General features: G+C 35.0%; 2 protein-coding genes and 1 pseudogene across 4 annotated transcripts in view; 1 reads left to right on the top strand and 2 right to left on the bottom strand.

Moving 5' to 3' along the window:
- Positions 1-6,125: 6,125 nt before the first annotated feature.
- Positions 6,126-45,224, bottom strand: LOC143895671 (putative zinc protease C28F5.4). 2 transcript variants are annotated; one of them, XR_013256394.1, is made up of 3 exons: positions 42,970-45,224; positions 42,655-42,892; positions 6,126-7,303 (listed from the first exon to the last, which is right to left on the bottom strand). XR_013256394.1 is itself a non-coding variant. In XM_077402962.1 (3 exons), exons 2-3 carry the CDS (start codon positions 8,268-8,270, stop codon positions 7,002-7,004), a joined length of 489 nt encoding a protein of 162 aa, XP_077259088.1. In that variant the 5' UTR covers positions 8,271-8,307; positions 10,005-10,040; the 3' UTR covers positions 6,126-7,001. The 2 variants fall into 2 exon arrangements, 1 of the variants encoding a protein (XP_077259088.1); XM_077402962.1 differs by lacking the exons at positions 42,655-42,892; positions 42,970-45,224 and adding exons at positions 8,084-8,307; positions 10,005-10,040.
- LOC143895672 (uncharacterized) lies at positions 13,647-17,505 on the bottom strand. The gene is made up of 2 exons (XM_077402964.1): positions 16,862-17,505; positions 13,647-16,771 (listed from the first exon to the last, which is right to left on the bottom strand). Exons 1-2 carry the CDS (start codon positions 17,408-17,410, stop codon positions 14,849-14,851), a joined length of 2,472 nt encoding a protein of 823 aa, XP_077259090.1. The 5' UTR covers positions 17,411-17,505; the 3' UTR covers positions 13,647-14,848.
- Positions 45,225-49,901: 4,677 nt separating the features above from the next.
- Positions 49,902-72,089, top strand: part of LOC143895674 (putative fatty acyl-CoA reductase CG5065) — a 24,314-nt pseudogene continuing 2,126 nt past the window's right edge. The window contains exons 1-5 of the transcript XR_013256395.1: positions 49,902-50,104; positions 70,098-70,380; positions 70,454-70,699; positions 71,388-71,737; positions 71,916-72,089. The exon at positions 71,916-72,089 is cut by the window's right edge and continues 430 nt beyond it. The product of XR_013256395.1 is annotated as a putative fatty acyl-CoA reductase CG5065 (transcript). The remainder of the gene's footprint in view (positions 50,105-70,097; positions 70,381-70,453; positions 70,700-71,387; positions 71,738-71,915) is intronic.

A 72,089-nucleotide genomic window follows, 5' to 3' on the forward strand; every position in this document is an offset into this window, starting at 1 on the left:
TTTCCCCACCCACCACCCCGAAAGTTCCCTATCTCTGTGGACTTGTTTTTCCGTTACAAACTCCTCACTCCCCCCCTCTTTCCTCATTCACTCTTCCCCCCCTTACCTCCCATCCCCTCCATCCCCCCCCCCTCCCTTCTCTCTAATTTCCTCACCATTTCTCCCCCCCCCTTCTTCCCCCAATACCTCCCCCACCCCCCCCGCTTCCTGCCATGATCTCCCCCCCCCCAAACTGCACATCTTCCCACACGTTTCCCACTTCCCCCCCTCCCCCCCTCCACACACCCTCTACCCTTCTCTCCCTGCCTCCATGTTCCCCCACCCCCCCCCTCAACACCCCCCCAGCCTGTACTAGCCACTCCTGCCCCCTATTTTCTCCCCATTTTTTTTTAAGTACCCGATTACGTCTGCCACTTGTTTTTTGGGTTTTTTTCGGGGTATAATATTACTACGCTTTTCTTCGATTAAATAAAAAATTGAATCAGAAAAATTTAACAAAAGGTAACAGTAAAAAAATAAAATATTTTTTAAATTTTTTAACCCAAAAAGGGGAATACAAGTTTTTAAAAAAGTTTTTATATTATTTTAAAAGTTTAAACGCATCGCAAAGAAATTTCAGAGGTAAAATAAAAAAAAAATAAAAAAATTTTAATTAAAAAAACATAAATTTTTTTTTTGTCAAAAACTTTGGCGCTGCTAGAAAAGGGGAGAGAAGAAGAAGAGAGAGAGGAGAGAGAGAGAGGAAAAAAAGGAAAAGAGGGGACAGGCTCCTCTTTTCCCCCTAAAACCCCCAAAAGAAAAAATAAGGGGAAAAAAAAGAAAGGGTTTTTAAAAAAAGCCCTATTAAAATTAATTTTAAAATTTTCTTTATACTTTTATTCTACCTTTTTAAAAACAACTTATCCTAAAACCCCCAAACAAAAAATCGATTACACCTTCCAAACCCCCCCACACCCCACACACACACACCCCCACACACACACAAAAAAAAAAAAACCCCCAACACACACACACACACTCAACACACACACACACACACACACCACACACACACACACACACACACCACCACACAACACACACACACACACACACACACACACACACACACACCACACACCACACACACAACACCACACACACACAACACACACACACCACACACACACACCACCAACACCCACACACACACACACACCCACAACACACCACACACCACACACACACACAACACACACACACACACACACCACACCACACACACAGCATCACCACACACACACACACCACACACACCATCACACCACACAACACACACACCACACACACACACACACACACACACACACACACACCACACACACAACACACACACACACACACACAACACACACCACACACACAACACACACACACCACACACACAGACACACAGACACACAGACACACAGACACACAGACACACAGACACACAGACACACAGACACACAGACACACAGAAACACCACACAAAACCACACTACACACCACACACACACATCCACACACAAACACACACATCACACACACACACACACACACACACACACACACACACACACCACACACACACACACACACCATGCACACACACACACACACACACACCCACAACACACACACACACACAGCAACCACACACACACACCACACACACCACACACACACACACACACACACACACACCACACACACACACAACACAACACACACACACCACACACACACACACACACACACACACACACACACACACACACACACACACACACTCACAAAACAACACACACACACACACAACACACACACCACACACACACACACACACAAACACCACACACACACACACACACACACACACACACACACACACATCACACAGCACCCCACACACCATCACACACAACACACACACACACACACACACACACACACACACCACACACCACACTACACACACACACACACACACACACAACACACACACGAACACACCACACACACCACACACACACCACACACACACACCCACACACCATCTCCCACACCCACTCGCTCGCACTCACACACCAGCTTACCTAATTTTAAGGTCTAGGCAGCGCCAATTTTTTGACAATAAAAATTTATGTATTTTAATAAAATTTTTTATTTTTTGTACTGTTACCACCCTCTGTAATTCTTTGCGATGCGATTAAATCTTTTAAAATACATATATAAACTTTGTATTTAAATACCTTGTATTCCCTTGTTGGGTTTAAATATTTTAATAAAATATTTGTATTTTGTACTGTTACCTCTGTGTAATTCTTCATGATTCAATTTTTATTCTAATCGAAGAAAAGAGCAGTAGTAATATTATACCTCGAAAAAACCTAAGTAACAAGTGGCAGACGTAATCTTTGTATCTCGAAAAATATACTGAGAAAAAAAATTGTTAATTCCAAGAAATATTTAGTTCGATACGTTCAACTAAACATTTTAGTTAGTTAACTAAATATTAGTTGTTTCAACAATTTATTTCGTTTTTTTAATCAAAAATTAATTAATTCAACTAATGTTTAGTTAACTAACTAAAATGTTTAGTTGAACGTATCGGACTAAATATTTCTTGGGATTGACAAATTTTTTTTCTCAGTGTATGTTCTCTGTAATTGGCGCTGTAATTTAAAAAGAGATATCATTTCTTTTTTGTAATTGTAATAATAGATCACTTGAAGCGCGACTCATTTTTTGATAAGGTAACGTAATTTTGTGATGAGATTTTTGGAGATACAAAGCTTACGTCCACCACTTGTTACTTAGGTTTTTTCGAGGTATAATACTACTACTTTGTTTTTTTTTTAGGTGAAGATACCACTGTTTAGGTTTTTTCGAGATTTTTCAAGATACAAAGATTTCGTCTACCACTTGTTACTTAGATTTTTTTAAGGTATAATACTACCACTGTTTTTTTTTTCGAGGTAACAACATATACACTACTATGCGTGTACTTGGCGCCTTTCATTACCTTTTTTTTAAAAAAGGTAATTTTGTACAGATATCATTAATATATACAAGATGTCCCAATTTTTTGCAGACAAACTTTAGTAGCATGTTCTTTGGGCAGAAATAAGAAAAAAATGTTATATAAACATTAGGTTATAAAAACATTAGATCTTGAAATGCTTTATTACAAAGTTATAGCAAAAATATGAAATATATATATGTAAAAAACAATTTAACTTAAAGTTTGCATCATAAAGTGCCGCCCGCCCATACCAATACAAGATATACATCCATTTAACTGTACCCACATGTGTTGGCGAAATAGTAAAGGTATATCTTTGAAACCAATCGTTAAATCGTTGCTGAGAAAGTTAAAAAAAGGTATGTGCATTTAAACGTTTCGACAAGAAATGGAGATCAATTAGCATATCGTTGTATATGCCCATCCATACATTACAGTTGATTTTTAACGACAGAGTCATTAAAGAGCTGTTTCTCGAACAGCATATGGATTTTCGTGACCATGGTTGTTACGAAAATTGAAAACATCGCCTCTTGTGAATGTAGTTCTCTATTATATATGTCAAGGTCAAGATCGCAGGAGATTCTCGTTTAAGCTAAATAATTACCACCTCATCCAACGGCGTAACATTTATGTACGGCGTGTCACTTCTTCCATACAAAATTTTAATTTTTGCTATAACTCTGTAATAAAGCATATTGTAGGACCTACGTTTATATAACATTTTTTCTTATATTTCTACTTATAGAACATTCTATTAAAGTTTGCTTAAAAAAAACTTGGGACTTGTATGTTAATTGCAATTATGCAAAGATAAGGACCACTTTTTGATTTTAATAATTTTGAGATATATTATTAAGGTCAGCATTAGCTTCATCAATCTTTAAAAGGCTTTAACTAGCAATGTTTATTAAAAATTTATTAACAATACAAATTTATGAGTAGAACGTAATTTTCTTGTTAATAACTTTTTGATGAACAATGACCATTGACTAAAACTTTTTAGATATACATTATACTTGTTGGTCACTCGTTACTTCGTTAATAAGCTGATGACTTTGATACTATATTTTAAAATTATTGAAATCGAAAAGAATCCCTATCTTTCTGTATATAATTACCATAATTATATTTAAAAGAATTAAGATAAAATATTCGTATAAACTGTATAAAGTATTAAAGGGAAAGTGTATTATATTACCATCCGGTGTTCACGCTTTGTTTTAAATAAAGAAAACGAAATACATAACCAGCTGATATTACGTTTCAGAACGTAGTACCATTTAGTGTTAAAGTCTTCAGCCTTGTTTGGATGTTCAGAATACATAGAAAGTTCAACGTTCTTGTTTTCTACATTATGAAAGCATTCTATTACCATATTTCTAGAACATCTAAATTATCTAAAGAAAAAATTTATTTGTAGATGTAACATACATACGCTACATAAATATGTAACAAAAATTTATTATATTTGTTTATGGCAAAAAATATTTTTTTTTTTAAATAAAAATGTTATTGGAAATATATTTTACTTTGTGTTACAAGTTACAATTAGTTTTTTTCACATTTTGATCGAACTTTTTTTAAATTTTTGAGGCTACACGGGATCGGGGGGTGCGCGTGCATGGACCGTGAAAACATGGGCCCGCAACAAGAACCTCCGCCCCCCCCTGCAAAGAACAGCGGATTGGAGTCGTGGATCCTCCAATCCGCCGTACATGAGAAAGTCTGGACAATGGGCTGAAAGAACAATCTCCCCGGAAGACGCCAGACTGGCGCGTCCCGGGGGAGCATCGGAAGAATCATAGCGTTTCCCGGGGCTCCCCCAGTCAAGGCACCGTGAAGACCATCGTGGAGTTTTAGCCGGTAAAAATCCGGAACTCCCTTCGCCTTTCACGGAGGCGATGGGGTCTTCCCCCTCTCACAAGAGGGGGCTATTGGTCGAATAACCGGTAGTCAAAGATTTCTCCACGTAAAAAAAAAAAGGCCACATGGGGTGGCGGCCACCCCGACCAAACTTCATGGCCCATTATGTTTAATTCTTGATTCTTTATCTTAGTTACCCTTTCTTATATATTTATGTAATATTTGTTAATAAAAATACATTAGTTTACTTTTAATTAAAAGTACATAAATTAAAATGTGAAAATACGCGTTTGCTTTATTTACCCAAAATCTCAACTTCGATCCTCCAAGTAATTGTTATTTGGAACGCCCATATAAAACATATTTTTTTCCTTAAAATAACACATTTTACATAATTTCTTAATGAGCGCTACTTAATATCAAATATTAAAAAAAATACGAATGTTTAAATTAAAAACGTCATTTAGCCAAATTTTTTTTCAATTTTTTAATAAAAATTGGGAGCACATTTCGGGTTTTGCATCATACATATTTTTTGAACAATACCCTTAAAATTTTTTTTGAATTTTTTCACATTTTTTGCACATTAATTGGAATTATGAGACTTTGAATCCATCTGAGTGGCGACCACCCCAGGATGGGCGTATTAAAAAGAGAGGTGTGGCCTCGAAGGGTTAAAAATATTGATTATAATAATAATAATATACTGGTTAAAACAAATTTAGAAAACAATTAAAATTTTATGTAGCAATTTTATGAAGACCAATATTTTAACATATTTTCCTTATTTATGTATGTACTGATAAGATTCTGTTTTGAAGATTCTTTCTTAAAGATAAGATAATATAATGTTTAATACAATAACTGATCATAAAATGTGCATTAACTCATTAATTATAAAAATTTCATTTATTATCATTTAGTAGGAGAAAGTTTCCGAATGCTTACCGGTCGCCTAACTCGTACTTCATCAATATTTTTTTATATTATTACTTAATATAAGCAACATTTAGTAACAAAAATGTGAAATAAATGAGAAATAAGTAATATAGACAAAAATTTAACATGACACTCAGAGTACAGATTACATCTTGTTTTGTGCGTGCTAACAACATTTAAAAATTTCACATACAACTGACGTAAATTTTTTATCAATTTATATAGATAATTATGCAATTTTATTATCAATTGTTACATTTTTATAAAAAAAAAGTTTAGTCGAATATTTAACATCTTTTGCATATGTATACCTATTTGCAGTTATTATAATGATTAAATCGATATTTTTATAAAATCTACCAAGTTTCCTAAATTGTACCATAAAATTTCGTATATCGTGCCGATACAATCTAGGAATTCGTGTTGTATACTCATGCGCATGCATCTCTATGTTACGTGACATAATTTAAATTATGTTAACACGAGAGTGACGTCCTTATCTTTTCATTATTGTGATTTATTAATTATTAAGTAATCCTTTTTTGATGAAATATTAGTAAAATAGGTATAAGTTAATTATTTATTTTATTAGTCTTCTATTTTTAATTATTTTTATTTATAAATTCGATACTTTTAAGGAGCATATGATTTAAAAGACCCACAGATACGATTTAAGCGACCGTTTGCCTAAATCGTACCTTTTGCAGCATGTTACGAAAAAATTTATAACAAATTAATTTGTTATTGGTGAAAAGCCAAACATATGATAATAGGTGTTTGAAACATCAAGCTATAATTTCTGACGTTTGTTTGCGTACAAATCACTATCAAATAGGAAATATAATAAAAAATAACTTAAATAGTACGCATTCGGCAACTCTCCATTACTTATCCCAAAATTAAAATATTTTTGTATATAACAGTGTAAAAAGCATTTATGTTCTAAATTAATGCTTTACTAAGAATACACAGCGACATAATATTTGCAGAATAATATTTCTTATAAAACTTCTTTAGTTTAGTTTTAACGTTAATTTTCATCTTCTTCGGTAATTCGTCTAATGTCTCTTTATCGCCTATGTCGAATTTTGAATACGGATGATCCATTTTTATAGATACTTTCTCCAATCCGATTAATTGATGTCTTTCGTTATAACTTTTCGTTGTATTCTGTATTTATATTATTTATCTCTTTCTCAATCAAATCCTTGTTAAAGAGAGGCGCTATGAAAAACTGCGCAAATCGATCTACAACTTCTTTGAACTTCTCCGGAGATGCAGTGAACCAATAATTAGTGGAGCTTAAGCTTGTCGTTGCATTTCGCTGACCGTTAGACTGCGTCACGTACATATGGTAATCATCTTGTTCACGATATTTCTTCGTTCCCATATGTAACATATGCTCGCAAAAGTGCGCTAATCCATGTAGGGGCCAGGTATCGCAATTGTAGCCTGTAACATATTTTATCTTTAGTCAAATAATTTCTGAAATTAATAATATGAAACATTAATTAACCCATTTGGTACGGAGAATGACTATAATCACTGTCCATTATACCGCTCGTTGCGGCCGAGCAGTGACTATATAGTCACTGTCTACATGCTGCTCACTGCGGCCGAGAGTTAATTTGAAATGCTTCTGTTAATACATTTTTAAAATTGTTCTTGTTATTGAGTTTTATTACATATAATAGATGAATGCATTGAACGTCGAGTGCCTAGCTCTGTCGGGCAAATCGCGTATATCGGCGGATCGACGCTTTGACCACTGGAGGGCCGTTCGCGTCCAGGTCGCTCCGTACCGAAAGGGTTAATAGAAACATATTAATGTTTGATTTATATATACATGTATATATATGCAAAATTACAAAATATAAATAAATCTATCCGCAAGCAAATGTAAACAATATTAATAATGTAGAATGACTCAGAAGGAGAATACATAAACTGCAAACATCAAAACATTCAATTTATAGGTATACAGCAAATACATAATGTTATTAAGCAAATTACAGATTAAATTACAAAGACCTAAATGTTAATATATTAAAGTATATTAAATACTCGTATATTAAACTAATAAAAATGTTATTTATCCTTTGACGATATATTCTTTTGTGACAATTTATAATTTATACACAGTATGATTTCATAAGAAAGTTCATATAGGTAGGTATTGCTAGAAACACCAAGTTAATGCATAAAATACAGGAATAACATAAATATAATTACCGATATTAACGTCCATTGCAGCAATACTCATGTCAGCTTTTGAATCGCTTATTAAAAGAATTTTCATTTTATTTCTAAGTACTAAGCCTCTGTACAATTTATGGTCATTATCTGCATGTTTTATGTTATCAAATCGCTTCTTTACATATTTCACATAAGGATTCTTCATAGTCACACAGGGTGACATGTTGGTCACCAGTGCCGCAGACTCGAAAATATTATTTCTAAACGTGAAAAAAATACACATAAAGACTTGAAGAATGTATGAAATTGTCAATTTATTATATCTATACATCAACGATGCTGAAAAATATTGTAACAAAAAAAATTATAATTTCTTAAGAATTATTCGCATCATAGTCTGTGCCCGAGCAAAGGAAAGGAAAAAACATCTTCGAGATTCACTGTGAATGCGGAAATTATAGATTATAATCGTCTAAAAGTTGTATTTACATAGTCTTAAAATAAATATTTATTTACAGAATATGTACAAGTTAATCAACCCGAGAACGCGCGCGTCCGGGCGCTGGAGCTACTTAAACAACCAACCAAGTGTCAAAAAATGAAGCTCACGTCATAGTAATTTATATGTGCTGCTTTTGTTTTTCAAATATTTATTTGTTTTTTTTACTTTTCACGGAAAATATTGAATAAATCTATATATACGTATTGTCCTCGAATACCGCTAAATTATTATAGAGCAATGCAAAATATGCAATATATAATTAATAACAATGAGATTAATTGGGGTGTATAAAAGTAGCCCCAGGCACCAGGTAACTTTTTTTTTTATTTTTTAATAAAGTGCTCGTTTTCGGGTTAACAAGCGAGCGGTGGAAAGCAATCGCGCTTCCGCGAACGATGGAATAATGTTCGATTCCGCGAGTCACATACTTTAAACCTATGAAAATATCTATATACTTGTTGCTAGCCGCGAAAGTCTCTTTTGAAAATCGCTGAGTGAAACGAAAAGACACGTAATCTTTTTCGGAACGCAAGTGAATCACACACTGTCGCAAAAGACTGGAGGTCGAGTGCGACCCCGCGCGCGAAGATCCGGGATTTTATATTCGCGATTTTTGGAAGCTTCTGAAACATCGAATCCCTATCAACGAGCCAAAAAATTTACCGGGCCAATTGATTGTCGACAGCCCGAGATATCAGTTAATTTTCCAAGTGTTAACGACTCGGCTGATCCCGGAATCGACAACCGATCAGCTGTTGTTGTATACCGACCCTTTGTTTTGCTTCTAGGTGTTCACTTCGCACTGAGTCCCCGAGACCAACTATAGTGAGTCTGCATGACACAGGCAAAAACGAGGCATTGTTTTTTTTGAGGGGAGGAAATATGCCGTCCATTCCCGAAGCGAAATTAAGCTGTTAGATTTTAGAATATTATTTACGCCGTTTAACGTCGCGGAAACCATGCAAATTTGGAGGAAATATTTATCAATATTTTAATGCGAGATTTTCATTAAACGGCATAAAGAAAAAGGGTTTGATTTTGAAGTTTTTTTTCGAAAATTTTTGACAATGAGTCATAAAATAAAATATCAATAATATCAAATGTTGCATAAAACAATAAATAAAAACATTAAAATGTTGCACAGGGTAATGCTAGCAAGTTTCACATTCGCCGATCTTTCTGAACATGAAGAAGGTTTTATTTGGAACGTTTCAAGCGAGTAATACTTTTTGTTTTTATAAAAATAAACACTAACGGTAAGCACCTTTATTAATAGTTCCTGAACTTTAATATTTAATTTTTATTATTGCATCTGTGATTAAGGTTGCGCGCGATTTTGCGGTGATAATATTCGCGGTAAACTATACTGGATCCCGCGCTGCGGATGCAATGTAGCTCGGCGGAATTATTACAGCAAAAATAGTTTAATCGAAAGATGTATCAGATCGAACGTACGAATTACACGAACTCTGTATATAGGCTCATTCAGCGAAAGTGGACAAAGATCTTTGCTGCGAACTGCTACACACTACTGTCGTTACTCTACGTGACTGTAAATTGCGGGTCGCGATCCTACCCGCGCGCTTTTGTTTACTCGACCTTCCCGAGGATTCTCGATAATGAGTTGCCGATTTTAAGCTCAAGGCAAGGAATTTCCCTTTGCGGCTGATGGATATTGTGTCTCGTGATTCGCGAGCATGGCGATCCGCGCCAGTCACGGCCGCTGCTGATTGGTGCACGCACTGTTCAGCGATCCTTCTGCGGTGACGCGCTAATTCTGAATTAGACGAGGGAAACTTATTAGGAATAAGGTTAACAAATATTAAATTTTAATAGAATATTGTTTAGACACATTTGTTACCCGGCTTCCCATACAATGCATGAAAATAATTTTGGATAACTCAGGAAAAAGATTAATGATAGCACATATAATTATGCAATAAGTTTAATTTAAATGGAAAGAATTAATATTTTGCACTAATTACATGCTGTATTGAAATACAGTTCTGTTTGAAAATACAGAAAAAGATAAAATATATATGTAACATGTAATATAGAAACAAGAAGGTTGACAGCTTAAACTCTTGTTTAGTAAGTCCGGTTCTGACAGTAGTTTCAAAACGCATGTATTTTTAATAAAATTACCTACGCCAGACACTTCGAGCTCTTTATTTTTTTGTCTCCCTCTTCCTCCCTCTTTTTCCCCTTTTTTCTTTTTCTCCTCCTTCTCTATTTCGATTAATGTAGAACACTGACAGCCCTAACTGGGGGATGATAATTCCCTTTTTTTTACAAGAGAATCAATTGCGTAGCTTTATTATGGCTAACGATTTTTATCGCGTGCACATATTTTATTTTGTGTAAGAATATATAGAATACTTTCACATATACAACGACAATTTAAATCTGATAATAGATAGATAGATATATTTATTGACTCCCCTCAGGGTTGCAAGGCGTTTTGTAGAGACGTTCCCAACCCTTTACATTCACTTAACCTACCTTAGCCTATCTTACATTTAACCTTACATACTAATTGCCCCACCTATCTTTACACGCACACACATGCTCGCAAGTTCCCTATCTCTGTGGACTTCCGTTTCCGTTTACAAACTCCTCACTCCTCCTCTTTCTCTCATTCACTCCTCCCCTCCCCTACCTCCCACTTCCCTCCATCACCCTCTCCCTCCCTTACTCTCTCTAATTTTCTCAGCCATCTCTCCCTCTCCCCTTCTACCCCCAATACTTCCCCCACCACTTCCTGCCATGATCTCCCTCCCCCCCAATCTGCACAATCTTCCCACACATGTTCCCACGTTTCTTCCCCCCCTCCACACACCCTGTACACTCTTTTCTCCTCTGCCATCCAATGTTTCACCCCCCTCATACCACCTCCCAGCCTGTATCTAGCCACCTTCTGCCACTTATTTTCTCCCCAGTTCTTTTTTAAGTACTCCGGTATCCCCTCCCCTTTTATCATGCCATACCACTTGTTAAATTTTGCCTCCTCTATCTCCTTCCACCTCTCTTCTCTTTGCATTCTCTTTTCTCTCTCAAGCACGTCCTCCCCCCTCCACATCCCCTCCTCCCTCAGCTCCTCCACCTCCTCTATCTTCCAGCCCCTGCTCTCCGCCGCTTCTTTTCTCTCCTCCTCCCGACCCCGTCTGCTCACCCCTCTTTTCGCCCTCCTCTTTACCTCCTCCCAGCATTCCCTTGCCAGCTCCCCTCCCTTTCCCTCCTCCAATTTTTTCTCATACCCCCATGCTCTCATAACCGCCCTTCCTCTTAGTTTCTGCTTTTGTAACTCCTCCCTAATCATATATCCCGGTATACATCTTTCCACTTTCAATCTGATAATAGTGTAATGTATAACTAATAAAGAGAGGTATTATATATTTGTGTACATTCGTTAATAATTTATGTATTTGTTCAAATATGAGAGACGTAACACAATTTTATTACATTTTTGAAGATTGTATTTTTTCTGGCTATCGCAAATGTAAATAAAATTATTAATAAGGTTATTTGATATCGCAAAATATCGTTATTTCGCAATTTAAAAGTTATATGACATCAAATGGTTAAATTATAACATTTCATATAGAAACATAATAGATTTAAAAATATTAATACAACAAAGATAAAATAAACATAATAATATAACGATGACATAGTTTACAAAAAGGACTTTCTGCATGTTTCACGTGGTATTTAATAATGTGCTTAAATTATACATTATTACTTACTTATTTAATATACAATGATTTCAGTTTCATAGAAAGTATATAAATAATTATTTTACTGTTTTATGCGTGAACAAGATTTGATACAAAAAAATATCGTAATACTAAAAGAGAGAGAAAGAAGACAAAAGAATTAAAAGTTATAGCTTCTCTTTAATGAAATAACGAAATACATGATAACGAACCAAAACCATTATTATATCATTTTTTCTTACATCTTATAAGAGCAACTCATAGGGTTTTCTGTTAAAATTTTTGTCGATCGCGATCGGTTCTAGTAAAGGATATAAACTTTGACTTAGCTTAAATGACAATAAATTCTTTAAATAATCTATTTCAATAGCTTCTCGATTGAAATTATATTCCTGGCTTTCAATTATTTCTTCCCAATATAAAGTGCATTGACTAGATCTCGTTTTGGATGCCGTCAAATGTGACTTTAGACCTTTCTTGTGGTTTTTAAATTCCTATTTTGACATAGTACATATGTGTTTCTGAAATGTTGTTACAGAGATATTAATAAATATTTTAATAAAGACATACTCCAATTACTACGTCACATAATAATTAGAGTGATAAATTAATTCATATAATCATAATATCAGAATATCGCGTGAGAAATTGAAAAAAGACATGTTGTTATATAAGATCTTATTATACTTAAATACATATCCTCCATAAATAAAGTGTCGATTACGTGTTCGACATATGGCGGCGGGTGACGGTCACCTTGTACAACGACTGTCAAATTTTTCGCTGCGTCCATCTTTGTAACCCGACTAAATATTGTATAGTATAAATTATACTTGATTTTTAAGGTATGGAAGGTACGCTGATTAATAATTTGATTTGAAAGCGATAAAAGCATATTCGATTCCGTTGATCGTAAACCAGTTGAGTAGTCCCGCGAAAAACGATCTAATATAAATCTAACTAAAATCATATTAAATCATATTAAATTTGGGTAAAATTCAAATTAATTCCAGATTTTATATTAAAATTATATTTGTTTAAATACAGTTTTAATTTGCACTTATTAAAATTAGTTATGTAGATTAAATATGATCCACAATAAAATAGGGCTTTAATTTACATTTAATTAGATCATTTATGTGGATCATATAACACTTCGAATCAAATATGGTTTTAATTTTTATTTAATAAGATAACTTATATGGATTATATATGATCCAGAACCATACATGATGCAGAATATTTATACATAAGATTTTAATAAAAAGTTAATATGTTCTGTATGCGACTTTTATTCGATTTAATTGCAGCTTTAACTCAAATTTGGTTCTAATTTGATTCTTATTAAAACGTATTTTTGTTTAAATAATATTTGCGGTAAAATTTGTTTCCTTATTTGTCGAACTTAACATGTAAATATTTGATTTAAATTAAAAAGTTAGACTAATGTTGAATATTAATTTGATTTTGGAAAAATTATGAAAAGTTAATAATTGGAAAATTAAGCTGTATAGATTAAATTTCATATTTTATAGATTTTTATTACAATACAGTAGTATATGTTGTCATTAATTTTTTGTTGATTTTTACAAAAAGATAATTATATACGGTATACAAAATAATTTGAGTCTTTAAGTGGGATTCTGTCATGCATGGCACAATCTACGCGTCTGTGTTAACAAAATATAAATTTGAAATAATTGGAGCATATTGAGCAATTCAAAGTTGGACAGAATAATACAAAAGATCTGGGAATAAACCAGCAGTGTATTTATTCAGTCCGCTATATATGTACATTTTAAGATCAAAGTTATACAAAGCCGCAGCTAGTAGATAATTACTACCACATATTATAAAAAGAAATGAAAATAAGAAATAACAGAGTGCAACAAAATAAATGGTATAATTAAATTGTTTTCTAAGCATAGCACACTCAAAGTTCCCTACTATACAACATTGAATAAAGATATTTATTTCAATGTTACAAAAACTAAAGATACAATAAAAGAATATATGCGCTAAATCTACAAGTTTGTTTCAAATTTATTTGGAAGAAGGCATACAAAATTACCTACTCTCACAACCTTTAACAGGTTGATGATCTTTATGTCAACAATAATTAATTTAGCTAAACTTATTACAGGTATAATGTGAGTCAGTTTTATACGGCTTTCTTCATGGTAAAATATTTTAGAGTGCTCTACCTGAAACAATTGAATGACAGCATACGAATACTTCACATCTGTTTCTTTTTCGCAGGAGACAAAAAATCTAATTTCTCCATAACCACAGACATTATTTGCACTTTCAAATCGTATTGTGTAGTTGTTGCGCTTCTTTTCTCTAGAATATATCAGTGAAGTGTAACAATCTCTTTTCTTTTTGGCACGAGCGAAGACGGCAACACTTTTAACAATGCCATTACTCATCAACAGAGAACGCTCTTCACGTGAAAAAATAAAAGCAGCATGCTCATTTAGAAGTTCAAAGTCATCATGGTGCAATGTGTCACTGTTAAGTTCCCTCACTTTGTTTTTCAAAATTTGAATTCCACACGCAACTCTTAATTTCTTGATTAATTCTTTACTTCTGTTTTTTTGTGCCATGGATAAGTTTCTTCAAAATACCATTGTAGTTTTCAAAGATAAAGGCTGATGTGGCCCACAACGGGCCCCATCTTCTAACACATAAAGGCAGATGTAACAACTGATGAACGCTTATTGTATAGTCTTTTAAACGATATAAAATGCCAATGTCTCTGACAAACATCTTGATCATAATTTCAGCCATATCAATTTCGCTCTCAGAAATTTCCTCCTTTAGAAGTAAATATATTGCTTGCACAAAGAGACACCAGTGTTGCACATATATATTCGGCAGAAATTCAGAGACAATTGGGAGAGAGTAGCACAAAAGCCACATGCGAAAAATACTTGCTTTCCAGTGAGAAATGTCAGATACTCCCATTGGCAATCTCCCAACAGTGTCAGGTGGTTTTATGTCTTCTAGTAACTTATCAATTGCATACTCATTTGCACTAATGTTCCATGGCCCTGGCTCATACAACCACAAGTTTAAAAATCTTTTTACTACACAGAGACCGACAGTGTGCATATACTCAGCCACTAGAAAAGTAGACATGTCCAAACGAGGAATTCTTGCAACTGTAGATGGCCCTTTTACCCCTTTGACCGATAATCCTTCACATGCTTTTCTTGCTTGAGATTTCATTCTATTATTCTCACGGAGTTTAGCACTGTCCTCACGAAATACAACGGCACGCCTTCTCCTAATTTTCTTGTCACCTGCTAGTCTGGCTTGTTGCTCTTGCAAAGTTAGAGAAACCGTTACAGATCTTTGTTCGCAATAGTTGCACGCATACTTAGAAGTCGGAGCAGTGATATTTTGAATATCTGCTCGTGCGGGACCATCTGCACATGCTACGGGCGCAATAATTTTGCATTTTACATGTTGTCTGTTGACTTTGTCATACCACTCCACACAATCAAGTTCTAAACGTTTTAATGTATCAACAAAAGGTCTTAACAGAGTACTCATTGGGGGCTTCTGAACATCACACCATACTGCGCAAACTACCATATAAGTAGTCCTTAAATGTGGAGGAACCTCACAGATAATACATTGAACTGGCCATAAACTAGCTTTAGAGTTACCTATTTGAACACCGTCAGTGTTAAACATTAGTGTCACAGTACACTGATCATTAATATGAACCCGTTTATACTCACTACTATTACAAATGTCTCTAATATTTCTTGAAGGACAAGTTTGTATCATACTTTTATATTCATTTATTACACGTCCCAAATTACGGTGTTCAAAGAGAAATTTAATTTGTTTCTCCACATTAAACCCATAAAAATATTTACGCTCAGCACACTCACAAACTTCACAATTTCCTTCCATTCTTAAGAACAAATGACACTTTGAACAATAAGGATACGCTGTTTCAGTAAGGGATGGAGCTAGACTTGTAACAAATTTAAGAAGTAAATGCACTGATTTCGGCATATGGTTTGGCTTTGGTATGTGTTTAAGAAATGTTTGTAAATGGTCTTTTAAGCTTTTCTTGGTTTCATTATTATTAAAATTATCCTGAATAATGTCAAGTACAGCCTCATGTACAGTACTATGGCTGCCGTCATATAAAAATGGAGACTCATCAGGTTGCAATATATCATCATCAGAATTATTTTCACTCAAAGTATCACTGCTTGAATCATTCCACGTATCAACATCACTGGAAGTACTTAAATTACTGCCATTCTCACTACTTACTACTAATGAAACAATAGAGGACAGGTGACTATTGTCATCATTGCTATTGTCAAAATCATGCACTGCTTCTTCCAATAATTCATTTGGTACAACACAACTCTCTACTTCTTGGAGGTTCGTTACAAACTCTTGCCTTTCTTCTTCTTCCTTTTCAAAGTTAGACTCCAGCTGAGATGGTATTTTATTGGGGATAGAGTTGACACAAATCTACAATGGTATAATAATAATAATAATGATAATAATGATGATGATACGAAAACACACACATACACAATACTAATATAAAAAAATAAATACCTGCAGTTCATTTAAGAAACTTGGATGCTGCAATTTGCTTGGCATAACTTTCCATGTCCGCTGCTTTTTGAAGGGCGGGCCAGCATTATCTGGAGAACGCGATGATGAAGAATAAGCTGATTCTGATGCTGATGAGTATTGCTGCTTTTTGAAGGGCAGGCTAGCATCTGGAGAACGTGATGATGAAGAAGCTGATTCTGATGCTGGTGATGATGAAGAAGCTGATTCTGATGCTGATGAGTATTGCTGCTTTTTGAAGGGCAGGCTAGCATCTGGAGAACGTGATGATGAAGAAGCTGATTCTGATGCTGGTGATGATGAAGAAGCTGATTCTGATGCTGATGAGTATTGCTGCTTTTTGAAGGGCAGGCTAGCATCTGGAGAACGTGATGATGAAGAAGCTGATTCTGATGCTGATGAGTATTGCTGTTTTTTGAAGGACAGGCTAGCATCTGGAGAACGCGATGATGAAGAAGCTGATTCTGATGCTGAAGAGTATTGCTGCTTTTTGAAGGACGGGCTAGCATCTGGAGAACGTGGTGATGCCATTTGTGTGACCGCTGCAAAAAAAATTACTTAAATACAGGAAGTTGGGGGTACAAGTAACTAGTTAAAAAAAGTTAAAAATTAAATAATACGGTTAAAAAGTTATTTAAAAACTTTATACTTAACTTAATTAATTTTAAATGAGTTAATTTTTAACTTTAACTTACAGCTATTTTTAAAACACATAAACTTTATTAACTGTTCTTTAAGGTAAAAATTTATCTATATAAAAAAAAAGAATTATTAAAAAATGAGAATTATATATATATATATATATATATATATAGAAATATATATACTTTTTATATGTCCCTCGGGTATCTTGCCTTTGAAATATTTAATGTTATACCATTCCTTTCTTTCATCTGTCTCACTTTCGCACGTTTTTGTGGCAATATAAATTCTAATATTTTGCGGCGTAAAATATTCTTTTATTAGGTCTTTGATCAAATATGATTGCCATGCACGTTGCTTCGAAAAGATTTCTTCCATGGGACACTCCTACATGCAACAGATTATTTTAGATATGTCATCAACAGACAAACAGTGTATTTTCTCATAATACCTATTATTTATATCCGATATTTGCTGAATTTCCTATAAATGTAAAATTTCCATATAACTTCATATGTGATATACAATATTAAAGTACAAAGTGTTCAGCAAATTGCAATCCTACAATCTGCCGAGCATTCTACAAAAGATTATATTATTTTTTACTTATTACATCGTAGATCAATTTTTTCGGTTCATTCTTTTTCAGCATGTTGATATATTGGAACATTATTTCAACAATATCTTTTGAATCCTCAAGACCTTTCTTAGTCAGGTGAAATTTAACTTAAAAAAAATGTATGTTTGTGTCCACAAGATAATCTCCAGCTTCTATGTTTTTACACAAACTTTTGGCTTTTAAAGCCGATAATAATGAACTTTCACTTTTGTGTCTAAGTAAATGCTTAATGTATTTGAGAGACTATGTAAACAAATGAACAATAAACAATAAACATAAGCTTTAATTAAAATGTGACATAATGATGATTCATCAAGAGACACGGTAGTGTCTCGCGCCAAGTACACGCGGAGCGAGACCGACCGTGACTCTTTTACGCGACGCGACGGGTTGCGAGTACCCGAGATGTTGAGATCTCGATAACGAGTGAACGGATCAAGTTCTAAGTAGGCTTGATCGATAGCTTGGGGTCCAATTAGGGGGGGGGGTTTCTCTCATAATATTCCGCTACGTGCCCTACGAGCGGAGATATTGCGACGCAAAGTCCAAATGTGAAAATTTTTTATTAAGATACTTCTTCTTCTACTTCTAACGCCGACGTCTGATATGATGACGTCATAATCAGAAACGTCACTTTCACTTTTTCGACGCTGGCGGCGCAGGTATCGCCAGTTTCAATATCGCGCACGTATTTCGAAATTAAGTCGATAGACTTATCGGTCAGAAGGAAGATTTCTATTTAGGTAAATTAGGTATATATATATAAATAATATATATTGAGTTAACGGAAAAGAAGATTCTCTACGCTTGGCAGAAAATGCCGCTAGGGAATTTTTAAGTCGATTCTTATGAATTAAGCTTGAATTCGATGTCTAGGTATCCCAGGTTGCCGATGACGAGGTCCAGATAGTGCGCTTCATAGTTTTCGGTGTCTACGTGTATTAATACCTTGAATTCGATGTCTAGTGTCACAGGTTGCCGATGACGAAGTCCACATAGTGCGCTTCATAGTTTTCGGTGTCCAGGTGTAATAATACGTTGAATTCGATGTCTACGCGTCCCAGGTTGCCGATGACGAGGTCCTCATAGTGCGCTCCGTAGTTTTCGGTGTCTACGAGTATTAATATCTTGAATTCGATGTCTACGTGTTCCAGGTTGCCGATGACGAGATCCAAATAGTGCGCTTCATAGTTTTCGGTGTCCAGATGTAATTGTACGTTGAATTCGATGTCTAGGTGTCCCAGGTTGCCGATGACGAGGTCCAGATAGTGCGCTTCGTAGTTTTCGGTGTCCAGGTGTAAGAATACGTTGAATTCAATGTCTACGTGTCTCAGGTTGCCGATGACGAGGTCCACATAGTGCGCTTCGTAGTTTTCGGTGTCCAGGTGTAATAATACGTTGAATTCGATGTCTACGCGTCCCAGGTTGCCGATGACGAGGTCCTCATAGTGCGCTCCGTAGTTTTCGGTGTCCAGGTGTAAGAATACGTTGAATTCAATGTCTACGTGTCTCAGGTTGCCGATGACGAGGTCCACATAGTGTGCTTCGTAGTTTTCGGTGTCCAGGTGTAAGAATACGTTGAATTCAAGGTCTACGTGTCTCAGGTTGCCGATGACGAGGTCCACATAGTGCGCTTCGTAGTTTTCGGTGTCCAGGTGTAATAATACGTTGAATGCGATATCTAAGTGTTCCAGGTTGCCGATGACGATGTCTAGATAGTGAGCTCCGTAGTTTTCGGTGTCTACGTGTATTAATACTTCGAATTCGATGTTTAGGTGTCCCAGGTTGCTGATGACGAGGTCCAGATAGCGCGCTCGGTAGTTTTTGGTGTCTAGGTGTAATAATACCTCGAATTCGATGTTTACGTGTTCCAGGATGCCGATGACGAGGTCCACATAATGCGCTTCATAGTTTTTGGTGTCTAGGTGTATTAATAATTTTAAATCTGAATGGGTGCGTTCAGCCGATACTCCGCTAGCCTAGCAATTGTGAGCAGTCGCTCGTTTTCGCTCGTTTCTTCTCCTTTTAATCCATTAGGTCAAAAGAGAAAAAACGAGCGAAAACGAGCGTCTGCTCACGATTGCTAGGCTAGCGGAGTATCGGCTGAACGCACCCAATGTAGGACACGTAGATATCGAATTCAAGGTATTAATACATGTAGACACTGAAAACTACGAAGCGCACTATGTGGACCTCGTCATCGGCAACTTGGAACACGTGGCCATCGAATTCAAGGTATTAATACACCTGTACACCGAAAACTATAGAGCGCACTATGTGGACCTCGTCATTGGCAACCTGGGACACCTAGACATTGAATTCAAGCTTGATTCATAAGAATCGACTTAAAATTTCCCTAGCGGCAGAATTAGAATTGTCATGACATAATAAACAAGTAGAAACTTGCACATTGTTTCCTCGTAGTTTTTAATTGTGCAAGTAGAAACTTGCACATTGCTTCCTCATAGTTCCTAAGTGTGCAAGTTTTTATTTTATTCGAGGTATAATTATCGGTATTTATTTGTTTTGGCTTCCTCATAGAGGAAGCTTTGTTAGCAAAGGTTCTGATTTCACACTTAACTCTTTTGGGGACTGCGTAAATAATTATATACATTCACTAAAAAATACTAAAAATACTTGTCCATTTAAAAACTAAAACAATACTTTATCGATAAAAAAAATCAGCCCGATATTATAAATATTTGAGATAGCGATTTATTTTTAATTCTATTATATTTTCCAGTCTTTTCTACCCCTATTTCATATATAATTGGTTAAAATTTGGTTGATCAGATCAAGTTTTATAAAGCTTCTATGTATGTACGAATTCTTCGAAATTTCAAATGTGTGTAATACGAGATCTGATCAATCAAATTTTAATGAATTATATATGAAATAGGGGTAGAAAAAACTGGAAAATATAATAAAATTAAAAATTAATCGCTATCTCAAATATTGAGAAAACAGCAGCGTAAAACACATTTTTCAAAAAAAGGAAAATCTGCATAAAATCTATACCGGTAGACCGATTTCAATAAAATTTGAGGAGGACATACTTTCTAGGATACTCTATTTGTGTGCAAAAATTCAAACTGGTATCTAAAAAATTGTAGAAGTAGATGCGTGTACAAAAATCCGTACACACACACACACACACACACATACATACATACTTCCGGACATTTTTTACTAATATGATTTTTCGACATTTTAGAACATTCTAAACCTATTTCAAAATTGCTAAATTAAAATTATGTCTAGACATAATAAAAATTGGACAAAAATTATGTCTAGACATAATAAAAATTGAATGAATTAAAATTATGTCTGACGTAAAAATAATTATCAAAAATATCGATACCTGAAGATATCGGTACATATACAGTTGCGAACAACATTCAGTAAGACACGCAAATAAAAATAAATAAAGAATTTTACAGTTAACGACTTATTAACATTAATCATGCTTTATTGCGATTATGTTTTATGTTGAAATGAAAAATATATACAAGGTGTACAACTAAAAGGGTTACAGATTATTATTTTAAAAAAACTAAGCAAAATATTAAATTGTTGTTTTCTTTAGAAATAATAGTCCGTAACAATTTTAGCTTCATACCTTGTATTATATACTGTTTATAAGATTATAAGATATATTGTTTATAAGATTAAGATGCGTAACACTACAAAATGGCGTGATATCCGTACAAAATTACCTTTTTAAAAAAAAGGTAAAAAAGAGCGCCAAGTACACGCATAGTAGTGTATATGTATTATGTTGTTACCCTGTTATGTTGTTACCTCGAAAAAAACAAAGTGGTAGTATTATACCTCCAAATAGCTTTATCCTGTACATACTGTTTATAAAATGCGTAATATACTACAAAAAGGCGTGATATCCGCACAAAATTACCTTTTTTAAAAAAAGGTAAAAAAAGGCGCCAAGTACACGTATAGTAGTGTATATGTTGTTACCTAAAAAAAAATGAAAGTGGTAGTATTATACCTCGAAAAAACTTAAGTAACAAGTGGTAGACTTTTATATCTCGAAAAATCTCGAAAAAATCTAAGCAGTAGTATCTTTATTTCCGAAAAATTATAACTCAAGTGATACACGTCACAAAATTATGTTTCCTTATCAGAAAGAAGAGTCGCGCTTCAAGTGATCTATTACAATTACAAAAAAGAAATGATATCTCTTTAAATTAGAGCGCCAATTACAGAGAGAACATGTATATTGCCTCAAAAAATAATTGTTGCACTACTTTGAAAAATCTTTACATTGTGTCAATTAGAAAAGAATGTATGATAACAATTTTATAAGATTAAAAAATTTTATTTAAATTTAACAAGGGAATACAAGATATTTAAATACAAAGTTTACATGTGTATTTTTTAATGGTCACAAAGAATTACAGAGGTAACAGTACAAAATACAAATATTTTATTAAAATATTTAATCCAACGAGGGAATACAATTTGTATTTAAATATAAAATTTATATATGTATTTTTCAATAGAATAAAATATTTAATCACAAAGAATTACAAAGGTAACAGTACAAAATAAAAATATTTTATTAAAATACATAAATTTTTCTTGTAAAAAAACTTGGCGCTGTTAGACCTCGAAATTTTAATACCCTGTATATATTGTATATATATATATATATATATATATATATATATATATATATATGCGCTATATAAAAGCCGACGCAAGATTTAACATATATATATATATATATATATATATATATATATATATGCGGGAAATTATATTTAATAAATTCTTAGTCAATATATATATACATTAAAAACATATTAAAAATATCAAACGTTTTGGCCCTAAACCCCTCTTCAGTAAATGAGTCTAAAACGCATATATATAATGTACAAAGAAATTATTTGTTAAATATAATTTTCAGCATATTAGATTTTGCGTCGGCTTTTATAGACCATTATTTAGTTAATTTGGCTATTAAAGTTTGTCTAAAAAAAACTTGGGACACTTTGTAAGATAATGGCAATTATGCAGAGATAGGGGCCACTTTTCGATTTCAATAATTTTGAGATATATTATTAAGGTCATTAGCTTCATCAATCTTTAAAAGGCTTTAACTAGCAATGTTTATTAAAAATTTATTAACAACACAAATTTATGAGTAGAACGTAATTTTTTTGTTAATAACTTTTTGATGAACAATGACACCCCCCCCCCCACACACACACACACACACACACACACACATCGACTAAAACTTTTTAAATATATATTATATTTGTTGGTCGCTCGTTATTTCGTTAATAAGCTAATGACTTTGATAATATATTTCAAAATTATTGAAATCGGAAAGAGTCCCTAACTTTCTGTATAATTACCATAATTATATTTAAAAGAATTAACATAAAATATTTGTATAAACTGTATAAAGTATTAAAGTCGAAAAGAAAGTGTATTATATTACCATCTGATCTTCACGCTTTTCAGAAAAAGCAAACGTAACGTCTAATTTTCTTATATAACCTATCGGAACGTACAATAACCATACAGTGTTAAAGTCATCATCTTTGAATGGACATCCAGAATACACAGGAAGTTCAGCTTCCCTGTTTTTTACATTACGAAAGCGTTCTACTACCATATTTTTGAGATCATTTAAACCAACTAAACAAAAAATTTATTCGTTGATGTAACATACATACGCTATAAATATGTAACAAAAATTATTATATCTGTTCATGGCAAAAGATATAATTTTTTTCAAAATGATGAATATTATTGGAAATATATTTTACTTTGTGTTACAATTAGTTTTTTCACATTTTGATCGAACCTTTTTTAACCTTTTAAGGCCACACGGAGTGGCGGCCACCCCGACCAAACTTCAGGGCCCGATATTTTTAATTCTTAATTTTTTATATTAATTATTTTTTTGATATATTTCTGTAATATTTGTTAATAAAATACATTTTAATTTACTTTTAATTAAGAGTACATAAATTAAAATGTGAAAATACGCGTTTGCTTTACGTATTAAAAATCTCAACTTTGATTCTCAAAGTAATTATTTTTTGGAACGCCCAAATAAAACATTTTTTTCTTCAAATAACACATTTTACATAATTTTATAAATGGGCGCTACTTAATATTGAATCTTAAAAAAAATACAAATTTTTAAATTAAGTCATTTTGCCACATTTTTTTTTATTTTTAAATAAAAAATTGGAAGCAAATTTCGGGTTCTGCATCATACATATTTTTGAACAACCCTTAAAATATGTTTCATGAATTTTTACGTGCACATTAATTGGAATTATGATGAGACTTTGAATCCGTCTTTTATCTTTTTCAACATTTTGCAGTGGTGATAAGTTATGAAAAATTACCTTTGAAAACTTAATTGTTTATAACAATTAACCAAAATTTTTATTGTTAATATTTAATTACACGAAATTGAAGCAACGTTCGAGAGGTTCAAAATGAGCCCATGCCGAAGTCTGTAAGTAGCATAAAACCGGAGATATTGATATTTTAATGACAGTGCTTGTCCAATTTTTAGCGATTTGGTGCAATTTTCGATCTTTAATAACTTTAAAAATACTAATTTTAAAAATCTAAAAAAAATTGACATTCGTTTTTTGGTTGCATAAAACGTGTAAAAAATTCAGTGACAAAATCGAAGTCATAACCCAAAAATTTTATTTATTTTATCTCGCTTGACGTGTTTTTGCTCACTTGTCTTTTTTATCTAAAAGGAACCTATTTACAAAGTTTCACCTAAATCGGAGCACGGACGTTTTCAGAAGAATAGCTAAATATTCATTATAATAATAATAATATACTGGTTAAAACAAATTTAGAAAAAAGTTAAAATTTTATGTAGCATTTTTATGAAGACCAATATTTCCACATATTTTTTTTACTTATATATGTATGTGCTGATAAAATTCTGTCTTGAAGATTCTTTCTTAAAGATAAGATAATATAATGTTTAATACAATAACTGATCATAAAATGTGCATTAACTCATTAATTATAAAAATTTCATTTATTATCATTTAGTAGGGGAAAGTTTCCGAATGCTTACCGGTCGCCTAACTCGTACTTCATCAATATTTTATTATATTATTACTTAATATAAGCAACATTTTTAGTAACAAAAATGTGAAATAAATGAGAAATAAGTAACAGAGACAAAAATTTAACATGACATTCAGAGTACAGATTACATCTTGTTTTGTGCGCGCTAACAACATTTGAAAATTTCACATACAATTGACGTAAATTTTTGATCACATTATATATAGCTAATTATAATGTAATTATATAATTTTATTATCAATTGTTACATTTTTATAAAAGAAGGTTTAGTCGAATATTTTACGTCCTTTGCATATGTATATTTGCAATTATTATAATGATTAAATCGATATTTTAATAAAATTTACCAAGTTTCCTAAATTGTACCATAAAATTTCCTATATCGTTCCGATATAATCTAGGAATTCATGCTGTATACTCATGCGCACGCATCTCTAGGTTACGTGACATAATTTAAATTATGTTTACACGACAGTGACATTCTTATCTTTTCATCATTGTGATTTATTAATTAAGTGCGTAATCTTTTTTGATAAATTATTAGTAAAATAGGTAAAAGTTAGTTATTCCTTTCATTAGTTTTATATTTTTAATTATTTATATTTATAAATTTGATACTTTCAAGGAGGATAATGCCTCGTCATCTAATTAGTGACGCGCATGAATGGATTAACGAGATTCCCACTGTCCCTATCTACTATCTAGCGAAACCACTGCCAAGGGAACGGGCTTGGAAAAATTAGCGGGGAAAGAAGACCCTGTTGAGCTTGACTCTAGTCTGGCACTGTAAGGAGACATGAGAGGTGTAGCATAAGTGGGAGATGGCAACATCGCCGGTGAAATACCACTACTTTCATCGTTTCCTTACTTACTCGGTTAGGCGGAGCGCGTGCCCCGAGGGCTTTGTGCCCCGGCGGTCACGGTGTTCTAGAGCCAAGCGTGTCAGAGTGGCGTGAGGCCTCGCGGCCGATCGCCGTTAATACTCCCGCGTGATCCGATTCGAGGACACTGCCAGGCGGGGAGTTTGACTGGGGCGGTACGTCTGTCAAAGAATAACGCTGGCTGAGGGCTGAGTCTCAACAGATCGCAGCGTGGTAACTGCTCTACCGAGTACAACACCCCGCCAGGTACCTAAGTCGTCTACAGACAATTCCGAGTCTCGACATCGAACTCGCGAAACTCATGTTCGACCGTTAGACGCCGTGCCGTCGTAAGCGGTGAGATCCCGCGCGACGACGGGCAGAGGCGCCGTACGGCAAACCGGGCTCGTGCGACGACCGGGTCTCCCGTTTAAGGGGGACCGGCCGCCTAGTAGTGTGTCACATTGTTTTGAGCCTTTCGACTCACGAGACTCCTAGAGATATCATTGCCACCTTTGACTAGAGAGGATACGGCCTTAGAGGCGTTCAGGCATAATCCCACGGATGGTAGCTTCGCACCACCGGCCGCTCGACCGAGTGCGTGAACCAAATGTCCGAACCTGCGGTTCCTCTCGTACTGAGCAGGATTACTATCGCAATGACTGGTCATCAGTAGGGTAAAACTAACCTGTCTCGACGGTCTGAATCCTCAAGGAGGATACGGTTTAATAAACCCACAGATACGATTTAGGCGACTGGTTGCTTAAATCGTATATTTACAGCAATATGTTACAAAAAGATTTATAACAAATTAATTTGTTATTGGTAAAAGACCAAATATATGATAATAGGTGTCTGAAACATCAAGTTATAATTTCTGACGTTTGTTTACGTACAAATCTCTATCAAATGGGAAATATGATAAAAAATAACTTATAAGTAGTACGCATTCGGCACCTCTCTTTTGCTTATTCCAAAATTAAAATATTTTTATATACAACGGTGTAAAAAGTATTTATGTTCTAAATTATTGCCTTACCTTTACTAAGAATACACAACGACATAATATTTGCAGAATAATATTTCTCATAAAACTTCTTTAGTCTATCTTTAACGTCAATGTTATCCTTTTTCGGTGTTTTGTTTAATGTCTTTTTATTGCCTATGTTGAGTTTTAAATACGGATGATCCGGTTTTATAGATAATTTCACTAATGCCTCAAATCGCCATTCGTCGTCCGTTAACCGTACGTTGTATTCTGAATGTATATTATTTATCTCCTTCTCTATCAAATCCTTGCGAAAGAGAGGCGCTATGAAAAACTGCGCAAATCGATCTAAAGCTCCTTTCAACTTCTTTGGAATTATATTGAAATAATAACTAGTGAATTTTTGAAGTGTGTCTCTGCATTTATCCGGCCGCCAGACTGCGACACGTATACTCAGCGAAATTATTTTGTTGAGGATATTCTTCCGTTCCCATATGCAACATATGCTCGCAAAGGTGCGCTAATCCAGGTAGATCATCTGGATCGTGTTTGAGCCTGTAACATATTTTATCTCTAGTTAAACAATTTTTGAAATTGATAATATGGAACATTAATTAACTCTTTTGGTACGGAAAGTGACTATAGTCACTGTTTATTATACTGCTTACTGCGGCCGAGCAGTGACTATAGTCTGAGCAACTTGAAATGTTAACTTGAAATGCTTCTGTTAATACATTTTTTAAATTATTTTTGTTATTGAGTTTTATTACATATAATAATTGAAGGCGTTGAACGTCAAGTGCCTAGCTCTGTCGACCGATTCGCGTATATCGCCGGATCGACGCTTCGACCACTGTAGGGCCGTTCGCGTCCCTGTCGCTCCGTACCGAAATGGATAATAGAAAGATATTAATCTTATACATATACATATACATATATGTATATATACATGCAAAATTACAAAATATAACTAAATCTATCCACAAAAAAATGTAAACAATATTAATAATGTAGAATGACTCAGAAGAAGAAGAATACATAAACTGCACATCAAAACATTGAATTTATAGGTATACAGCAAATATTATATATAATGTTATTAAACAAATTACAGATCAAATTACAAAGACGTAAATGTTAATACATTAAAGTATATTAAATACTTGTATATTAAACTAATGAAATTGTTATTTATCTTTTGACGATATATTCTTTTGTGACAATTTATAATTTATGCACAGTATGATTTCATAAGACAGTTCATATAGGTAGGTATTTGCTAGAAACACCAAGTTAATGCATAAAATACAGAAATAACATACATATAATTACCAATATTAACGTTTATTGCAACAATATTGATGTCAGTTTTTGAATCGCTTATTAAAAGAATTTTCATTTGATTTTTAAGTACTAAGCCTCTGTACAATTTTTAGTCATTATCTGCATGTTTTATGTTATCAAATCGCTCCTCCACATCAGTCGAGATATTGGTCACCAGTGCCGCAGACTCGAAAATATTATTTCTAAACGTGAAGAAAATACAAATAAAGACTTGAAGGATATATGTAATTGTCAATTTATTATATCTATACATCAACGATGCTGAAAAATTGTGTAAGAAAAAAAATTATAACTTCTTAAGAATAATTCGCACAATACTCTGTGCCCGGGCGAAGGAAGGAAAAGACACCTTCGAGATTCACTGTGAATGCGGAAATTATAGATTATAATCGTCTAGAAGTTGTATTTACATAGTCTTAAAATAAATATTTATTTATTGAATATGTACAAGTTAATCTCTCTCTCTCTCTCTCTCTCTCTCTCTCTCTCTCTCTCTCTCTCTCTCTCTCTCTCTCTCTTTCTCTCTCTCTCTCTCTCTCTCTCTCTCTCTCTTATTCTTATTTTCATCCGAATTCGAGTGACCACTTCGCTTACGGGTAACCCATGCCATGTTCCCTCTATATTTTTGTCTTCGTTACATTTAGTCTTAAATTAGTTTTTAAGTTGCGCTAGTTATAAGTTCTTGTTGAATGTTTGCGTTGCATGTAGGCTGAGAGTGAGCCTGTGTATCCTTGGCATTATTATTATTATTGTTATTATTATTGTTCTGTATTTCGATTTTTGTATTTTACTTTTTGCCCTTTAGCAGTTGCTCGGGCATATTAAACTATATCTATCTATCTATCTATCTCTCTCAACCCGAGAACGCGCGCGCGCCCGGGCGCTGGAGCTACTTCAACAACCAACCAAGTGTCAAAAAATGAAGCTCACGTCACAGTAATTTATATGTGCTGCTTTCGTTTTTCAAATATTTATTTGCTTTTTCTTTACTCTCTTTTCTCGGAAAATATCGAATAAATACGTATACGTATTGTCCTCAAATACTGCTAAATTATAGAGCAATCCAAAATATGCAATATATAATTAATAACATTGAGATTAATTGGGGTGTATAAAAGTAGTCCCAGGCACCAGGTAACTTTTTTTTTTTATTTTTTAATAAAGTGCTTGTTTTCGGGTTAACAAGCGAGCGGCGGAAAGCAATCGCGCTTCCGCGAACGATGGAATAATGTTCGATTCCGCAAGTCACCTACTTTAAACCTATGAGAATATATATCTAGACTTGGTATGGCACGCCGTTTTGCTATTTAATACTATCATAAAAATTCTACCAAATTAAATTGATACTCAAAGAAAAGAATTTATTTTACGTCTAGACATATTTATAATTCATTGAATTATTATTAAGCTATTACATAATTGAAAATGCAGAATTAAAATTATGTCTAAACAAAATATTAATTCTGAATTTATTTTATGTTATGACATAAAATGTTTTCGGAAATTAAAATTATGCACATAATTGTAATTGCCGATTTTGTATTATGTACATAATTTTAATTCTTCAATTTTTATCTACATAATTTTAATTCTTGAATTTCCATTATGTACATAATTTTAATTCTTCAATTTCTATTATGTACATAATTTTAATTCTTCAATTTCTATTATGTACATAATTTTAATTCTAGAATTTTTATGTACACAATTTTAATTCTTAACTTTCCATTATGTACATAATTTTAATTCTTGAATTTCCATTATGTACATAATTTTAATTTTTGAATTTCCATTATGTACATAATTTTAATTCTTGAATTTCCATTATGTACATAATTTTAATTCTTGAATTTTTATGTACATAATTTTAATTCTTAAATTTCCATTATGTACATAATTTTAATTCTTGAATTTCTATTATGTACATAATTTTAATTCTTGAATTTCTATTATGTACATAATTTTAATTCCCGAATTTTTATTATGTACATAATTTTAATTCATGAATATTTATGCACGTAATTTTAATTCCTGAATTTTTATTATGTACCTAATTTTAATTCTTGAATTTTTATTATGTACATAATAGAAATTCAGGAATTAAAATTATGTACAAAAATGTACATAAATTATGTACATAAAAATTCATCCAATTTTTATTATGTCTAGACATAATTTTAATTCTGCCGCTAGGGAATTTTTAAGTCGATTCTTATGAATCAAGCTTGAAATCGATGTCCACGTGTCTCAGGTTGCCGATGACGAGGTCCAGATAGTGCGCTTCATAGTTTTCGGTGTCTAACCTTGAATTCGATGTACACGTGTCTTAGGTTGCCGATGACGAGGTTTAGATAGTGCGCTCCTTAGTTTTCGGTGTCTACGTGTATTAATACCTTGAATTCGATGTCCACGTGTCCCAGGTTGCTGATGACCAGGTCCAGACAGTGCGCTCCGTAGTTTTCGGTGTCTAGGTGTATTAATACCTTGAATTCGATGTCCACGTGTTCCAGGTTGCCGATGACGGGTTCCAGATAGTGCGCTCCATAGTTTTTGGTGTGTGTGTGTCCAAGTGTAATAATACATTGAATTCGATGTCTAGGTGTCCTACGTTGCCGATGACGAAGTCCACATAATGCGCTCCGTAGTTTTCGGTGTCTAGGTGTATTAATACCTTGAATTCGATGTCCACGTGTCCCAGGTTGCCGATGACGGGGTCCAGATAGTGCGCTCCATAGTTTTCGGTGTCCAGGTATAATAATACCTCGAATTCGATGTCCACGTGTCCCAGGTTGCAGATGACAAGGTCCACATAGTGCGCTCCGTAGTTTTTGGTGTCTAAGTGTATTAATACTTTGAATTTGATGTCCACGTGTCCCAGGTTGCTGATGACAAGGTCCAGATAATGCGCTTCATAGTTTTCGGTATCGTAATAATACGTTGAATTTCATGTTTAATTTTAATGAGATTTGTTAATTATTTTGGCTAAAATTTAGGATAAACAAATCCGTAATTTTGACATGTTGACCGGTCGGAATTACGAATTTGTTTTTCCCAAATTTTAGCCAAAATAATTAACAAATCTCATTAAAATTAGACATAAAATTCAACGTATTATTACGACACCAAAAACTATGAAGCGCACTATCTGGACCTTGTCATCAGCAACCTGGGACACGTGGACATCGAATTCAAGGTATTAATACACCTAGACACCGAAAACTACGGAGCGCATTATGTGGACCTCGTCATCGGCAACCTGGGACACGTGGACATCAAATTCAAGGTATTAATACATCTAAACACCGAAAACTATGGAGCGCACTATGTGGACCTCGTCATCGGCAACCTGGAACACGTGGACATCGAATTCGAGGTATTATTACACCTGGACACCGAAAACTATGAAGCGCACTATCTGGACCCCGTCATCGGCAACCTGGGACACGTGGACATCGAATTCAAGATATTAATACACGTAGACACCGAAAACTACGGAGCGCACTATCTGGACCTCGTCATCGGCAACCTGAGACACGTGGACATCAAATTCAAGATATTAATACACCTAGACACCGAAAACTACAGAGCGCACTATGTAGACCTCGTCATCGGCAACGTAGGACACCTAGACATCGAATTCAACGTATTATTACACCTGGACACACACATACACACACACACACACACACACACACACACACACACACACACACACACACACACACACACACACACACACACACACACACACACACACACACACACACACACACACACACACACACACACACACACACACACACACACACACACTCACACGCACGCACGCACGCACGCACGCACGCGCTCGCACGCACCCACACACACACACACACCTACACACACACACACACACACACACACACACACACACACACACACACACACACACACACACACACACACACACACACACACACACACACACACACACACACACACACACACACACACACACACACACACACACACACACACACACACACGCACGCACGCACGCACGCACACACACACACACACACACACACACGCACACACCGAAAACTATGGAGCGCACTATCTGGACCCCGTCATCGGCAACCTGAGACACGTGGACATCGAATTCAAGCTTGATTCATAAGAATCGACTTAAAAATTCCCTATAGCGGCAGAATTAAAATTATGTCTAGACATAATAAAAATTCAGGAATTAAAATTATGTACATAATGGCAATTCAAGAATTAAAATTATGTACATAATGGCAATTCAGGAATTAAAATTATGTACATAATAAAAATTCAGGAATTAAAATTATGTACATAATGGAAATTCAAGAATTAAAATTATGTACATAATAAAAATTCAGGAATTAAAATTATGTACATAATGGAAATTCAAGAATTAAAATTATGTACATAATAAAAATTCAGGAATTAAAATTATGTACATAATGGAAATTCAAGAATTAAAATTATGTACATAATAAAAATTCAAGAATTAAAATTATGTACATAATAAAAATTCGAGAATTAAAATTATGTACATAATGGGAATTCCAAATAAATATTATGTCTTGACATAATAAAAATTTCTTTCAAATTAAAATTTTATATGAAATTTAGGATTGAAATGATAGTAGCACGTAATTCTAATTTTCAATTTTCATTATGTCATGGCATAATTTTTATTCACTGAAATTCTATTAACCATGGCATAATTTTAATTCGTGAATTTTTATTATGTTGTAGCATAATTTTAATTTACTGAATTACTATGATAGCTTACATAATTTAAATTTCTGCAATTATTATTATATGTTACGACATAATAAAAATACATTAATATTATCTCATGACATAATAAAAATGAATTAAAATTATGTCTTAACATAAAAGTAATTCGACATCTAAACTGTACCTTTCTCTATGTATGGCACGCCGTTTTGCTATTTATTCATAAAATTTTTATTTTGAATTAATTTTACGTAAATACATAATTTTAATTAATTTTTATTATGTTATGACATAATAAAAATAGTTCCGAAAAACTATCTACTTCAGTTTAAATCAATTACTGAATTTTTATTTTAGATTAAAAGATCTTATTAATAAATAGCAAAACGGCGTGCCATAACTTGGCGAGTCGCTAAAGCCTTTTTTGAAAATTAATGAGCAAACGAAAAGATACGTAATCTTTTTCGGAACGCAAGAGAATCACACACTGTCGCAACTACAGACTGGCGGTCGAGTGCGAGGCCGCGCGCGAAGGTCCGGGATTTTATATTCACGAATTTCGGAAGTTTCTCAAACCCCGGACTCCTAGCAACTCGCTTAGCAACGAACAAAAAAATTCACCGGGCAAATCAGCTGTCGACAGCCCGAAAAATCAGTTAATTTTCCAAGTGTTAACGACTCGGTTGATCTCAGAGTCGACAACCGATCAGCTGTTGTTGTATTATATGTTGTATATACCGACCTTTTGCTTTGCCCCTAGTGTTTACCTCGCACTGAGTCCCCGAGACCAAGTTTAGTGAGTCTGCATGACACAGGCAGAAACGAGGCATTGTTTTTCTTTTTTTGGGGGAAATATGCCGTCTATTCCCGAAACAAAATTAAGCTGTTAGATTTTAGAGTGTTATTTACGCCGTTTAACAGCGCGAAAACCGTGCAAATTTGTAAGAAAGATTTATCAATATTTTAAGGCGGGATTTTCATTAAACGGCATAGAAAAAAATGGTTTGATTTTAAACAGTCTTTTCGGAAAATTTATGACAATGAGTTATCACGTAATGAGATATCAATAATATCAAATTTTACATAAATCATGAAAATGTTGCACAGTAATGCCAGCAAGTTTCACATTCGCCAATCTTTCTGAACATAAAGAAGGTTTTATTTGGAACGTTTCAAGCGAGTAATACTTTGTGTTTTTTATAAAAATAAACGCTAACGGCAAGCACCTTTATTAATATAGTTCCAGAACTTTAATATTTGATTTTTATTATTGCATTTGTGATTAAGGTCGCGCGCGATTTTGCGGTGATGGATAGGAAATGCAAGTGTAAGAGTAAATAAGAAGAAAAATTTGTTAAAACTTACGGTCCATTTTCGGTACACTATACTGAGCGTACTCGAGGTGGCTTAGATTTCGACAGCCGATGGAAGTCCCGTCCCGCGCTGCGGATGCAATGTAGCTCGGTGGAATTATCACAGCAATGATAGTTTAATCGGAAGATCTGTCAGATCGAACGTACGAATTACACGGACTTCGTAGGCTCACAATCAGCGAATGCGGAGTAAAAAAAGATCCTCTGCTGCGAACTGCTACGCGCTACTGTCGTTACTACGTGACTGTGGCTGCGTTCCAAAATTCACTCTAGTTAACTAAAATGCTACAGTGTACGTGACGTAAACTATAGATTTTAGTTACCCAGAGTGAATTTTGGAACGCAACCTGTAACGTACGTGTCGCGATCCTACCCGCGCGCTTTTATTTACTCGACCTTCCAGAGTATTAACAATTAAAGTAATTTAAATTGACCTGACTGGTAATATATATAACGTCTTTCCGATATGAACATTGAAAAACTGTGAGCCAACTTGGTTTGTCGGATTCACACAGCACTTTTTTCAGATCGATATCGAGACATTATTAATTTCGACCATAGTTTTGGTCCGTTGATGTAATTTCTAAATTAAATAGTTTTTAATTTTATTGCGAAAAATATTACCCCAGCCAGGGTTTGAACCTGGAACTTCCCGTATACCGTGCGGGTGTCGTGCCAATTCGACCACTGGGGCTGTGGTAATATTTATCGCAATAACAACTGTAAGATGGAGCACCGATTATATACTAGGTCGACGGTGTATAATAAACAGAATAATAAATTTCTTTCGCCAGTATATAGAATAACAATTAAAGTAATTTAAATTGACCTGACTGGCAATATATATAACGTCTTTCCGATATGAACATTGAAAAACTGTGAGCCAACTTGGTTTGTCGGATTCACACAGCACTTTTTTCAGATCGATATCGAGACATTATTAATTTCGACCATAGTTTTGGTCCGTTGATGTAATTTCTAAATTAAATAGTTTTTAATTTTATTGCGAAAAATATTACCCCAGCCAGGGTTTGAACCTGGAATCTCCCGTATACTGTGCGGGTGTCGTGCCAATTCGACCACTGGGGCTGTGGTAATATTTATCGCAATAACAACTGTAAGATGGAGCACCGATTACTAGGTCGACGGTGTATAATAAACAGAATAATAAATTTCTTTCGTCAGTATATAGAATAACAATTAAAGTAATTTAAATTGACCTGACTGGCAATATATATAACGTCTTTCCGATATGAACATTGAAAAACCAGAGGATTCTCAATAATGATTTGCCGATTTTAGGCTCAAGGCAAGGGATTTACTTTTACGACTGATGTATTTTGTGTGTCGTGATTCGCGAGCGTGGCGCCGGGCACGGCCGCTGCTGATTGGCGCACGCACTCCCTGACGAAAATTAAGAAGCTTTATAAAGCGTTGACAACCGTTCAATGAGGGTTTTTTTTTTTTTGAGAGTTTATACGCTTTTAAACTTTATAAGAACGCTTACACAACGTCGTTCGATTTTGAACGCTTCCAGAACGCTTATAAAACGCTGTATATAACGTTTCATATGAAAGTTCTGAAATGCTGAGGCAACGTTTTTCAGAGAACGCTCAGTATACGCTGCGTGCAGTGAGTTTGCTGTCAGATTTTTCAAACGTTCAGCAAACGCTTTTCCCAACGTCGTAAGACAAGCGTTTTCAATCCGTTCAGCAAACGCTCTTCCGATGGCGAATTGTATAGGCGCAGTGAACGATTTGTAAGGCGTTAACGCAAACGGCTTGGAGACGCCCAAGAAACGCTTTTCCCGACTCCGTAACACAAGCGTTTTCCTTCCGTTCAGCAAACGTTCTTCTAACAATCTTTCTCGCATTTAAAATACATCCAGCCGCGTATATAAGCCCCTGCGAGACAAAAAGCAGATTTTAACATTTAACGCTTTTTACGCCGTTTCTTCTAACGACAAGAGTAAAGCGGGGAGCACACACTTCTGCACAACGCGTAAGCATAAGAAAATTGATTGGTCTATTTCCTTATGCACATGTGTATGGACTAATCAATTTTCTTATGGTTACGCATTATGCGTTGTGCAGAAGTGTGTGTCCGGGCCCTAAAGGTCTATCCAGACAAACTTGCATAGGTGCATAACTATATGCATAAAGAAACGGATTGGTCTGTTTCCTTATGCACATGCATATGGACAAATCAAATCTCTTATGCTTATGTTTATGCGCTATGCAAGTTTGTCTGGATTGACCTTAAACGCCCATTAAACGCTCAATAGAGGCTGCACGCAGTTTCCAATGATGAAATCAAACGCTTTCAACTTATTATAAACGCTTAACAGAGGACCTCTAAATGTTTTAAAGAACTCTCAGCAATCATCATACGTCATGTAAACGCTGTGCAAACTCTCAAAAACGTTATATACAAACGCCTTTCAAACGTTGCAATTTCCGCTCTACGAACTCTCTACTGACCGTTTCTAAACTCTTAACGAACTTCCGCAAACGCTCACGTAAACATCAAACAAACGTTTATGAAACTTCTTATTTTTGCCAGGGCTGTTCAGCGATCCTTCTGGTGTGACGCGCTAATTCTGAATTAGACGAGGGAACCTTATTAGGAATAAGATTAACATAAATATTAAATTTTAATAGAATATTGATCAAACACATTTGTTACCCGGCTTCCCAAACAATGCATGAAAATAATTTTGGATAACTCAAGAAAGAGCTAGATTAATGATGGCGCATATAATTATGCAGTAATTTTAAATTTAGATGCAAGAAAATAATATTTTGCACTAATAATATACTAACTGTATGTTGTATGAAAATTATTAATTTCATCTGTATTGGAATACAGAAATAATGGATAAGATATGTAACATGTAACATGTAATATATAAATGATATGTAATGTGCAATATAAAATTAGTATAATATGCATAATATTGAAATACATATATTTATAGGTAATTTTACTAGACTAATAAGTCATTATTAATATATCTTTCTTATTCAATTGTTGCTTTTGTATAAATTTCTACAAGTATGTAAATCTTTTTTACATGTTTCTATATACATATGCGCTTTCATACATGACAATTACCTGTACATGATGATACGTCTTGTTGGACAAAGTCGCTTTGAGTGTGTAAGTATGTGCGTAAGTAAAACTCGAATCGTCAAACACTTTTTCGTAGATTCGACTCAATATCTCAGGATTGACTGCACTAATTTTATTCGAATTGGTCACAATCGAAACTTTGTATCGATATAATGTAATAAAAATGTCATTAGATTTTTTTACGACCTTTGTTTCCGAGATATTTAAACCGAAAATCTGACAAGGCGAAAATTCCAGATAAGCTACTTGGCAGCGCCAGTGCCGTATCATGTCGTACGATCATGTGGCTAGTTGCCTTTTTATTTAATTTTTTGTGTACTTTTTTCAAGCGTTACGTCGCTTGAAAAGCATTGTTTTTTTTATATCAAAAGACGCGGTAGTGTCTCGCGCCTAGTACACGACCGTTTCGTGTAGAAGCCAACTTAAAGTCGACTTAAAGTCGACTTTTTTACTCTTAGGGATTATTTATTTATCTCGTGTTGCATAAGTTAGCGGCCGGCAGTCACGATTCTTCGTGCCAAGTATTTTAATAATGCAGTTTTATTTGCGAGATTTACGAGTTCGATACGTACTGCGCGCGCGCGATATTTAATTTAATTGTGCATTTTTTATTCATTAACTAGTGAGTGTCTTTACTAACCGTCCGCTTGACTCGCGTAGTATCGCGCCAAGTTGCCGAATCGGGGCAATCGCGGTGTCGCGACTCCTTCAAATATTTGCACGATAAATCTATGACTAGAAAGTTAAAATATTTCGGGTAATGATAGCGGGACTTACACGCGGCCTCGGTGTTGTTTCTTTTGTGCGCGGCGCACTTTGTTCGCGTGAAATCGTGTGAGAACAAAAGTCATCGACAGGCAGTGAAAAATCCGTGTATTGTAACGTTAGGACCTCTTGACCGTTTATCGCGTAGGACAATTATGCATCAATTATCTCCCGCGCAATTAACTAACTTTTTCTTCATATCTCGGTCGAAAGTACGTACTTTCGTCCCTAATAGCAGGGACGAAAGTTTAACATTTACTCCCTGTGAGAAGTACACGCGCGCCCTCTATAACCTTAAACTTTAACGCCCTTTAACCTTAAAAATAGTCATCAATATTGTTCTGTCGTCAGTTAATTTAATATTAAAATATTATTAAAGTCAATTCAATAATCTAGCAAAAATGAACAATATGTCATCTGATGAATCCGTAGACAAGGAAGAAGTTATACGAAATTTCGATGCAGAAGCGCGATTGATAATAAATACAGATACATTGCCAAAGAAGTCTGTTGATCGATACAATCTATTTTTGATAGAATGGAATTAATTTATTTTTACAAAATATGACAAGACTTGACTCTTCGAATGTATTTGATGCCTGCCCCCACGACCAGCAGCACTCGCTTCGCTCGTGCCGCAAATGTCGGGGGCAGGCATCAAAAACATGCTTATTAACATTTAAAGTTAAAAAAAGTAAAATTAATAACGTACTTTCGACCGGCTATGAAGAAAAATCGTATACACTACGCGGGCCAAAAGTTGAAATCTCGGTCCTGCTCGTCATGATGCCCTCGCGCAGGGCCGAAAATTCAACTTTTGGCCCTTGTAGTGTAATATACTATTACGTTAGTGATTCGCGTGGGTATCGAATATTGGGTGATAAATACTTACTCAAGTGGGTACGTATACTTGACGCGATTTATTCGCTCGCGGGAATCGAAGCGACACGCGACGGGAGTCCTGAACTTTAATAGCAATTATAGCATCACGTATTTTGGCTCGATCCTTTTGATCTCAATCAATCGTTTATATATAAAATGAAGTATAAGAGTCTCGCGAACAGTCAATGTCGAGGGTGTCGTGTAAAGTGCGCGCGCCCCGCGATTATAATTGACTGTACTTTGAGTGAGTGAGTGTTGCGCGTGTTACGACGGAGGAAATCGAGAGGAGAAAAAGGAGGCTGCTGCGTATCGGTATCGGTGAGTGATAAGTTATTTTTTTGTTTTAATTTCTGAAGTAATGGATCTGTGAAAAAATTACTGAAAATATGTTTTATATATATAAAGGTGCAATTTCGAAACTCTTACAGAAATTTAATGCTGTAAGTGATTATTTGGCTATATAGTAATTAATTACTTATTTTGAGTATTAAAAGTATCAAAAACAATGCTTTTTATACCTACTCAAAATAAGTAATTATAATTACTACATAACCAAATAATTACTTACAGTATTAAATTTCTATAAAGGAAAGGCCACATCTCTGATTTCTCAGGAATAAAAAAATCTGATTTAATTGTAAACGATTGTACTCAGTGCTGCAAAACTTTACAATTTTCATTTTAGAATCAAATCACAATAGAATATGAAAGAAAAATATTTTTAATGTATTATCACATGATAAGAGTATAAGCCAGCCAAAAGTTGTGATATGTGCCCTTTTCGAAATTGCACATTTATATATATATTTAATTAAAAGTATTACAAACATATTTTCTTTATATGGATATAACATCTCGTAGATCCATTGCGTTGAAATGAATAAGCTTATAGATTAATACTATATTTAATCCTTGAATCATGTCATTTATAAATTGATTTAATGTAAAGATACATGAATTGTTTGAAATTTACAAAACAAATATAAGTAGGAGCTTCATTTATTAAATGTATTTTCCTAGTTCTTGTTTTTTTCTACTTATATTTATTTTGTAAACTTCAAGTAATTAAAGTGCTTTTGCATAGCTTTACAATGTATATAGAAAATTGAAACAATGGAAGGTATGTACGTCGGTTTAAATTTGTACACGTGTGCAAATGTGGCGTGTAAAGTTAATACCCCAACATTATAAAATTCCGTACTTCTGATCTGAGTTCTCACTTTATTTTGAAGAAATTAAGAGTTCCCTATAGTTTATAAAAAGCTAATTAACAGTCAAAAATTAAAACTTGAAAAATGAAATGCTAACTTTTTATCGCAGTTTGAGATTGAACGGATTAGTTTTGGATGGCTCAATAACTTCATTTTGCGAATATCTAGAGTTCCTGGATTAGTTCTGGATGGCTCAATAACTTCATTTTGCGAATATCTAGAGTTCCTGGATTAATTCTGGATGGCTCAATAACTTCATTTTGCGAATATTTAAAGTTCCTGACACATAACAAAATTCTTCGATTAATAAAAAAAAATTTCACAACACCTCCACGGAAAGTTCGACTTTCCATGCCTGTAGAGAGGGGCATGGAGGTCGAACTTTCCGTAAAGATATTGTGAAAAATATCGTGTGCACCTCGAGGCGAAAGCTTTTTTTCAGAATAATAATAAGAGAAATAGGATCGTAACAATATACAAACAATTAGAATCAAAAGCCATGCGATCCAAGCTTAGGTTTTTGACAGCCTTATATTAGTTTATTATTTATTCACGTCGCCTGAGAAAGATGTTTCAAACTATTATTAACCGGTTATTGCGATAAATATTACCACATGCCTCGGTAGTCGAGTACGACGCCCTACACGGAATGAGGGAGGTTCCAGGTTCGAACCCTGGCTGAGATAATATTTTCGCAATAAATTTCTTTACGCAGTTTTTAGATAATTAAATTGAGTCGATTTAATTCCGGGAAGGGAAGGGTTTTTAATTCTAACAATTACTGTGTTTTAAGTCCGACAAATAATCGGCGCGCAGTTTGTTGGAAAAAATTATATGTATAGACATATATGTATATACAGAAACTAATATAAGACTGTCAAAGACCTAAGCTTGGATTGCATGGCTTTTGATTCTAATTCCTTTTTTCAGACTCGTGTGATTTGGCGCCCTTGCCTTTGGCTTGGGCGGCAAACTTTACACTCGCCTGAAAAACGCTATTTTTGCCCCTTGGTGCACAATATACTATTTTTAAATCAATTTTGTAGAGATAATTCTGAAACATTTTTATTGTTATTTTATTTATTTCGAAGAGTTTGCGACGATTAAAAATAATTTAAAATTCTGAACTTTAAACAGCGGTAAAATGATAAGTATCACCTTACTATTTATCGAGAATTATCCAAAACTTTAATTAGAACTATTCAGAACTCTGAAAAAATTTTCGACCGCGGAACTTACAATTAGAAAATTTTCCATCACCGTTTATATATCTGCATGGCATCTCCCAAACCGTTGGTCTGATCTCTTTGAGTCATAAGACTTCTCATCAGAACTCATCGAAAACTATCCAAACCTCCCATTAGATCTATTCAGAACTCTAATAGTATATTGTGAAAGCTTTCGCCCCGAGATGCACACGATATTTTTCACAATGTCTTTACGGAAAGTTCGACCTCCAAGTCTAGAGAGAGGAGAGAGTGGCCATTTTACGCCAGGACGGCATAGCGGGCGGGAAGTAATTACTTTCCGCCCTAGAGAGGAAAGTGGTTACTTCCCGCCCGCTGTGCCGTCCTGGCGTGAAATTTGTCACTTTTGCCCATCTCTACAGGCATGGAAAGTCGAACATTCCGTGAAGGTGTTGTAAAAAAACTTTTTTCGAAATAATAATTAAAAAAATTATTAAATTGAATAACGAATAAGATGTTTGATGCGCGTAAAAACAATTATTTAATCAATTTAATTATTTATATGTTACAGAAAATATCCGCGCGGAAAGGAGCATCTTCGCATCAAGGGAACACTAGCTGATATCCCGAGCAGCCTGATAGAGGAGGTGGAGGCCTAGGAGAAGCATCAGGCGCCGGCGGAGCAACATGCGGTAAATATTTATTGATTTATACATATACATATATTATATCTTATGCGGATGAGTCATTTACTTTTCAACCTGATAGTTATTCAGAAATTAAAAGTGATAGAAAAAGAATTATAAAAGTTATATATTAGAATTAAACCAGGCAATAAAAGAGCCAAACGTGGTTACAATCGCTAAAATTTATTACATGTCAATAGTGTAAATTACAAAATTACAAAATTACGTACGTTTCGACCCTTTTTTTGGGTCATCCTCAGCGCGTTGTCTACACATTAAATAGTACTAAATCTAAATAGGGCCTTTCCTTTACTTTTTTTGTAAGCCTCTTCGACGAATCAATTATTCATAACAGTTCTCTGGGCAGATGCACACTCCGAAGCCTTCCCAGGTATCTTGTGATTTCCTGGTTTGAGCGCCAGGAAATTCGTTTGCAGATAATCAGTCATGATTTGATGGAAAAGATACCTATACAGATACTCAGAGTGACAACTACCCCAGGACTGTATGCATACACGTTTAATGCGATGGGTAACGCTACTTACAGATAATGCAGTCATTCGTCACATCGCAGTTATTCTCCTTGCACGACTATCCGTGACAGCAAAGGAACGGACTGTGTCTCGTCAACGCTTAGACGAACAATGACACAACCGCTCTTACAATATCATTGCTGTATGTACATGGAAGGGGAAATATGACGAACAAGAACAACAATGTTTTTATATTTTCGCAAGACCTTCAATAACATTTATATACATTTCAGGCAAATTCTCCGTGTCCGTTTGCAAATTTATACCGTTTGTTTGTTTTTTTATGTAAATTATTTCAGATATTAATCTTTTATTTAGAAACCGTTCCCTATCTAAGATCTTCACATCATTCCAAATAAAATCGTGATTACATTTAACCCTATGGTCAGTCATTACTGAATAACCACTACCATTCCTCTTTATGTGAGATTCATGCTCTTTTATTCTCGTATGCAGTTGTCTACCGGTCTGTCCGACATAGGATGCATCACAGTTTTTACAGTTAATTTAGTATACTACGTTCCTAGCTGACGAATTAGAAAGAACATCCTTATGTACTTTAATGAATTTATTTAATTTGTTTGTGCTTACACATACGATAGCTTTAATTCAAGATCTCTCGTGATATTTCTGTATTTTTCTGTTAATGTTGGGACATATGGTATCACAAAAATGGACCTCTATCAACCGTCTTTTCCCTTGCATTTACATCGAGGTTTGCAAAAAGATACCTCAGGCGTTCGTACATGACTTTAAAAATAAAATCTAACGGGTAGCAATTTTTTATTAAAATACGAATTATTGATTCCAAGTTTTTTTGTTGAAATTCAGGGTGTGACTATCGAAAGACTCTGTCCGTAAGGCTAATGACCGTGCCTTTTTTCTGGCAAAGAGCATGTTGTGATAAGAAGTTCAAATATCTCCCCAAAAAGTGGACTTATGAAACCAATCAAATATCAAGCAGTTTTTAGAGCGTATGATAGTAACCTCTCAAAAATTCAACCTGTCATCCACACTGACCTCTATAGTGAATTGCAGCCTAGGGTGGAATGAATTGAAAATCTCCAACGTGTGAGCACAACTAGTGGAAGGCACTGCCATCGCAATATCGTCAACATATCTACAGTAAAACGGAGGGATAAAATCTAATATTGTTAACGCTTTCATTTCAAGGTCCTGCATTACAATGTCAGCCACTATGAGAGATAACGGTGAGCCCATCGGTGAGCCGAAAGTTTGCTGGTAGATTACCCCATTGAAAATAAAAAACGTTGATTCCAGTACCCGTTTAATTGCAAGAAGGAACTCAGATTTCGGAATCTTGTAATTCGCAGATATGTAATTCCACCTTAATGAAATACTTTCAAGTACCATCTCAATAGGAACGTTAGTAAAGAGGGAAACAACATCTAATGATATTAGTGTATAGCCCTCTTCGATACTAACGTTGGAGAGTTTTTTAACTAATTCAAAACTATTTGCAGTATAACTCTAACCTTTCGGAAAACTGTTGTGCATTATTGTATGGAGACATGCCGCTAAATTATAAGAAGGGCTATCTATCGACGATACTACAATATTATTCTAAAAAGGCAATTTCTTATGTGAATTTTAGGCAGGCCGTATGCTCTCGGTAAAATTCCGTCACTACAATACAGACGTTTGTATTCTGAACTTGTTATAAATTGGGACCTCTTCCATCTCGACAACAAATCACGAATGCGCGATGTAAGTTTTTTTGTGGGATCTTTTGCAACGATTTTGTATGTTTCCGTATCTTTTAGAAAGTCCTCGATGCTGTCAACGTACTTATTCCTATCAAGCGCTACCGTAACATTGCCCTTGTCTGCCCTTGTTAATATCAAATTTGGGTTTTCTTCTAAAAATGTTTTAGTTGCGGCGGACAATTGCCTAACTAAAATACTGTGTGCATCTTTAATCGTTGAAAAATTTGGTAGATTATTTAACATGTTTGAAAATCGATTTCGTAAATTAACTTGCATTCTCTAACCGGGAATTTTTTCACGTTGTTCTCTATATTCTTAAGGAATTCCACCGTTACCCTTTCAGTATTTGAGACTGGGAGACTGAAATTTTCACCCAGCTGAAGTAAACCCTGAATATCCTCTGTGATAGTTGTGGATGACAGGTTGACGAACCATTTTGCATTTAGTTGCGTTAATGTCGCTTGTGATGTAGTAAATGATTCAGGATCCACGTTAATCTCAATTTTTTTGTTAGAGAAATTATCTGATTTAAGAAAATTAAACGAGTATTTCAACTCCTTATTATCTACAGAGAATTGATGTCCCGATGGAAAACTACAAAAATATTTTATCAGTCTGATGTTTTTATGTTGATTTGTATATTTGAGAACTAAGTGGTCAAATTTTTTACTCATTCTATTATGTAAGCTCACAAAGAAGGAATGCAGAGGCCCTTCCTGTCTATTAAAGAACGAATTGCAAACGGATGCCGGAATGCAACGGTACATAGATCCGGAGATTTTATAAATCTGTATTTGTGCGAATCGAGAATAACAATGAGCATCTCAAAGTTCAATGTGTAATAATTGTTTAAAAAACCTGAGTTTACAGTGTTTAAATTTTCCAATTGATCTGTAGTTAAAAAAAGTATGTTCAAATTTCGATAAAATATTCCCAATGTGTGGAGGTATACAACATTGTGTTTAATACATTTCCGTAGGAACTCGATTTTCAATTCGCATCTAGTAATGACTTTGCGGTACTTAATCCACTGTTTACATAAATAAACCGCGTAGAGGCCATAATAATATCTAACGTTATGGAAAAACGAGTAACGCATTTTTCAGCCTGCGTGAATTAATACTGTATAAAGGCTCAGTATATCAAATATTAGAATTAAACAGGCAATAAGAGCCAAGCGTGGTTACAATCGCTAATATGACACTATTGTCATATTGTCATATAATCGCTAATATGATACAATCGACACTATTGACATGTAATAAATTTTAGCGATTGTAACCACGCTTGGCTCTTATTGCCTGTTTAATTCTAATATTTGATATACTGAGCCTTTATACAGTATAAAAGTTATAGTCTAAATAAAAAGTATTATTTTAGAAATTATTTTAGAAGCTTATGTTCAATGGACTAATTATTCTTATAAAATTACATAATTATTTCATTAAAAATTTACTTAATAATCAATATAGAATTCAGTTTCATGATTATTTTCTGAAATATTAACTATCTCTCTCTTTCTCTCTCTCTCTCTCTTTTTTTACGCTCTCTTTTACGCCCTTTTAATTTAGATTTTATATGTGTTTGTTACAGAATCATCGTAGCGACGTTGCAGAATAACTCCGCTGTTGCGCATTGGTCGGTGAGTAATGATTTAAATTTTATAATTAAAGTAACGGGTCTATGTGACAATTACGTCAAATATATTGCAGAAACGCTTCTATCAAGTTACTACAATAAATTCGGTCTTTAACCGACTTTTACCTAACAGTATATTTTGATAGATCATGGCATACTTTCTTTGTAAACTTTTTGAATTTTTGCAATATCTTCAAAATTGAAGAAAATATAGTACACGAAAATGTGCGTGACGTCATAATGTTGTTGCGAAATCTTTTGAAGTTGCCGTCATCAAAGAAACTTTAGAAAGCTATAACTTTCTCAAATTTGGGTTTTTTTTTTAAATTCAAAAAGTACTAAAAATCGGCTTAGATTCTCTACATTAATTATGGATACCGCTTAATAAAAAAATTTTACTTAAGAACCCAATTATTACATGTATTACGTTTTATAGATTCGTTGCCTTAAAATGGATGGACTGGGTCAGATTAAGATTTAATATTTAATCCTTGATAAATCACATACCTAAATTGATTTACTGTCTTACATTTTGTCATTATAAATTTAATCTCAAATTTCTTAGAGGATTAAATATTACACATGAACTGGTGCGAGAATGCAATATATATATATGCTTAGAAATACTTTTAGTTTGCATATTGCAATCAAATAATTAAAAAGTACCTTGCAATATTTTAATTATTTATTGTTAGTATATATAATCTATTTAATATATTTCTCACGTAATTTTTCTATTTAATAAAATTATGTGTGTTCACGATCATTATTTAAAATTATTTGTTTATATAAAAAGCGCCAATTTTAATCTAAACTTTCACAGTCTATCCATATGTATTGATAACTGCGGTTTTTATACTATATAATAGTTAAAAAAAGCGACGACGTGAGATTCAATAAATAATATTTTGCGAAACAGAACATTTTTTGTAACAATTATTTTAAACTTGATCAATTTTGCGTTGAAGAAATATTTGATTTTTAGTAGTATAATTATCGTAATAAGATGTAGCTATCAAAATTCAAGTTGTGTTTGCTCGAGTGCACAAAATATTCACATTAGTTCAATATTGTGCGGGAAATTGATTATCCCTCTCGGATCTCACATCATTAATTTTTTTTTACTTTTTTGAGTTGAGACCGATATTCGAAACGATAAATCGAAAAAATGGGCCTTAGATTTTTTTCAGTTTGCGTAAATTATTTATTTTGCATTTTTATTAAAGTCCTAAATGCTTGTATCACATTTAAATTAAAGTTCCTATCATTCACAAAATGTAGTTGAATTTATTCGGATGTACGCGGTTGATTGTAATCTGAGACATCTCCATGCAGTTTAATCTGCACAATTAACTGTAAACTTAATATCTCTTAAACTCTCTTTCAAAATAATAAAATAATTAAGGATTCTCAATAATAATAAGAAACATAAAAGAAATTGGCAATAAGAGAGTCGACGCGGCAATTAGTGCGTAATGTCAATACACAGATATATTTGCATATTATAAATTTGCGGACGTTTTGGCTCTTCTTCGAGCCATCCTCAGCGGTATATCAATAAACCATTCTCTATCATAATTATGAGTCATCAGATTAGGAGGTCCGAAAACCATGAGAACTAAATGATTGCTATCTATAAATGGTCAAACATAATTAATGGAACAAGGAATAAGAGCAATAACTCATTTTAATCCGAGCACTCACCAGATAGTCTGGAGAACGGAAGATAGTCAACAATATAAAATTACATTAAAGATTAAAGATTAAAGTGTCCATGACATGTTGTAGTCACGATAGATCGTACGACATTGTGAACCGTCAAGTGAAATAAGAACAATTATATCAAGTAAAGTAGGAATCTTGTAGGTCAAAATGGAAAAATAAAAGTATAAATAATAAATAAATAAATGTGTATAATTATTCTCAGTAGGAAACGCAAGGTTACAATTTATTTAAATTTATTTAAAATGGAAACGTATGCATGATGTAGGAATTCGGAAAATCTATATCTAAACGACTGGTTTCAGAAATGATTTACATCAAATTGCAAAATGATATTGTTACGCCCGCTCGCCCGTGCCGAGACGTTCGTTCTCGTGGGCTGAAATTGGCTTCGCTCCGCAGAAGTTTCAAGCCGAAGCGCGTCCCTTGACAACGGGGACGCATAGAATTATTGATTTAATTACCGCCCGTCAGATTGATCTGGTGACTCGAATCGTTCGGTCCGGTTTCCCAGAACTTTCTTGTATTCCGTTCTGAGTTTAAATAAACCCGAGTTCCTTTTTTGTATAACGAGAGTGGTTATTTCTGCGATCCCGGAAGTACGCGGACGCGTTCGTGAGTGCGCGCGACACGAATAGCGAACGGAGCGTAACATTTTTTGGGGGCTCGTCCGGGATCGCGCGTGTGAGTGTGTGTGCCATGACGACGCTAGTTGCAACGAGAAAGAGACGCCTGGTGGACTCTTCGGAGCCTGCGACGGAGTCGGCAGCTTCAGAGACGGCAGCTCTCCAAGCCGTGCTACAGGAGATGCGGCAAATGCGCGAGGAGCAGGCGCAACGTGATGAGGAACTCGCCGCAATGCTTCGCCGGCACGATGAGGAGACTCCAATTTTTACGGGGAGACCGGTTGCCTTCTCAGGAAACACAGCTAAGTTCTTCCAATATTAGAGCGAATCGCGGTCCGGAAGTAGAAGCCGTTGGTGTGGCAAACGGCGCGCGCAGTGAAATCGGATATAAACTTAAACCTGACACGTTTGACGGTGTGGTTCCGTTGCGAGAGTTTTTCTCGCAATTTAATTTAATCGCACGCGCGAATCAATGGGACGATGCGATCAAAACCGTAGCTTTAGCGTCGTGCTTAAGGGGAAAAGCGCGTTCTGTCCTAGAATCGGTAGAAAATTTAGAGAATTTGGGTTACGAAGAACTAAAGTCCAAATTAGAACTACGTTTCGGTGAGGGGCAACTTTCGCAAAATTATTATACTCAGTTTACGAACAGAAGGCAAAGATTCGGGGAAGATTTAGCTACTTTCGGTCACGAATTGGAAAGGCTCTCTCGATTAGCTTATCCTGAGTGTCCCTACGCGGTTCGAGACAAGATCGCGTGCGCTCAATTTGTTTCTTCCCTTTCGGACGGATTTGTTAGAAGGACTCTTCAGCTATAAGGGATTACCTCGCTGAAGTTGGCCATAGAGAGGGCAAAGGCCGTGAAAATTATACAGGGAGGAAATTTTGAAAGAAGGAGGGATTTTGAGAAGCGATTTGAGAAGGGGAAGGATAGGGGCGTGAAGAGTAATGAAAAGGGGGACGGAGATGAAAAAGTCGAAGAAAGAGGAAGGAAAGGTTATGGTTATGAGCGGAGGGATTGGAATAGAACAAAAGAGTGTTGGAATTGTGGAAAGGAGGGACATTTCCGGTTTGAGTGTCCTGAGAACAAGGGAAACTCGGTTTAGTTGCTCTCGGCGGGGGAAGAACAACTGAAGTGGGCATTACCCCGAGTGTTAATTGTTCTAATTGTTCTCAAACTTTTTCTGTTAATCGAATAAAGTCAAGTTCAAATTATTTTAGTTATAAGGGGATGTTGGATGGTAACGAGTGTTGTTTCAAGATAGATACGGGTTCGGATGTTTCGATTCTTAGTAGAAGAATGCTTAGAGAGGGCAAGCACATCATTCAGATTAAGGACAATTCTCTTAGATATCCCACTGGAGAGGTAGTTCCCATCGAATTTAAGGTCATGGCAAAAGTTCTCTTGGGAAAATATTTCGTGGAAATTCCTATGTATGTAATAGACATGGATGATGATTGTTTATTAGGTGTAGATTTCTTAAGGAAGATAAATTTCGAATTTGCTTTTATTTCTTCGGAATCCGATAAAGAAAAGGTTTTGAGTTGTTCTCGAATTCAAGTTTCTTCCGAAAGAGCTCCATTCTTGAAAGAACTCTATACTAATAATTCCTCAAATTTAAATAAGGCTCAGAAAGAAATTTTTACGGATTTCTTAGAGGAGTATCAGGATGTATTTTCCGAGGAGATTGTTGCTGGTAATTGTGGAGTCGTCGAACATGTCATCAATTTAGAAGATTCTTCTCCCATTAAGCAGGTTCCTCGTCGAATTCCCTTACGAATGCGAGGGGAAGTAGAAAAGATTATTGAGGAAATGAGAAAGCAAGGGGTCATAGAAGAGTCGCAAAGTCCGTGGGTTTCTCCTGCTGTTTTGGTAAGAAAAAAAGATGGAACGTTGAGATTTTGCGTCGATTATAGAATGGTAAATGCAATAACTAAAAAAGATTCGTTTCCCTTGCCTAGAATAGATGACATTTTCGATCAGCTTTCGGGAAACTTTTGGTTTTGCACTCTGGATCTTAAAAGCGGTTATTGGCAGGTAAAGATTCGTCCTGAGGATAGGGAAAAGACTGCCTTTTCTATTGGACGTGGATTATGGCAATTCACTGTAATGCCTTTTGGGCTGTGTAACGCTCCTGCTACCTTTGAGCGTTTAATGGAAAAAGTATTGCGAGGATTATTATATAAAATTTGTTTGGTTTATTTGGACGATGTAATAATTTTCGGTAAAAATTTTAATGAAATGCTAGAGAATTTAAAGAACGTGCTCTCACGGTTACGTTCTGTTAATCTTAAAGTAAACCCTAAAAAGTGTATTCTCTTTGCAAAGGAAGTAAAATATTTGGGACATATAGTCTCTTCAGGAGGTGTTACTACAGATCGGGAAAAGATCTCTGCTGTGAAGGATTGGCCGATTCCACATATAACAAGAAGCAGCTTCGAAGTTTCTTAGGGTTTTGCTCATATTATCGGAAATTTGTAAAAGGATTTTCTTCTTTAGCCAAACTTTTATATGCTCTAACAGAAAATCAGGTTAAATTTTCTTGGGACGAGAAGTGTCAAAGTGCATTTTTAGAGTTGAAACGAGTGTTATCTTCTTCTCCAATGTTATCCTTCCCGAGTGGGGAGGGAGAATTTATTTTGGACACTGACGCTTCGAATATTGGAATTGGCGCAGTCCTTTCACAAAAGCAAGAGGGAGTAGAAAAAGTCATTGCTTATTTCAGTCGTGTACTTAGTAAGTCTGAGAGGAATTATTGCGTTACTCGTCGAGAACTCTTGGCGATAGTCGATTCTATTAAATTTTTCCGGCATTATCTTCTAGGGCGGAAATTTTTGATTCGTACGGATCATGTTTCTCTTAGGTGGTTGATGTCATTTAAAGACTTAGAAGGGCAATTGGCGCGTTGGCTGGAAAGACTCCAGCAATATGAGTTCGAGATTATTCATCGCAAAGGTTTAATTCACAAGAATGCCGATGGGCTTTCTAGACGACAATGTGAATCATTTGGTTGCGAATATTGTGTCAAAGTGGAGAGAAGGCAGATTGAAGAATCAAGAAAATCAGTCGCTCGTATTATTCTCATAGGAGAAACTCTTCAAGATTGGCGCAAGGAGCAATTAGAGGACGTTAGCATTGCTTTTATTTACCGCGGGAAGGAAACGGGAATACGTCCGTCTCGTTTTGAAATACCCGCTGGAAATGTCTCCGCCCGAATATATTGGTCTTATTGGGATGCTTTGAGTTTAAAGGATGGGGTTCTTTATAAGAGATGGGAAGCACCAAATCTTAAGTCAAGTATTTTTCAGCTTATTGTTCCTCGAAACCGTGTTAACCAGATTCTAGAAGAAGCACATGATTCTTTTTCTGGAGGACACTTTGGAGTCAATAAAACTCTTGAAAAAGTCCGAAAGCGGTTTTATTGGGCTACCTGTAAACAAGATGTGGAGGAATGGTGCAAAACTTGCAAAGTTTGTGTGTCAAAAAAAGGCCCTTTGGGGAAGGGAAAGTCTCCATTACAAATTTATAATGTTGGGGCCCCATTCGAAAGATTACAAATGGACATACTTGGCCCTCTTTCTATTACTACTTCCGGAAATAGATATCTCCTCGTCATTGTTGACTGTTTCACCAAATGGGTAGAAGTTTTTCCTCTCAGGAATATTAGGGCAAGTACAGTGGCAGAAGTCTTCGTTAATCAAGTCATTTCTAGACACGGGGTCCCTTTAGAAGTCCATACGGATCAGGGGAAAAATTTTGAGTCCAAACTTTTCGCGGAATTGATGAATCTCCTTGGAATTCGGAAAACGAGAACAACTGCTCTACATCCGCAATCGGATGGACAAGTCGAGCGGCAACATCAGACTATTATTAGTTATTTGGCGAAGTATATTTCTGAAAATCAGAAAGATTGGGATCGCTGGGTCCCTATGTTTTTATTGGCTTACAGATCTTCTAAACACGAGACTACTGGAGTAACTCCCGCCGAGCTATGTTTTGCCCGAGATCTTAGGTTGCCGTTAGATCTGCTTTTAGGAAGTCCTCCGAGGGGAGGATCTCAGTCACTTGAAGGTTTTATTGGGAATTTGAAAGAGAAGTTGGACAAGATCCATTCCAACGTTAGGGAACGTATGGATATAAAGTCTTCACGAGCAAAGTCTTGGTATGATCGAAAGGCCAGGCAAACTCTTTTTCAAGAAGGGGAGAAAGTTTGGTTTTATAATCCTCGTAGGATGAAAAGTAGAGCCCCTAAATTGCAGAGCAATTGGGAAGGACCTTTCTTAATAGTGAAAAAGTTGAATGATGTGGTCTATTGTATTCAAAGATCTGTGAGACATAAGAAGAAAATTGTGCATGCGGATAGGTTGGCTTCTTTTTCCGAAAGACATTAGAGTTTGATAGGGATATTATGGACTAGGTTGGGTGTAATGATTTGCGGGGAAGGTTAATTACGGTAGAAATTAAGATTGTTGTGTCGCATTGTTTACTGCGCGTGTTATTTTGTTCTTAGATATTTACGGAAGCCGAAGCAGTCGTAACTCCTCACCGAGTTGGACATCTTGGGAGCTAGCTTGTTGCCGAACCTAATACCGGCGAAGGATAAGACTGCCTCTCTCACGGTTGTTTGATCCGTGGTTTTTCCGTGAGACATAGGGCAAATGCCGAGGCAAGGACTTGGGGAGTCTTTCGAGACGTTGGGTCCACGGTAAGCTTCCCCCCCCTTGTCCGAAGATTTAGAAGAGGAGCAGCGACATCTCCGACGACTTCGGGAGCTGAGAGGAAGAGGCCTGTGTTGGGAGGCGAGATCTCCTGCGAGGGAATTGATGAGGGGTCGCCCTGGAGTCGGCAGGTGGGAGAAAGTATTTTTTTCCGGAAAATGTCGATTGGGGACTCGCTCCATGAGGAAGAGGACATGATCCTGGACTCGAGAAGAGGATGGTGCCCGGTAACCTGTGGCAGCAGCCCAGGGTAGGGCAGGAAGCCATGAAGAGGACATGATCCTGGACTTCCAGAGTACGGTTGGGACCGAGAAGAGGACGGTGCCCGGTAACCTGTGGCAGCAGCCCAGGGTAGGGCAGGGGGCCGTCCCGGTACCCTGGAATCGTACAGAAAAGTTCGCCCAGTCAGGAAACTGCCCCTCTGGATTGTCGGGACGACAATCTGAAGAGGGGGGGCAGTGTTACGCCCGCTCGCCCGTGCCGAGACGTTCGTTCTCGTGGGCTGAAATTGGCTTCGCTCCGCAGAAGTTTCAAGCCGAAGCGCGTCCCTTGACAACGGGGACGCATAGAATTATTGATTTAATTACCGCCCGTCAGATTGATCTGGTGACTCGAATCGTTCGGTCCGGTTTCCCAGAACTTTCTTGTATTCCGTTCTGAGTTTAAATAAACCCGAGTTCCTTTTTTGTATAACGAGAGTGGTTATTTCTGCGATCCCGGAAGTACGCGGACGCGTTCGTGAGTGCGCGCGACACGAATAGCGAACGGAGCGTAACAATATTAATAATAGCTATAATTTACAAAAAAATACCGAATTCCTATATTATGCATATACGTTCCCATTTTAAATAAGTTTAAATAAATTGTATTCGTTATGTTAATAACGAGGTTGTAAAAATGCTGGTAATAAATATGTATGTCTCAAGAACCCTTGAGTTCTCGCTTTTCCACGGAAACGGGAGTGGTCGCATAATCTATACAACAGCAAGTTTCTTCTACAGTCCTCAGTCTTCGGAGTAAAGTCAAGTTAAACAGACATTTGATCTAGGAAATTAAAATAGTCAATTTTTTTGTTAGGCGGTGAAAGAGTGCAAATTTCATGATTTTGGATATCTCAAATAAGTCCTTATTTGAAGCTGACCACAACTTTGAGTATTAACCTGATTGTAAGTAAAAATTAAATAAAACCATCTTACAGTAGAGAGTTTGCCTTGTAAAAGCTTTTTCTGAATTTATTTTACGTTAATTATTTGCTGAGTAATTACAGTCTAAAAATCGGCAAAAATTTACGGAAAAATGATCTTTTAATTTTTTTGAGCAGTGTATATACTTATCTTTATATAAGTTTTACGCGAATATTTGTTAAATATCGAGTATTTGTAAAATCAGATTTTAATTGTGATATTTTAAAATATTTTAATTTATTTTATTCGTACATCACAAATTTTAAATACATTTTATCATAAAAAAAATGAAAGATAATTATTGCAATGAATTTTCAATGCCAAATTTAACATTCGTGATTTTATGTAAAAAATGTAGAAACGTGGGCGACTCTTATCGCGGAAACAGATGTATAAAGTATTTTTAGCCTAAAAGTAATATTCAAGGATTTAACGAAATAATTCAGGTAGGATACTCGCCATAATAATTAAATAAATTAATGAATAACTATATATTATTAAGGACTTTTGTCTTTTTCTAATCTTTGATATTTTTTTAAAGGACGCGTAATAATTAATATGGCCACGATGGCTGGCAGTGAGTATACATTTGTAAAGGTACATTCACTGCCAGCCATCGAGGCCATATCAATCTACAAACACGTAGACTGATTTTGCAACATATATTTCACGCACGCTTTATTTTTTACTATATACATATGTATATGCCTTTGCACAAGGAAAATCGTCTGTAATATGATCAATACGATTTCCAATACTAGATAAAAAATGTCTAAACTCTTAGAAGGAGCGATATACGGTCTATAGTTTATGAGATTCTGATTTCGTTATCCTCGTCCTGCCCAATGTAGATCTGTACTACTTATAGTTAGTAATAGCAACGCCAGGGAGACGATTGGTAATACAAAGTCATATAGATACATTACATACATAATTTCATAATAATTATATCAAATTTATATAGATATACAGGATACACTATAGAATCTATGAGGCTAGTTTTAATTACAGCTTATTTGCCGACTCTTCTGATTTGATTGTTTGAATTTAATTGTTTATTGCATTTATTTAAATATCTAATTTAAAATTAAAAATTGCATTAATGTCTTAGAAAACCAAAACTTACAATGGTGGAATATTTTTGACGTTTGCAAAAAATTTGTATTTTTAGTCATTTTAATATCGAGACATTTAATATAATGGTTCAAAAATAATTAATATGCCAAAACAGAATCAATTTAAAAAGAATTAAAATTCTAACTTTGTTGTTAAAATTCTAATCGTAATCGCAACGGGAATCCGACACGATTTCACGGCACGCGTCTCGACACGACAATTATTGCGTTTTTAGAGATCGCAAAGGCGGTGCGCGATGGTGCGAACTCCTGGCCGACCGAGAAGCTTCCGCGCATACGAGTTTTCCTTATTGCGGCGTGTTATTGAGAAATAAATTTTAAATCAGACGCAATTACGCGATATGTATATTCGGTTAACAACGATAATATTGTACAAGCAATAGATTTTGTAAAATAAACAGAAAGGTATTATATGTAAGTTCAGAAATACAGAAGTTATATTACTTACATATATATTGTTAAATTAAAACTTTGGTAATTATGCAGTATAAGGGAAGCACCTCCGATGACCTTGACCTTGACATATGTTGTCAAGGTCACCCTCCTGAGTGACCTTCAGAAGGTTTTAGCCGTCGCTCGTTTTTTATTAAAAAGTTATTAACAAAAAAAAGTTTGGCGACTTCACCGATTTCAATGACCTTGATATATGTTGTCAAGGTCATGACCACGAGTGACCTTCAGAAAGTTTTAGCCGTCGCTCGCTATTCGTTAAAAAGTTATTAACAAAAAAAGTTTGGAAAGTATAGCGTATATAGGTGCATATATAGGTTAGTTGACGCGCTTTAAACACTTAAATACTTTTAAAGCGCGTCACTAACCTACATAGGTACGATTTACTGCTTTAAATGTTGTGTTTTGGTAAAGCAGCGATTTTTTCGCAAAATAATGTATTCTCTGCTTTAACAAAAAAATTTCAATTTATCAACAATTTACTGCTTTAAATGTTGTGTTTTGGTAAAGCAGCGACTTTCATGCGAAATAAATTATTCTCTGCTTTAAAGAAAAACGTAATATTAGTCGTTTATGCCTCTCAGTACTTAAAATAACTGCTATATTTTCGAAACTTTTTTTGTTTATAACTTTTTAATAAAAAACGAGCGACGGCTAAAACCTTCTGAAGGTCACTCAGGAGGGTGACCTTGACAACATATGTCAAGGTCAAGGTCATCGGAGGTGCTTCCCCTATACTGCATAATTACCAAAACTTTGTATCTGCATTATATTAATTAAAACTTTATACATATATGTACAAAAAAAAATTATAAATTCTAACTCTTGCATTCTTTTAACGATAAAACTTACATATAAATGCTTCTTCTACATATTTTTACATTTGCTCATTTATAATGTAAAACATTGATACTTTCTACGACCTATTGGCATGTTAAGACATTACAGCCTTTAAGTAAGATCCGACTATAAATACAGGTTTATGAAATATCTTAGGGCGGTATTCATAGTCGGATCTTATATCTAAGATCTTAAATCTGCATGGTCAAAAGCAGTCTTAAGACACCGTCCATCAATCAAATGACCGTATTAGCAACTTAAGACATTACTTAAGACAGTCTCAAAATAAGATCCGACTATGAATACCGCCCTTAGACAGAATCTAAATAATTAGAAATAAGTTGTCGTATCCTTAGCGCGTTGTTTGAATTGATTCTAAGATATACCAACCTATAAATAACGATGTCTAATGACATTATATTGCCTTGAAGATGATTGCCTTGATAGATATACACATGGAGCGAATAAGAGTGTATAAATATAGCGTATTTGAATAATTTATTGGTAATAGCTTTGTTTGTAAAAAAGAGGTTTTGCGTCAAGGCGATTGTATCTATAATAATTACCTCAATTGAATAAAAACATCCAACGCGATTGCAATTAAAGCGTTTTCGGTGAGATCAACGGGGACAAAATTTGTAGGGATATAAGGATTGCATACGATTAGCGGTTCATACCCGAATAGATGTTTAGACTTTACTGGATACACCAAATCTTCAAAACTCTATTTATCTTTGCTATCGTTTGAATCATCTGGATTATATTTATAAAAGTATTTACATAATTTTTACACATTTCTTTACACATATTATTTTTCTTCTATTAAATATTCATTAATTCATCTTAAGGGGATACACCACTCTTCTTAGAGCGTGGCATATATCTTATCAAGTTTACATCCCCAGATCTAAAATAATCTTCAAACGGGTTTAATCGTCGCTAACTGTTTTTAAAAAATTATTAATAAACAGAATAAAATATAGACAAATGTCGAACGTAATATAATCTTAATTTTACTAAACATAAATTTTATTATATATGTATCTATATCTATTGCAAAACAAATACGTAGGTAGTTAAAAGGGTTTTCTTAAATAAACATGATAAGATTATTTGTACAATTCATATAATATACACTACCGCTCATTGATTTCAATACATCCCCAGATTCGTTGATTTCTTTATAAAAGATAAACATGATACGTGTGTTTTGCACAGAAATGAGTGTACTTGCTGTTATAAACACTTTACTTGAGAATGCATCGTATTTTTATATATTACTAGCTTTTTAGTATAGACCCCTACCTAAACTCTCTTATTTTTTTGATCTCGTAGATGGTTGTTTTTCCACTTTAAGTTATATTTTTCTCTCTAAAATCTATATATATATAACTTAAAGTGGAAAAACAACCGTCTACGAGATCAAAAAAATAAGAGAGTTTAGGTAGGGGTCTATACTAAAAAGCTAGTAATATATAAAAATATATATCTATAATCTATATATATATATATATATATATATAGATTATAGATATATATAGATAATATATAGATTATATATATATATATATCAATATATATATATATATATATATATCAATAGAGATATATATTTATTTGAAGATTTTCCCGCGCATTGCGCGGATGTACTCTCTGCTGACCCGCCATTTTTAGCTCACTTTCATTTTTTGGCTTTTACAATGTTTTTTCAATGCTTTTTTCTTATCTATTTTCAGCTATCCCGCTCTATTTTGCTCTTCGTCTTAAATAGAATATTTTCTCTCAAATCCTCTTTGTATTTTTCCCACAATTGAATAATAATATCACAAATTAAATTGATCATCACGTTCTAAACGCAACTGATGCTAATAAGCATTCTTTCCCCTTTTTCCCTCGTTTCGATCCCTTCCAAAAACCCTTTACCGGCTAATTTATTGGACCGTAGACGATGTTTGTTTCCCCCAAATAGTAATATTTATCCCAAAATTTTTTTTTGAAAAAAGCCTTTTTTAGACAATTTTGTCTGGGGGCCTCTCGTCCCCGGACTCAGACCCTTTCCCAAAACTCTCTACGGTCTAAGTTAGAGTATCATGAGATAGTGTACCAAATTTAGTTGTTCTAATTTAAAAAATGCATAGCGGACAAACATACATATACATACATACATTAATTTTTATATATAAAAACCGGGCTAACAACCGGATAATCTAACTTCTAACTTCTAACAATAGTATACGTGACGTAAACTATAGATTTTCAGTACTGAAAGTGAATATGGGAACACAGCTATACAGTGAAAAGAGTCGGAATTCAAACTTCACACGAGATAACATCTGACAGGAAGTAACGCGCGTAAATACATCAAAATAATCAATTAGCATCGCGGAAAACAAGCAACAATAAATTCGATTATCGACTTAATCGATCGCGGTTTTTTTAAGAGTGGAGATGTACCAAAAAAAAAATATAAATCCTAACTCTTGCATTCTTTTAACGATAAAACTTACATATATATGCTCCTTCTACATATTTTTACATTTGCTTATTTATAATGTAGAACATTGATATTTTCTACGATTTAGAAATGCCAGACTCGAAAGTCGCATATTCAATATTTTTCAACACTATGACTGGTATTTATATAGTCGGATCTTATATTTAAGACCGTCTTAAGTACAACCTTAAGATGTTATAAACCAATTACAGAGCCATATTTTGGCATGTTAAGACATTACTCAAGACATTTTACAGCCTTGAAATAAGATCCGACTATAAATACGGGTTTATGAAATATCTTACAATTAGACAGAATCAGCGTAGGTATCGTTTACTCGTCCTAACTGGCCACATTTATTTAAAACACGCTACGTTTCGACTGTAGATTTCGGTTTTTTTCAAGCGTATGGATACAAATTATTGATTAGTTAAGCATAATGCTCAAACTACGCTGCTTTATTAAGAAATTTGACGACACCATAAATTTACAAAGAGACACAGAGAATCTCAACGCTCTTTACGAACGTATTATAAAAAACACATAATTCCTCACTTTCTACTTTGTCCTCCCCTCTTCTGCCTTAATCACCACAATCTATCGTGTTTTGTTATTCTTTGTGTCCGCTCATTATCAGTCGAATACTGCCACGGCTCTGACAAGTCCTTTGACAGTCGAACGACGAATGACTAATTGAATATGTCGTTTATATTTTAATTCTTTGGATCTCAACGCACAAATTATGTAAGCGCTTGAATTTTATATATTTATGGACTTATACTCGCGTTGCACTTTGTAACTCTCGATGATTAGTTTTTAGATGTGGCGTAGTTTGGGCATTATGCTTAACAAATCAATAATATGTATCTATACGCTTGAAAAGGACCGAAATCTACGGTCGAAACGTAGCGTATTTTAAATAAATGTGGCCAGTTGGGTCGAGTAAACGATACCTATATAGGGCTAATTTTTTCATTGTTCACTGGCGATTTAAATTCTCATTTGACTATCTTAGACAGAATCTGAATAATTAGAAATAAGTTGTCGTATCCTGTTTGGATTGATTTTCAGCTGTACCAACCTATAAATAATGATAGTCTAATGACATTATATTGCCTTGAAGATGTTTGCGTATTTACGATGATTATTATTCACGACGATAGCATCGCGCCGTACACATTACGGCTAATTAAACGGAAACATTTTACAACAACAATATACGCTGCTAATTCTACGTCTTTAAGTATAAATTTTATATGTGCAATCGTTTCTTTCCGTAAGAAACATATAATAAAAAAATCATAATTACTATAAGACATATTATATATAAGACAAAAATCAGATTTTTCAGAATTTATTCATTCTGATATTATCAAACAAAAATGATCCCTGAAAGCGGTTTGTAGCCTAAAATGTTAATCTTATATTGTTTGTAAATCAAGAATGAAAACAAATGCAAAGTCGTATGATAAAAACAATAGTATTTTTTTAAAGAACATTTAACAATTTATTTAACAATACTAAATTTATCATTACAAGACTAATTATAAAAAGACTTAATGGTGCTTAAATAATAATTAAATGATAAATTTGGTAAATCTAAGTAATAATATTTTAGGAAAGAAAGAGAGTGAGTGAGAGAAAGAGAGAGAGAGAGAGAGAGAGAGAGAGAGAAAAAAGAGAAAGAGAGACAAAATTTATTTTTATAATATTATTTTAATAGAAATATAAGTCCTCATACATACATATACATGCAATTATAATTTTTTGTAAACTATAATTTTCGTAAACTGAAATATTTAAAACAATGATATTCTGCAGATCATTTATTCAACTAAAATTAAATATTACAAAATAAAAATATCGAGGAATTATTATTGCGTTGATCTCACCGGAAACGCCGCGTGGGATGTTTTTATTCAATCAGGTAATTATTATATATACAGTCGCCATGACGCAAAACCTTTTGTTTACAAGCAAAGCTATTATAAATAAATTATTCAGATACCCTATATTAATACACACTTATCCGCGCCCAACGTGTGTATCTGATAACGATGAAAATAATTATTTTTAAAATTAACAAATTATTTATAAATTATAGTGCAATTATTGCAATATGGTAACACAGCTATACAGTGAAGAGAGTCGGGATTCAAGTTTCACACGAAATAAGATCTGACAAAAAGTAACGCGCGTAATACATCGAAATAATCAATTAGCATCCCGGAAAACAGGCAATAATGAATTCGATTATCGACTTAACGCGGTCTTTTTAAGAGTGAAGATGGAAGAGAAGAAAAAGTGGAAAACATTACATAAGCGAAAAAACTTCTTAATCGCAATAAATCACTTACATATAGTATTCTTAGAAATGGAAACAACATGTTATCTTATTGTTAATCGCTGAATATTTTCATAATTAAAGGCCTTGAGACTAAATTGAAAAAAATTGTAATTAGACGCGTGAAGATTAAAGTCCATTGCTACATAAATTAAATAAATAGATTCTTTTAATGTTAAATCTTATCGTTATCTTATAGGAAAACCGATTTTAATTAAATTTAATTTAATTTAATTTATTTTATTTTATTTTAGTGTAACATGTGCCATATCTGCATTTTCAATAAATAAATAAAAACTTATATTTTATTATTTTTATATATAACTTATACCAGATGCACGCTTATATATTATCGCTTATAATTATTCAAACGACTTCAAAAAAAGTTCAAGAAGTTGAAGGATGATACATTTGTTCCAGATCTATAGCTTTACAATCGAGTAAAAATAGAAGTAGGGGAGACCGGGGCAAAACCGCCAGTTTTTTTTCGGTGCCGATTTTTAACAACAAAATAAATAATTTTAGTTAAATGTGGTATACCACTGTAAAGAGTGAACCTTTAGCTACAAAATTTATATAGGAAATTTTTATCTATCTTGCTTTGTTTAACCGGTATAGAGCAAAAACGACAACGGTGGAAAAATTGAAATCTCAAAAATGCCGGGGTTGAACCGCCACCTCTCTCCGGGGCTAATCCGCCACACTGCATTTTCAATACATATACGTACATCTTATCCTAAAAAATGATAGGATACATTTTAATAATTTATATCACACTTATTTTAATAATTGTTTTTTAAGAGAAAAATATGAAAATTTATTTAAAATTGTTATGCACAAAACGTTATTAAAAAATAATTGTTTTACTTATTCCATAAAACAATTTAGGCATGTGAATACAGATCCTGATGAGCGCACGACGCCGACGGCCACGACCACCACCACCACCACCACCACCACGACGACGACGACGACGACGACGACCACCACCACCACCACCGACACCACCACCACTACATTGACACTGACACAACGACGAACAACGACGATCTACCGCGGCCGGGATGATCTACCACGCGCGCGGCATGTCAACTTTCGCGCGGAAATCGCGGAATCTCAGAGCCGTGCCTCGCCGTACCTCGCCGACGTGCCGTGAGCGCGAGCGATCTCGAAAACAACGGTCCGCCATCTTTTCGGTCGGCCAATACACCCGTTTTGCGACGATATGTGCGTACCATTTCTCTCCTATACAAACTGACGCACGTGCAAGGGAAGACAGAATCACGTTCGAGGGAAACCTAAATTGCCGTGAGCTGAAGTCGTGCGCCCGGCGCGCCACAGTGACGAGACTGGCGGACCAGCCCCGGGTGCTTACTGGCGGATAAGCCCCAAACATAAGTTTCAGGTTTGATCGCCCACGAAATATCAACGATAATGAAAAAACTACACTGGATTCGTGTTCAGCATGCATTACTCTTTATAATCACGTACCTCGAGATTTGGAGAGAAAATATTATTGCCGATATTACAATATTTCCACGCGCAGAAAATTTCACTTTCTCCTTCCAAAAACACGTTTGCCCTCGTAAAAATCATAACACGGCAGGTAACCTTCCGAAACTCCGTTGGTCACATGGGTACCATAAGCAGCGTTTACAATGTTAATAGCAAGTTCGCACAATATACAGGTTCCGAGATATTTGATTTGGCGGTTCAACTCCGTTGGCGGTTTAACCCCGGTCTCCCTTACCATAAAAACTTTACGCAAAGAATCATGCCAATTTATCAACTATTTTTCTAGCCACCCGTTAAAATATAAGGTCAATACTATCACGAGTCTTCTTGATCAAGCTATTTTATTGTCAGATGAAAGCTTCCATGAATCTAACATCAATATTGTTAAAAAAAAAAAAAATACTATTGAACAATTCCTTTCCAATCGAGCTCATTAAAAAACACATTAATATTAGAATTAAACAACTGCGTCACAAACGGAACGTTGATAGCACACCTAATCTATTCGATCCACGGAGATGCGTCGTACTACCGTACGTTAAAGGTCTTGGCAAAGATATACGTCTCACACTTAATAATATCGGCCTCGATACTGTCCACACAGTTCCCAAAAAATTAGCTGTCATCATAAAAAGGGGAAAAGACCGTCTTGATAAGAATCATTCTACCGAGTTTGGTCTACAGAATGTGATAATTGTAGTGCATCCTACATCGGACAAACAAAACGTTATTTAAAAACGCGTGTTACGGAACATTTTAAGGACATAAAGAAAAACGATTGTAAGCGTTCCGTCGTCAGCAAAAATCGCGTTTTTCACGGTCATGATTTTAAATGATCTAAGGTTGAGATACTGCACAGGGAAAAAATACTAAAAAAAGAGAAATTGCGGAAATGTTTCTAATAAAAAAATATTCAGATACTAAATCTAAAAAAAGACATGGATAACTTAAATCCCATATGTAACAACGTCATCTCGAACGTATAAATGTTTGTATTCTTGCTGTGTATAATCTAACAACCGAACATGACTCGTTTTGTGGCTCTGTAATTGTTTCGAGTATGCCACTTCAATACTGTGATTTTTGCTAATATGTTATGCAATACAAATATTGGTGTCATCGCGGGACATTCTCTGTGTAAATAAGCACTTTCTTTTTTACTCTTTTGCTGTGGCATCATACTTATTTTCTGTATTAATTTCTAGCCTTTCACATGTATGATGTTTTTGTCAAAATCTCATAAGCACTAGACTTTGAATGTGTTGGCGATGGTTCTCTTTTCCTCATCAGGTATTTTAAAATTTATTTTGCTCTTTAAATTTTGCACTAACTAAAACAAATTCAATTTCCGTTACATTTTTTAAATTCTAACCATTGACAATGTTATTTGACCCCATGCTATATTTCGTTTTGTTAGATCACTTGATAAGAACCCGAATCCTGGGTTGAAACGTTGTGAAGCTATATGTATTGATTGCCAATTGTTGTCGAGATATAAATATATTCTTTTTAGTTAAACATTATTGGCGGAACAAACACTTAATTTTTGGAATAAATATTATATTTTTTCGAATTACATCCAGAAAAGATAATATTTATTAATCATTTAAAATTTATTAAAAATTATATTGTTACGTGTCCAACCCCGGGATTAAGATATGAAAATCCGGGAAGCAAGAGAAAGGCTGACCAAAGGGGTCGGGGTAAAGAAGGACGCAATTAGACCCTTAAGAATATTGCTCGCAGGTACACGCTCTGAGCTCTGAGGCGCGTGGCGCGAGCCGAACGCACTGTCGATGGCTCAGGAAGGGTCAACGTCTTTAGCGACGGTAGGACGCCTTTCGTGAGCGGTGCGATCGTCGGTCCTCTTTCGAGTCAGGGAATTCAATCCCTTTAAGGACGTTCTCCGGTCCTTATACTAGAGAAAATCGATTTTTTTTTAATTTTCTTGAAACTGTGAATATACGTTAATTTAGGTGTGCTTTATGCGTGGTATGAATTTTAGTACCTCTTCCGGGATAAAAAATAAAGATACTGAGCCTCAAAGTTTCAATTTTTACTTTTATTACAATAAAAGGTTTTCCAGGCCAAACGGTAAGAGATACGAGGTTAACCAAGAGGACCAAAGTTGCTCCTCTCGTCGAGTTCTATAAGGAAAAAATGCCAAAACTAAAAAAATTAAATACCACGCATAAAGCACACGTAAATTAACGTATATATTCACGTATATTCACAGTTTCAAGAAAATCCTAAAAAAATGGATTTTTTCTAGTATAAGAACCAGAGAACGTCCTTAACTCAGGATCGGACCTCGTGCGATTTCGAAAGGTGGAAGAGTAGGGTTAAAGGTTTTTAAGTTATAAATCAATGCAGTTTGAAATTAACATTTAACATAAGCTAAACATTTTATTACAATAAAATATTCTATTACAATAATATAAGCTAGGTGAACAATAAATAAGAATTAGGCAGATAAACTGAATACATTTATAAGTGTACGTGAATGTCGGGTATGTGTGTAACGTGTGTGGATTCTCCTCGGGTGGCACATAAGTGTGGAGATGATCGAGCAAGATTTTTAAGGGAAAATTTATGTGGAAATAGCCATCCTGCTCGCTATTATCACAATTATTTAAAGAGGAGGGCAAATCGAAAGGTTCTAGCAAGGAGGCGGAATCGGGGTTGACGGGGACCACGCGAAAAGGGGCCACGCGACAAACAGGGCGAAAGGGTGCGGCAACAGGGCGAGAAGTTGCGACAACGAAGCGATTCTCCTGTGACGAACAGGGTTTCTCCGTAAAAGCTGGTAGAGGCGGTGCAGTGGGGAGTCGCGGAGGACCTGCATTGACTGATTCCTGAGGGAAGTCAAGCTCTCTTTGCGCCTGCTTGTTCCGACGATTCCTTATATGTTTCGCGGCGGTTCGCGACCTCTTGGGGGTGGGACTACCCGAATCCACTACAGATTAGTGGGTTGTTAATACTTAAGCCCACTAATTGCGGGGAAGTCACCTCGGGTTTTGGAGATTAGAGAGACAAAAACAATACCTCGAGTCCACCGACGAGTCAGCTAACTCAAAGTAATAGGTTATTCCAAATCCTCCGATAAATCGACCCAATCCGAGAATCATAGAAAAGATTATTCTGAATCTACCGATGAATCGGCTAATCCGGGAATAATAGGGATTATTCCGAATCTGCCGATGAATCGGCTAATCCGGGAATAATAGAGGTTATTCTCCAAATCTGCCGATAAATCGGCTAATCCGGGAATAATAGAAGTTATTCCGAATCTGCCGATAAATCGGCTAATCCGGGAATAATAGTGAAGAAGATTACTCCGAATCCATTGATAACTCAGCTTATTCGGAATAGTGAAGTGAAGTGGAGGGTTGGAAGGATTAACGTTTAATGTTTAACCGAGAGACTCCCCGTACACGAGAATGTATAAAGAAAAGAAACCGACATGTATGTATATACATATATATGTGCACAGGACTTACTACTTGATGAGTTCTTGGAATTCTCCCCAAAATGGACGTGGGTCTCGTCGGTGGGTGAGTCGGGGCGACTGATGTTTCGTCGGATCTCTCGCACTGACTCGAAACGTGGATTCGTGACTCGAAACGAATGGGACCACGATTATAATACCGAACAACAGACGCAACAATATGTAGACTGAGCGAATTTTTCTGCCCGCGAGTCCTGTGATGTCGCGATTTATATAGAAAGGTTCGAAGAATGGAAGGGGTGAATTTCGTGTGGGATGTGTCTGGTTTTCGTTTAAAGGATTTCTGGTTGGCGGGATGTTTCTAATTATTATTTCTTATTGGGCGAGATGTTTCTCACCCAAGAGGTAAATTTTAAGTTTTCGCCTATCCTAGAAAGCTATAGAGACGGTTATCGATTTTTCCAGTTTTCTATTGGTGAGCCCCCTCGTAAGGCCCCCACTGTCTTATTGGGGGTGTAACCCATCGGTTCTTCCAGTGACGCATTTGTTTTTCGGCTATCGCCAATTTCTCTTTTATTAGGGTTCCTCATTTATCTCGCGACCCTGTTTTTATGTCGACAGACGATGCATACTTCTTAATCTTATTAGAGTAGGTACAAGGCAAACAGAACTTCCGCCACGTGTATTCACAGGCACGTCCTAGGCTTTGTCTCTGTTTGTCGGAAACATCGTACGAGCAATTTTAGAAAACTCGTTCGATGCAATAAAGATTTTCATCAACTCTGTCTGGAATTCAGGCCTTTTTGGCGCGTCGTGTCGCCGGGTTTATAGTTATGGGCCAGACAAGGCTGATAGACAAAATCCGATCACGTATGCCCCGTCCCGTCTGTCAATACTTTACTCTGGAAGGTCGCTTCGTCGCCTAGGCAAATAGCTATTATAGTTGTATAAAAAAAAAAGAAATGTGAGGAGATCAAAGCTCACTCGCCGATTGATAACCGTCCGTGCTCAGTTTATTATCCTACCTTAAGGGATATCTTAAGTGCTTAAGAATGCCCGTGAAAAAGGGAAATTGTGAAATCCGCAGGACGTAACAATATTACATGAAAAACTTATAAAGTGGATTGCAATGTAACGATATTCAAATAAATATAATTTATTAATAACAAATTGAGAGGACGGGGCTAGCAAACAGAGCTACATTTTAGTGCTTAAGAGATGTATTATAAATTAGTAATAAAAACAAACGTTTCTCTCGACCTTTTTAATATAGTCATCATCAGTGCCCAATGTGCAAATATTTCGAATTATTTGACCGGAAAACGCAAAACTTAGAGATTGATTACGCAATATAATTAATTTAAACAAAAAAAAACTTAGGCAAAATGTTTTGCCAATTGTTGTGCCCCTTTTTTGTAGGACACGGGATTCTTTGATTTCAGGGGAAAACGGGGAACTATGTATACGACTCGTTAAATAAAAGATAGACTTTAATAATTGCTTCTGTTTGACAATCGTTATTCACGTAAAATGAATTATTTCTGAGTTGCTCTATCTGATGTGGGCCGTTCGCACAACTCATCGTTTTGCTAACTCGGCTTTATCGCATTCACGATCGCCTTTCTTAATATCGTAATTTAATACATTCTTTTTTAATAATATATCTTTAAACAATACAATAATAATCTTTAATGACATCTCTTTAAATAATACTTAAATATTTTTTAATAATTATAATTGGGGCCGCAACACAATTATTATTTAATTTTGTTACATAATTTGAAATACCTGTACATTGCGCACTGTGACAAAAACCACATTAAAGGTCAATACGTTGTTTTTTATTACTAATTTATAATAAATATTTTAAGTACTAAAATTCAATTTTGTTCGCTAGCCCTGTCTTCTCAATTTGATTATAATAATGCAAACGTGCTCATATTGACTTTTACATATTTACTTTTACATATTTACTTATAAATTTTTGTTTAATGTTGTTCATTAATATACGCACCTCCTTTGTCTCAATTACTGCTTTATAAAATTTTGGTATTTATCGAACTAATTTTGTTAATGTTTGTGCTAATATTTTATTCCACTTTATGTTTTACTTGTATTTTTTTACATGTTTTCTTTGTCTCTCTCTCTCTGTAATGCATAAATTTTAATAAATAAAATAATAGTATAATATATAATATAATATAATGGACTCAAGGATAATTAGAGATAGTCTGACAAATATTGTCTCAATAATTTAAATTAAAAATATGAATATTTACAACCAACATACAATAAAAATAGCGTCAATTATTCTAATAAAATGTTATCTGTGTGCTAACTACAATATTACAATCACTCAAGTTTATAAATCAAGAAATTCTCAAACAATTACAGGCGCTAAGCGTACGTATATATAGGACAAGCTTTTCTTTATAACAGTCAGTCTTCGAAGCAACGTCAAGTCAAACAGACATTCGATCTAGAAAATTAGGAAATTGAGTGGTATTTATTTCTTAATCTCTATAATAAACTCACATATAATCATTGAATAAAACATGGACATTAAAAACACAGAACACCGATACAAAGCTTTTACGCCGGACAGTCAATCGGTGTAAAACAAAGTTTTTTTTTTTATTTAAAAGGGCAAAGTCCGTACTTTGAAATGGTATCAATGATTATGTTAGTCAATTTTTTTGTTAGGCGGTGGAAGAGTGCAAATTTCAAGATTTTGGATATCTCAAATACGTCCTTATTCAAAGCTGACCACAACTTTAAGTATTAACCTGAGCAAAAATTGAAGAAAAACACCTTATAGTAGAGAGTTTGCCTTCTAAAACCTTTTTTTGAACTTATTTTTACGTTAATTATTCGCTGAGTAATTACAGTTTAAAAATCGGCAAAAATTTACGGAAAACTGATTTTTTAATGCAGTGTATATACTTATTTTTATATAAGTTTTACGCGAATATTAAATAGCGAGTATTTGTAAAATCTGATTTTTATTGTGATATTTTAATATGTTATTTTATATATATATATATATATATATATATATATATATATATATTCGTACATCAAATTTTAAATATATTTTATCTTAAAAAAATGAAAGATAACTATTGCAATAAATTTTCAATGCCAAATCTAACATTCGTGATTTTATGTAAAAAATGTAGAAACGTAGGCGACTCTTATCGCGGAAACAGAGGTGTAAAGTACTTTCTGCCTGAAAATATAATATTCAAGGATTTAACGAAATAATTCAGGTAGGATACTTGCCACAATTAATGAATAACTATATATTATTAAGTACTTTTGTCTTTTTCTAATCTCTGATATTTTTTTTAAAAGACGCGTAATAATTGATATAGGCACGATGGCTGGCCAGTATACATCCGTAAAGGATTTTTACAGAGACAGATCGATTTTCATAACCGGAGCTACAGGTTTTGTGGGCAAGGTTCTTGTCGAGAAGCTACTGAGATCGTGTCCGGACATCAGAAACATTTACCTTCTAATGAGACTTAAAAAGGGCCAGAATGTACAAGAGAGGTTGCAGGAACTTTTAAACGGGACGGTAATAATATCACCTTTCTCCTGCTATTTCAATCGTTATTTCAAAAAATTTAAAGTTATATTACTTTTGGCAGCTTTTTGAGAAACTACGGCGGGATTAACCTGGCGAGCTTACCAAGATTATACCCGTGGTTGGCGATATTACGAAACCGGAGCTGGCCATCTCAATAGAAGATCAAAATATGTTATTACGATCCGTATCGATCGTTTTTCATTCAGCGTCCGTAAAACTCGACAAGGGTTTGAAGCTTTCGATCACCATAAATATGTTGAGCACCAAAAGATTGATCCAATTATATAACCGCATGCACAATGTGGAAGTAAGAGTGAGATTCCTTTTTTTTTCGAATTGCTCGATTTAAATTATCAAACCGCCGCGTCGAGCCGGATTGACTTGCAACCGTAAATCGAATTCGTGTAAATCAAAGACAAATTGTCTGTAGTAATCTCATTTTTTTACGAATGTGCTCTTTACAAAAGATTACAGTGTCTTTTGTCTACGGACGGTTTACATCTCATCTACCTCATCTCGAAAGATACACCCTCGAGGCATATCCTCTCGAGAATCTTTCGAACGCTTCGTTTTATTTGCTCGTGACGTACGACATCGATTTTTAATTAATCGGCAACTAGTCTGTCCAAGTTTCTGCTTAAATACATTCGATTTGTGTCAACAAATTCCGAAAGGTAAATAGTCCCCAGAACGAAAAAGGACGAGGCCTCCGCTCGGTCTCGTCGATCACCGCGGATCGCGGATCGATTGCCATGCGCAGATCATTCGCTTCTTATTTCGGGAGGAGCATGGGGCGGTAGAATAAAGCGCGCACATTCAGATTATCATCCCTTACAAGGTATACTTAGAATTTTCTTCGTCGACATGTTTTGTACGCATTATTGTCATTACAAGCGCACGTTCGATTTACACGGGCAAAAGAATGGACGTACGCATTCCGTATTTTTAACAATTTATAGCTGCAATATGCGATAAATGCAAATGTTTGATCGCAGGCGTTTATTCACGTGTCAACGGCATATTGTAATTGCAATCGGACCGATGTCGTCGAGGAGATTTATCCTGTGAGAACGGAACCTAAACTGGTGATTGATCTGATGGAAGGGATGGATGATATAATGTTTAAGAAATTAACGCCACATCTGATCGCCAGTCTACCAAACATGTATATATTTACCGAAGCACTGGCCAAGCAAATGCTCCAGCAGGAAAAAGGTTCTTTACCGGTGGCGATTGTCAGGCCATCGATCGTGCTGTCGCCGTACAGAGAACCAGTCGCCGGTTGGGCGGATAATTACAACGGCCCCACGGGACTTATCGCCGCCGCTGGGAAAGGCTTCTTCAGGTAAAATGACAATGGACGACCATAATTAGCGATCGCTAGAATCGGTATTATAATAGAATTAGAATAAATACTGACGTCTCTCGGTATTGTTATTTCAGTATCGCTCACAATATTTATAAGTCATTATTCTTATGCGAATAAATCTCTCTTACAAATAGCGATCTCTTGCTTGCATCAGAACTATGCTATGCCACGAGGACAAAGTGGCGGATCTGGTGCCCGTCGACATTGTGATCAACCTAAATGATTTGCGCGGCATGGAAGACCGCCACGCAACGCACTGACACCATTCCAATCTACAACTGTTGCACCGGCTTACAAAATCCTATAACTTGGAAGCAGTTTATCGATC

Source organism: Temnothorax americanus, unplaced genomic scaffold (genome assembly GCF_048541705.1).
Source record: "Temnothorax americanus isolate GAGA-0224 unplaced genomic scaffold, ASM4854170v1 Scaffold163, whole genome shotgun sequence".
NCBI classification, from domain to species: Eukaryota; Metazoa; Arthropoda; class Insecta; order Hymenoptera; family Formicidae; genus Temnothorax; species Temnothorax americanus.

Excerpts from the sequence above, each read along its gene's own strand:
- LOC143895672 (XM_077402964.1), bottom strand. The coding sequence starts at position 17,410 with ATGGCATCACCACGTTCTCCAGATGCTAGCCCGTCCTTCAAAAAGCAG. Across the intron at positions 16,772-16,861 it reads GTTTCTTAAATGAACTGCAG|ATTTGTGTCAACTCTATCCC; the intron begins GTATTTATTTTT and ends ATACCATTGTAG.
- LOC143895671 (XM_077402962.1), bottom strand. The coding sequence starts at position 8,270 with ATGTCACCCTGTGTGACTATGAAGAATCCTTATGTGAAATATGTAAAG. Across the intron at positions 7,304-8,083 it reads TGCAATGGACGTTAATATCG|GCTACAATTGCGATACCTGG; the intron begins GTAATTATATTT and ends AATATGTTACAG.